At 44.8% G+C, this 72089-nt stretch overlaps 3 protein-coding genes and 3 pseudogenes across 3 annotated transcripts; all 6 read left to right on the top strand.

Annotated features, from left to right (window-relative positions):
* The first annotated feature begins 16646 nt into the window (after positions 1-16646).
* Positions 16647-33266, top strand: LOC144819619 (vomeronasal type-2 receptor 26-like). The gene is made up of 2 exons (XM_078677438.1): positions 16647-16761; positions 32362-33266. Exons 1-2 carry the CDS (start codon positions 16755-16757, stop codon positions 33264-33266), a joined length of 912 nt encoding a protein of 303 aa, XP_078533564.1. The 5' UTR covers positions 16647-16754.
* Positions 33267-35687: 2421 nt separating this feature from the next.
* Positions 35688-36590, top strand: LOC144819618 (vomeronasal type-2 receptor 26-like; annotated as a pseudogene).
* Positions 36591-39013: 2423 nt separating this feature from the next.
* Positions 39014-39917, top strand: LOC144819617 (vomeronasal type-2 receptor 26-like; annotated as a pseudogene).
* A 2420-nt stretch (positions 39918-42337) lies between these two features.
* Positions 42338-43231, top strand: LOC144819616 (vomeronasal type-2 receptor 26-like; annotated as a pseudogene).
* Positions 43232-45654: 2423 nt separating this feature from the next.
* Positions 45655-46557, top strand: LOC144819615 (vomeronasal type-2 receptor 26-like). The gene has a single exon (XM_078677436.1). The coding sequence runs from the start codon at positions 45655-45657 to the stop codon at positions 46555-46557; it is 903 nt and encodes a 300-aa protein (XP_078533562.1).
* Positions 46558-48980: 2423 nt separating this feature from the next.
* Positions 48981-49883, top strand: LOC144819614 (vomeronasal type-2 receptor 26-like). Its single transcript, XM_078677435.1, has one exon. It carries the CDS (start codon positions 48981-48983, stop codon positions 49881-49883), a length of 903 nt encoding a protein of 300 aa, XP_078533561.1.
* Positions 49884-72089: the final 22206 nt, after the last annotated feature.

The raw sequence follows: 72089 nt of genomic DNA, 5'->3' as shown, positions 1-72089 counted from the left end.
CTACAGAATGCCCCCTTATGTTTTTCCAGGGCGTGATTCAGGGAGCTGGACGGTCTAACCACCAAGTTTCTCTGGAGATGAGGACGGGCCCACGTGGCTCTGTCTACCTGCCAGATTCCCTCTTACGATGGCGGTATGGGGATGACACACTTGTATCTGTATTTCTTTGTGGTGCTTCTGCTGGTCGTCCACGACTGGTTCAATGGGGGCTGGTCGGATCCAGCTTACAGGCTTTAACTGAGTGAACTGGGACTCACAGACATCCAGACTATGATGTATGGGGGGTCCATTCCGACCCGAACGCCGGATGTGACAAGCTCAGTGTTGTTGCCCTGGCGGGCATCGCTCCGTCACACCGGATGGATGGGGAAGTTGACCCAATGTACTCCCCTATGGCAACGGGCTTGGCTCCGGGAGGTTAGTAGATTGCGGGGGTTCAGAACCTGGGACCTTATTGGCATCTCCCAGCTAGGGGACGTTTGGGCAAGGGGCTATATGCTGTCCTTCCAGGAGCTCCAAACTCGCTACTCCCTACACTCATCCCAGTTTTATAAATATTTGAAACTGAGACATGCCCTCCACATGCATATTACGGATGACACGAGGCTCCCTGAATAGAGTCCCACTGAGGCCCAAACGATGTTGGGAGGCTTGGGTAGAGGGGTGTTTCACGCATTTACCGCCCCCTCATTAACAACGCTCCCACATCCTTAGACAAGTTGAGGGATCAATGGGTGGAATGGGTGGGCCCCTTTGATGAGGTGGACTGGCGTGATGCCCTTATGGCCCCAGAATAGTCACCGTCTCTATCAGACTCAAGCTGGTTCAGCTCTACTATTTACATGCTGTGTATCTCACTCCTCTGCACCTGTATAGAGTGGGTTTGCACCCGGACGCGGCATGTGCAAGATGTAAGCATGCCCCGGCCAACATCCTCCATATGGGTTGGTTGTGCCCCTGCCTGGGTCAGTTCTGGGGATCCATTGAAGCTGAGCTAACGAAGGTATTGGGCTGGGAGGTTCCTCACGACCCATGTCACTCCTTTCTGGGGATCACTGATGGGCTGGATGGGCCGAGGAATGATAAGTTGTTTTTTAACACAGCTATGATGGTGGACAAGCGCGACATTGCGGCGGCCTGGATAAGCCCTGACCCAACCACCCTGGAGAGGTGGCGAAGAGGGGTGGACTGGTGCGTGACCCAAGAGAAAGCCCTTTATAAAGCTAAGGGATGCGTTAAGAAATACTGTAGAGTGTGGGGGAAGTGGTTGGGGAATGTGGAGGGTCTGGCTTGACCTGGTTTAAAATCCATCTATGTACTTTTATGGGGAACGTGATTGGGGGTACAGTGCTTGTGCGAATGAACTCATACTTGTGATTTCCGTGTATTGGCTGAATTGTTCTTGTGTTTTTTAAAATCAATAAAACTTTGCTTATAAAAAAATATATATATATTTCCATAGTTTACTGAAATATGAAAATTTAATTTAAAAAAATTCTGATATTTAAAAAATAAAAACACCTTACAAAACATTTTTTGCATGTGCATTTATCATTTTTAAGAGGGTTGTAAAGTGAATTAAAATGATTTTAATTATTGTTAATAAAAGGCATTGTTACATTATTGAACAGACGATTAACATATTTTATAATAAACGTGCACTATATTTGTATATATTTATTACATTAATGAGTGTTTATTTATATTTATAACTATTTTCAATAATTTATTTTCATTTAAAAGTATTTCCTATGGGATTTCCTTTTAAGTCCCCCCTTAATTATTTGCTGGTGGAGGGTGTTGCGGTACAAATGGTTGGCCATGTACTATGGTGGATTTACTAAAGTTTTTTTTGTTTTAGTAGTTACTTGCACTTGAGTCCCTATATTATCTAGCAAATTTTGATATGATACATGGCTTCAGCCCAGTTTACCCTGATGTTCTTTGTTGACAACACCAATCAGCTCAAACTAAAGATAACGTGTTTTTGGATTTAAAGTCAGAGATGTGTAGCCTCCACTTTTTATTCTCAGAGTTGTGCCAAAGTTCAGCTCGCATTTCTTACCTCGTGTCTTTCTTCTTTGCAGATCAGTTATGGGGCTCAGAACCCTGTACTCAGTGACCGAGGGAGGTTTCCATCCTTATACCGGACTGTCCCAAGTGAGCTCTCCTTCTACATTGGAACTGCTCAGTTGTTAAGACATTTCGGATGGACCTGGGTGGGGGTCCTGACAACAGATGATGACAGTGGAGAGCTAGCTCTGCGCAACTTAAAGGACATGATTGGTCAGGTCAGAGGCTGCATCGAGTTCTCTTATATGATTCCTGCTTATCTTTCTAGCAGTGACCCACTGAGCCTGTGGACAGTCATGGAGGCCGTCAGGACCTCCACCGCACAGGTGATCATTCTCTACTGCAGTACAGTGAACGCTGCCCATTATTTCATCTACCGTGAATGGAGAACATTGCCTCCTAAAACTTGGATTTTGTCAGAAGCTATCTCTAATTTTATCAACTTTGGGTTCACCTTACATTTATTCAATGGAAGTCTGGCATTTTCAATCCAAAATGAAGAAATCCAGGGATTTAGATATTTTCTCCATGATGTCACTCCATGGAATTTTCCAGGTGACACAGCCCTGGCTCATCTATGGGAGATCAGTTTTAGGTGTCTTTTAATGGATAGAAATAATATAAATGTGACGGACGGTTCATCAAATGATCACTGCTCAGGAAATGAGACATTTCAAATGTTGAAGGAATATCACAAAACTAATTATAGTCTGATCCATACTGTTAATACTGCTGTCTACGTATTGGCACACGCCTTACATAATATGTATTCATCAGACCCCAGACTAGGAACAGGAAGTGATGCTTGGAGCTCAATGAATGAACAGAAACCGTGGGAGGTAAAGATATCTCATATGTAAAATGGAGCCATGAATGCAATTCCTTCCCTTTTAAATAGCCAAGTCCTTTTAATTTCACTAAAATTAGATATATAATATACTTCTATAGCCTTATAGCCCGCTGTAGCGGGCTATATTGACTATTAATGGCCCGCTGCTGCATAAAAGGGCCTAGCCGAAGGCGTGGGACTTTACCAAAACAGCAGGACTTTAATAGCCGGTATAGCCCTGCTACGAAGGGAAATAAGGCTATCAGAACATTCTCCCACTAGAGGACAGAATGTTCTCACAAATTAAACAAAGCCTTCAGGAAGCGCAAAGATATTGAAATCCCCTCAGGCTCCCTGAAGCTTTTGTTCACAGCCAGAGCTGTGAACAAAGAAACATTGGAATGTTGGAGCTCCAGGCTTATGCCAGCCATAATAAGCCTGGAGCCCTCCATAGTTTTCAGTGGAGCTCCCAACTTTCCAATGTTCTAGTTGGTCATAAAGTGAGCTAAAGAACGATGATGGATTCATCCTACATCTGTGACTGGGGATGCATGTCTGAAACATTTCAGATTTGGGTCATTTGCTCACTTTGCCACTGGATTCAAGCTAGCCTGGAGGATGAGGAGTGTAACCCTGTAATCGGTCTCAGTATGCTTGTTTCTGGTCCAGGGAGGACCTGTCTTGAGAATTTGTGTTGGAATGTTCCCATGAGGACCAGGGTCAAGACTGATTTGCATATAGCAGGGTCGAAACTGGGATGGTTAGGTGAGCTAAAGAATGATGATGGATTCAACCCAGATTGGTGACTGTGGGTGAGTGTCTGAAAAGTTTCAGCACTTCCGCCATCCGCTTTTTGTGTTTGCTGCTCCCTGTTAGTGTCAGGCTGTGCTCTTCAGGCCTACAACTAAGCAATTAAAATGAAAAGTTTATTATTTTTTCTTTTTTAAATTGTACACATACGCAAAAGTGATGTTTCTACATCAGTGCATTTGACAATAAATGGTTTCTATCTTCCTCAGCATGTTTCATTCACTAATGCAGAGAACTTATTAAAATTCTGCTTAGATTTACATTATTGGTACCAGAAAACCAAATGATTTGGCTAAGTTTCTTGTTTGTTGCTGATCTGACACCATTCCAATACAGCACTAATTTTGTGTTTTCAAGGGCTCCAAGGCAGGGACTTTGCAGCTTGCATTGGGATGGTGGCTGATGGCAAAGGGACCACTTCTTCATTCTTCATTCGCATAGTTCATTGCTTGTTACCCATAGTCGGCTGTGCATCATTATCCCTATTAAAAAACCAAAGAACACACTATATACACCCATCCTCTGAATCACTTTATCCTGATAAGAACAATGACCTAGAAACTTACATTGGCATCAAATGTATAATATAGCACCGCGTGCCACATCAGAAATGGGAACTTCCAGGAACTAAAGAGCATCTATTGACATGTTAATATATTCTCATAGTGAAATTATTTAATTTCCTTTGTTTATTTTCAGTAAATAGATGTACTTGCTATGAAGAAGTGGACACTCTTGTGCATTCATTTTTTGGTTGCTACATCCAACTGTCATAGATTTTTGCATTGCTGCTGGTGGAGCAAAGGTTTGTCTTAGCAATGATTGTTTACTACACTGTGGTTCAATGGTCACTACAACCGGCCTTGATAGTGTCCTACTGGGGAAGTAATGCAGATGAGAAACAGTTCCTCTGCCAAAAATGTAATGAGCCAAACTCATTCACAGATCCTCAGACATGAGAGCGTTGAGTCGAGGATGATTCCCAGGTTGCGTGCGTGGTCGGTAGGTGTCGCGGCTGCCCTCTGTGCCGCCGGCCACCTGGAGTCGTCCCAGGCTGAAGGGTTGGAGCCGACGATGAGGACCTCCGTCTTGTCGGAGTTCAGCTTCAGACGGCTGGTCTTCATCCAGTTGGCAAAGGCCTTCATTCCTTCGTGGAGGTTGGCTTTGGCAGTCATGGAGTCCTTGGTGAGGGAGAGGATCAACTGAGTGTCGTCGGCGTAGGAGATTATTATGAGGTTATGCTGTTGGGCTACATGTGCGAGCGGGCCATGTAAATGTTGAACAGCGTTGGGCTGAGGCAGAATCCCTGGTGTACGCCGCAGATGATCTCGGAGGCTTTGGAACAGAATGGGGGAGGCTGACACTCTGGGTTCTGCCGGAGAGAAAAGAGGTGGTTCAATCCTGAGCATTGTCTCAGCTTCCTGTGGCGTGGAGGTGTGCACGTAGTATGCGGTGGCAGAAGGTGTCGAAGGCGGCAGAGAGGTCTAGGAGGATGAGTGCTGCGGTCTCGCTGTTGTCCAGCAAGGTCCTGATGTCATCGATGGCGGCGATGAGGGCTGTGGTTGCTGTGGAACCCTGACTGCGAAGGGTCCAGGATTCTGTTTTCTTGGAGTTATCGGGTTAGCTGTCTGTTGACGGTTTTCTCAATGACCTTGGCAGGGAAGGGGAGCAGAGAGATGAGCCGGAAGTTCTTGAGGTCTCTTGGGTCTGCCTTATGTTTTTTGAATAGGGCGTTGATATCGGCGTGATTCCAGATCTCTGGGAAGGTCGTGGTCTCGAGGGAGAGATTGATGACGTTGCGCAGGTGGGGAGCGATGGAGCTGCTTGCTCTGTTGAAGATGTGGTGCGGTAATGGGTGTGACGGAGAGCCGGAGTGGATTGTGCGCATGGTCTTGATGGTGTCATCGATGCTCACGCTGGCCCAGGCTAGCAGGGGGTTGGGGTCGATGCTGTGCGGTGGGTCTGTTGTGTTGCTGTCTGTTGGGGCTGTCTAGGTGTTGAAGCTGTCGTTGATGTTTGCTATCTTGCGTTGGAAAAAGGTGGTGAGGGAGTTCCACAGGGCTTGCAACGACGGGATGTTGTTGGTCTTGGAGCTGGGGTTGGAGAGTTCCTTCACGATGTTGAAGAGCTCCTTGCTATTCTGTGCGTTGTTGTCGAGGCCGTCTTTGAAGGAGCTCCTCTTGGCCGCCCTGATGAGGTGCTGGTGGCTGTGGATGACGTCCTTCTGTGCTGCGTGGCTGTCTGGAGTTTGTTCACTGTGAAATTTCTTCTCTAGTTTCCGGCAGTCTTGCTGGGAGGCTAGGAGTTCTGGGGTGAACTAGCTGGCCCTCTTGCTGGTGTCTCTATGAGGGGGATTCTTCAGCGGGGCAAGGGTGTTGGCGTAGTCCTCGATCCAGCGTCTGAGGCTGTGGGCAGCGTTGTCGGTGTTGGAGGGTTCGGTGGGTGGGCTGAGAGAGAGGTTTGCGTGTAGTTGATCTTCGGTGATTTTGCTCCAGCAGCGGCAGGGCATCCGTTGAGTGCGGTGGTGTGTGGTGGGTTTCTAGAAGGCGAAGTGGATGTAGTGGCTGTCGGTCCAGAGGAGTTTGGTGGTGTGGCTGACGGACACGTGCAGGCTTGAGGAGAATACGGGGTCGAGCGTGTGGCCGGCGGAGTGGGTGGGCGTTGTGACAAGTTGCTTCAGTCCGAGTTTGGCGAGGTTATCCATCAGGGTTGTGGAGTTATTGTCGTTGTTGTTCTCTTTTTCTTATTTTTTTTATTTGTCAGAACCAGTAAAGACAGGAGTTAAAAATACAATAAAACCTCACAGTAAACAAACACATTCATATATGATACGTTCTCACATTTTAGAGGTAAAGAGAAAGAGAAAAAAAAAAACAGGTCATTGTCAGGAAGACGACATCCGGGGCAATTCTGTCAAGCAGGTGATAGAGCTCGATGGCATGCTTGCGTTCGGAGCGGGTGTTCAGTAGTATGCATCGGAGGTGGTTGGGGTCTATCTTGGCGGGTGGTTTGTCGACTCTGAGGCTGGTGTAGCTGCAGTTCCGGCAGGTGAAGGGGCCGTGTGTGCAATTCGGGGTGGCCTTGAAGGAGGTGTGGCTCCGTCTGGAGTTGAGAGCGTGCAGAGTGCTGGCGTCGTAGTAGCGGCGGTCATCGTGGCGGATGCGGGGGCCAGGGGTTCTGGTGCTGGGCGCGGTCCAGGCCTGGACGGGCGCAGACGGGCTTGCCGCAGCGGCCGGCATATATTGGGAAGTGGGAGGGAGGAACAGCAGGGAGGCGGGGGCAGCGAATGGGCAGAGGGCAGTCAGGGGGTGGGGCCGCAGGGGACGCAGCGGCGAGGGCAGTGAGGGACAGCAAAGGTAACAGAAGGAAAAAGGGGCACAGAAACAAGGGAAAAACAAGTGGCACAGAGGGCAGAAGACACACAAAAATGAGTGGAACAGAGGGCAGAAGGGCACAAAGAACGAGTGGAACAGAAGGCAGAAGGGCACAAAAAGAGGGAAAACAAGTGGCACAGAGGGCAGAAAGGCACAAAAATATGAGTGGAACGGAGGGCAGAAGGACACAAAAACAAGGGAAAAACAAGTGGCACAACGGGTAGAAGGGCAAAAAAACAAGTGGAACGCAGGGCAGGAGGGAACAAAACTGAGTGAAACAGAAGGCAGAAGGGCACAAAAAATGAGGGAAAAATGGGCGGCACAGAGGGCAGAAGGGCACAAAAAAACAAGTTGAACAGACGGCAGAAGGGCACAAAAAACGAGTGGAACAGAGGGCAAAAGAGGCACAAAACTAGGGAAAAACGAGTGGCACATGGGGCAGAAAGGCACAAAATACCAAGTGGAACAGAGGGCAGAAGGACACAAAAAACTAGTGGAAAAGAAGGCAAAAGAGGCTTAAAAACGAGTGGCACAGAAGGCAAAAAGGGCACAGAAATACCGGAAAAACGAGTGGCACAGAGGCAAAAAAAAAAAAGATTACAGAAATACAGGGTCAGCTAAGAAACCGGGCAGGGACACAGGGGCAGCGAGGGGTACAGAAGGAAAGACTGGGCAGAGAGAGCATGGGGACAGCAAGGGGAACAGAGGGAAGAAAAAAGGGCATGGACCATGTACAGGCAGCGGGGGAAGACAGACAACAGCAGTCACAGACACAACAATGAAAATACAGGCAATACAATAAAAGCAATAAAGCGGAGGATGAACAAACCTACCTACGGCCTACCACTGGCCACCAGGGATGAGGCGCAGATGGTAGCCTGCGGGTGGTGGAGGGCCTCAAGCTTCCTCAGCAGCGGCAGATGGGGCAGGGAGACACAGGCGGTGCTGTGCGGTGGGGGAGTGACCTACCTGGTAGGGTCAAGGGTTTAGGAAATAGAGATGTGATCATATGGTTTAGGAAATAGAGATGTAAAACATGTGGATACTATGAGGAGGCAGGGTTGTCACACAGCCTGGGCATAGTTACTTGGAACACCCACAGATATAATAGAATATCTAAAATAGATGATTTTAAAAAAACTATTGAATGCTTTGAAATTGTGTGCCTTCAAGAAACTTGGTTGTGCGAGGAAACCCCTGTGCAGGAGGGGTACTTACAATTGAATACACCAGCTAACAGAATTCAGTTTGGCCATCCAGCGGGAGGTCAAGTAATCATGATATCAACTGAAATACCCAAACAAGGGGTCCCTCTGAAAGTTAAATGCAAATGGTTGGTTGCCGATAGAGTGCACCTTCTGTACCCTAATCCTGATTATGATGGTATAAAAATCATAAATGTTTCTATGCAGGGAGGTTGATATAAGGAATATAAAGCAGATCTGAGCAAGTTTAAGGAGGATATTGCAGGGATTACAAATTCCGATCAGAAGGCCTTGGTTTTGGTACTAGGTGACTTTAATCACAAATTAGACCCATGTAGAGTTGATATAGGATGTAAAGAGATATTGATGACCTACAATATAAATATCGCCAACTTCCCTAGGGGGAAGTTTACTGTGTGAGATATGGCCTTATGTAACTTAATAAGCTCAATGTGCTTAGTCTGTGCTAACGGAAGGATGTAATCAAATTGGCCAGCTAGCCGCACAGTTAAGATGGGCAAACAATTGTGTCCAATAGATTACATCTTTATTCATGCATGGAATTTTGTATTCATTAGCGATTTTGAGGTGATGAAGATTGAAGGGAGTGATCACCTCGCACTTAGCGCTAAGATTGTTGGAGGAAATAAAAAATCAAGAGGTTTTATTATCCCACTACAAATGGAGTACCCCAAAAGGTTGACTACTTGTATGACGGAGGAGGACCAGGAGAAAATGAGGTCATTTCAGCAGTGTAAAATATTTGATGACATTCCGAGGATTGATATCATAGGCTGGTTTGAAAATGTAACTATCCAAGTTGTCCAATGTCTAAGATTTAAGTTAAAAGGGAAAAACTGTAGGAGAGATAGGAATAAGAAAGGACATAAAGAAAAAAAACTGGTTTCGTGTGGAATGTAGGAATTTGATATCAAATATAAGAAAAGGGGAAAGAAGCCTGAAATTGAAGTATTATATTGATATGATGACTAGCCTACAGAAATTAAAGAAACCGTATAAAAAGGTCACAAGTGATTACAAAAGTACATATAAAGAGAACTGCTGGGGGAACTTACTATAGGCTATAGAATCTAAGGATGTAAAAATATTCTGTAAACTGGTCCAAGAGGGGTCTAGGAAGACACAGGCAATTATGTTTTGCGTAGTGACAGAAGATGATTGGGTACAATATCTGGGAGAAATATATAGCATAGGAGAGTGGCAAGTAACTGTGGAACAAGTAATATGGCCAGAGATGGGGAGGATACCAGAGCGTCATTCTCAGAAAGCAACGTTAAGCACATTATAGTAAATCTGACATTGACCAGAGCTGCTGGCCCTGATAATCTTCCGGCAGTAATTATAAAGAACCAATCAGACTGGTGGGCAGAGTTTTAATATAGATATCCTTCAAGCTCCTCATCCACGCACACAAGGCACTCCACAAGACCGGCCCAGCCTACCTCAACAGACGGCTCTCCTTCTGCACCCCCAACCGCCAGCTATACTCTGCCGACCTCTCACTCGCCACCGTCCCGCGCATCTGAAGAACAATCACCGGCGGGAGATCCTTCTCCCACATCGCCATCAAGACATGGAACACCCTCCCACTGAGCCTACGACAAACCCAAGACCTGCAGACCTTCAGGAGGATACTAAAGACCTGGCTGTTCGATCAGTAGTGGCCCCCACCTACCCCCCCCCCAAGCGCCTTGGGACCCTTGCGGGTATGTAGTGCGCTTAACAAATGACTGATTGATTGATAAGACCCATTCAGAAACGAGGAGATGTAAAGATCCCCAAAAACTATGAATAATTAATTACCTTGAATGTGGAAGAGAAGGTATTTTGTAAAGTAATATTGGAAAATCTTAAAGAATGGATAGAGGTTCATCAAATAATACCGCCAGAACATCCATTTCTGGGCAGCATTCGATCTGGTTGGCCGCAACCAGTTGTGCGAGATGTTGATAAATATTGACATCTCTAGAGATCTTTTGGTTATTCTACCGGAGCTCCATAGGAACAATTGGGCACAGGTTTTCCTGGACAGAGAAGGGACACTTTCGAAGAAGATACCAATTGAAAATGGTTTGTACAAGCATGTGTCTTGGCCCTTTTACTCTTCTCTTTGTTCATAGCCAATTTACCAGTTATATTAAAGAAGGTAAGGGGTGCTAGCCGTAATTTAGATGTGAAACATATTGCTTGCCTACTCCATGCAGACAATCTGGTAATCTTAGATTGAACAGAGAAAGGTCTGCAGAGGAAGCTGATGGTGTTTAATGAATATTGCAATCATAAAAAACATATTGGAAACCTAGACAAAATCAAGGTATTGAGCTTTGGTAAGAAAAGGGGAATCTCATCTGAATGTTTATGAGCTCAGGCTTCTTTCCTTGGGTTGAAATATTTTTTTAGGAATTATGGTAAATGTCCGATAGACCTGTCCTGAAAGCTTATATGGCTATGATACCGCCTCTGTTCTAATATGGAGCTTAAATACTGTATATGAGTGGTAAGGAAGATGGGATATTGAAGAGGGAAAATGTATATAAAATTTACTATCCCTACCTAGATCATCTATGATTCAGGCTTTAAGAATAGAAACAAGGATGGTATCTTGGGAGGCACGTATGGCATTAATAAAATGTTGGCAACACATCAAAAATGGGGAGGAGCAAATATAGCAGAATGGTGCAAAAGGGAAATGTTTCATAATGATTTCAAAGGGGCAGCAAGGGTTGGGTAAATGCTTGAGAGAAAACTGAACCCTCAAGATTTACAAATTGATGTTGCAAGACGAGAATTGAAGGTACTTGGGAAAGAAACATCTTGAGATCAGGATTGACAATACCTGGAGAGGAAAAATTGGTGGGGTTTATGATGAAATCCCGGAAATCAGATCAACAGTTACCGTATATAGACATACTTCCCGACCACTTCTTTAGAAATGAAGTTTTAAGATAACGAATAGGAACTAATCCTTGTTATATGAATGGCTGGATAAAAGATGTTATGATGGGTCTCGAAGGAAATTGTACCTGCCCTTTAGGCACCAAATGCGATATTTTGCACATACTATTAAATTGCCTTAAGGTCCTTGACACACAGAAATTGCTTTTACAGCCTATATTATAAAAATATGGCATATAGAACCATGCACAGGCAGCAGATTTGCTAACGGAAATTACCCCTTGGACATAGCATGAGCACTGAGGAGATTTATGCTTGAAGTCAAAAAATGTTTGGGTGTTAATAAAAATGGGATTTTATCAAGTTTATTATTTTAGCATAATAGGAATTAGATTAGAACATGAAATAATTAGTTAATATTGTATTGTAATTTTATTGTGAATAAACGATTAATGATATTTTATTGTGGAAAGATGGGAATGTTCTTTTTTTACTTTATGTTATAGGACCAAAGGTCTAAATAAACATTACCTTTGACTTCACAACCAAAACTCGCTAAGCAAGTGAATCTTGGTGCTGTGAGACTGGATATTCATGCATTCCTGTCATTGATACAAAGGCACCTGGGGGTATGTGACTATGGGGTAGACCCAACTGAGCTGAGATAAGTGCCCTGGTGAGGGCCTGTGTGTTACACAAGTGGACTGCATGACCACAGCACTGCACAAGTGGGCTGTTGGGTCAGGAGCAGTCCTGGGAGAGACTGAATGGGCCTAGGTCCAAGAAACTGAGTACTAAGACTCAACCGAGGAGGAATGGGGGCTGCAATCATAAACCTTACCTCAAACTATGAGCCTGGGGGATCAGAAGCCCAGAGAAAGGCATCCACTACCAGATGAAGGGATACGTGGATTCATTGACAAAGGCCCCTGCAAGGACAAAGATATGCACCTGTGAATAGCAAATTCATGCATTAGTGATGTATAATGGATTCTGTATTGTCTGTGATTAAGGTATACATATTTACAATGAGAAGCATGGGCTGAATGTTAATCTTATATTGCTGTTGTAGGGTAGGATTGATGCCTGAGAACCCTCAAGCTGATCTACCTGAGAAGCCTGTGACTGCTCCAGAGAAAAAAGGGTTGTACTGCAGAGATTCGTTATGCTGTGGGACCGCAGTAGTAAAAAATCTCAACCCCTGACAATTGTGGCCCAGTAGTTCCAGACTGCTTTGTCCAGAATATGTGTGTGCCATAATCATTTGGGACCTACACTGGCAAAGCAACTATATTGTCAGCCACTTCCATACATGCCATGTCCATTTCCTGTATTTCTTTGGTTTGCACATGTGCATCTTTTCATAATGTTTTTTATTCTGGGACATGCTTATGGACTAGCATTTGCCATGGGGTGTGGGTTTCTGATGTCTTCAAAATGTTGAGCTTGTGGGCACTTAGATTCAGTCTGTATCCATTCAGGGATGCAGTGCTCCAACAGTGGTCGTTTACCTCTTGTGTTAAGTCATGTTTTGTAATCTGGTAAAATATGAACCCATACTTTCTCCTAAATTTCTTGGTGACCGCCTGTACCCTAAATAATTTCATTTCAGTTGGACAAAACATGAGCTCTGCAACCAAAACGCTTGGTTGCAAGTTGCACCAAACTTGGTTAATGGTAAATCCTCATGTGATTGAAGAATGAGGAATTATTGCACCTGTTCAAATCTTTCTGATAATTAATACACCCAGGACCCGATTCACAAAGGTAAAGTAAAACTAAAAGACTACATTTAGACCTGATGTCTGCGTTTAGACCTAAAGTCTAACTTTACACAAGAAGTCTAAACTTGGAACTAAAGTGTAACTGAGACCACGAGTCTAGCCTTACTACGTTCCGGTATACACAAAAGTAAGTTACTACTAGTAAGTTTACTACTAAGGGGCCTATTCCGATGTCGGACAGACTCAGGTCCGTCCAACATCGGTCAGTATCCAAAACCGACCGACCAGCTGTCGTCTGTTGCGGCCCTGCTAGTAGGATGCGACCGAACAGGGATCGGTCGCACTCGTATACTTCACAATGCAAGCATGCATTCCGAGCGGAAAGCATGTTTGCAATGTGAAAAACAGGGCTGCAGTTCATCCCTGCACCCTGTGGCCGGCAACCCGAGGTGCCGGCCATTGGGTGCAGGGATCCACAGAGGGGCACCATTTGTGCTCCCAGGCTGCCATTCGGCAGCCTTGCACCCATGGGGGCCCTACTGGAGGCCCCCAAAGACAGTTTTGGACTGCATTTTCATGCCAGAAGACCGGCACAAAATGGCACTGAAAAACTGCCATTGTACTCCCTCCATCGCAAAGAGGCGGAGTACTGAGGAATTTCCGGATGGCAGACAGGCTATCCGAGCCTGTTGTCCGCAATCCGGAAATCCGAGTCGGATTCCTTTCTGACCGAGCCCATCTGAATGGCTTGGTCAGAAATGAATCCGTGCGACACGTTCTGGTTCGGTCGGAAGGGCTCTGACCATAATTCGGAGCACTTCAAACCGAAATCGGAATCGGACCCTTTTTGATGAAGTTAGACTTTCGGTCTAAGTTAGACTTTTGGTATAAACTTAGCCTTCTGACATAAAGTTAGACTTCAGATCTAAACTCAGACTTCAGGTCAAATTTTTAGACTTTTGGTCTAACTTTACCTTTGTGAATCGGGCTTAAGTGTATGGTTTAATACATGTTTGCCACCTTTTCCGAGCTGGTGGTAAACACATACTGCAACCTGTAGTTGACATTGGGTGTTGATGCTGGGGGCTGAGAGAAAATATGAAAGAATTATTTTTATTCTCTGCCCACCCTCCATCTGCCCATAAAGCTGACAGGCGGACATGCAGTTTCCGATGGTGGAGCGACCGCCACAGATGGCGTGACTGTAGTGGTCTAACCATCATCATAATCAAGATCTAAGGGGCATATTATCAAGGGGGTTTATCTCTGCTTTTTTGGCTTTAAAAGCCAAGAAAGCGGACATAAAATTATCTCCCTATTACCTAGCTGTCGCTAGCGACCATCTTGGGCCCCACTTTGCATGTCAGTGATATTTATCACTAATGACATGCAAAGTGGGCGTGCCAAGATGTTAGCGACTGGAAACAGTCGCTAACATCGCTATCTCCTATTACCAACTTTTGGAGATATTCGCGCTAAGCGCGAATATCTCCAAAAGCTAACACCTGCCCTGAGCAGTTCTTAGCCATGTTATCCAATGGGAGGTGGATAACATGGCTAAGAGCATTAGCTCGGTAATGCATGAATATCGCGGACTTTTCAGCGATATTCATGCATTGCGGCCGATTTTTATCGCATTTGCGATAAACCTTGGTAATACCAAGGTTTATCTGCGATAAAAATCGCCACAGCTCAGCGGTAAATTTTTGTCTCTAACCAAGCAATAGCGATAATTATCGCTATTGCTTGGTAATATGCCCCATAGTTTTTAGCATCTGTGTTTTTGGGATGTGAATGATGAGTTTTTCCTAAATGTTGTTTAATGTCTGGATATAATGTTATTGCCTGTTCTAAGGATGCTGAGAGGTAGGAGTCCAAGCTGTTGATCTGTCATTTATGCCATGAGGTCTCCGAAGCTATGACCTAGAGTCTAATTGCCATGTCTAGGAGTGCCTTTCCTACAGACCCAGTTTAGTTTGAAGTATTAGTAGCTAAACAAATTGGATACGTTCTAGAATTCACCCAAATGCTGATGCCATCCTTTATTTTGGTCTCAACTATAAAAAAAATTGAAGCCACACTGTTTGTCCTGAATGTGACCTTCTGACCTTGTGTTTTGTGTTTAAGGTGAACAGTTTCCTCCAGAAGATACATTTTAGGACTGCTGCAGGGCATGTTATATTTTTTGATGAAAAAGGGCAAATACCAGCAAAGTATGACATTCTGAACTGGGTTCAGAAAAGCATCTATAACATGGAAGATTTGAAGGTTGGACATTTAGATCTCACAGCACAACCAGGACAACAACTTGTCATCAACCAGAGCTCCATCGTGTGGTGTGTTAGTGGTGATCACAAGCATCAGGTCAGTGTAATGTTCTTCAGGTATCCAATTTATGGCAATCAGGTGGGACTGGTTTCAACAGTTTTAATGTGAGATCAACTAATGTCCCAAAGTTTCAGAAGCATTGTACCACCTTTAAAGTTTGAAAGTGAACAATATACTGTGGAATACAAACAGCTAAGCACTAAGAATGAATGAAAAGCTGGATTGCACACACAAGTTCTGGCTCCAAGTTTTATGAAAACAAATAAGCGTCAATCTCCGAGAATGAGTATCTGTAGACTCTATGTGCTTGAATTAATCACTGCGTCCAAGAAAATACTCAGAAGGCACTGGAAATGCTATTTAAATTGATAATTTAGTTTTTATCTCAGAAGTAGTCCCCTTTGCATCAATCAAAAAAAGAGTATCGGGGCAGCTTTCATTGACTTATGAGTGGCAAGAATCAAGCTTACTATTACTGTACGAACATATGTTAAGTTGCAGGACTGTCCTTGATACAAGTATGTAAATATTGAGAAAGTTGATGTCAATATGAATAACAATATATTCATATATAAAACCAAATCACACCTGGAAAATAAAAAACACACGGAAAGAGGAAAAAATTAGGACAAATACATGTATTTTCCTCGTTGCCCTTCCGTGGAGAGACATCATGGTTTGGGGCAACCCCAGGTTTACATGATCTTGTAAATCTGAGGCAGTGTCACAATCCTTGGATGTTGCATGGAAAACCCCACTTCAACGGCCAAGGAAAACATCAGGAGCGCAGAGTAAGGCAACGCAGTGATTTTTGCTGCCTTGACGTACTCCATGTCTATGAGGCCATCCAAAACCAATGCACAGTGGCTTTGTCTCGCCTCATAGATATGAATTTGGAATTTCCTTTGTTTGTGCATAACAAAAAGTGATGCTCCGGCGGTGCATGGGGCTTGTAAATGAGCATCCTAGTGCAGTGCAAAATAAAAGCACATTCTGGAATATGTTTTAATTTCTTCACAATGAGGTATGAAATTAAATTTGACTCGATAATCATTGTTGCATAGAACATATTTTGAATATTTGCATGTTTCACCCAAAAACAAATTTTTAGAACATACATATTTGACGTTTCATACAGAAAATTAAAGTTAAATGGATGACACCCAATGATGTTCAAACTCTCCAAATCTTTTTAAAGTAGGCTAAAATTAATTACAAAATTATGAAATTTAAAAACTGTATTTTACTGTTTTGTGCCTAAGGAGATGAGTCCACATGGACGTTACTGCGTGTGGTGAAAGATGCATTGCGGGGTGGGAATCAGCCGCCTCTTAACAAATGTATCCCAGCTTCTTCTTCCTTCTACTTGGCTTCACAGGCTCCTCGCTCTTTCTGCAGTGAGAGCTGCCTCCCAGGGTACCGCAAAGCTCCAATACAAGCGAAGCCAGTCTGCTGCTTCGACTGTGTGCCATGTGCAGATGGAGAGTTTTCCAACATGACCGGTATGTGGACGATTGATGCCCTAAAGACTCACATTAAATAGATGTTCAATACTGGGAAAAATAGTTATGTGTCAGAAGATCACTAGTGACTGCAACACCAAACCTCAAAAGAGAGGAAATTAAACAGTTAGAACACTATGCTAAACATATTGTCTGCCACCACCATTTCTTTTTTGGAAACTCACTTACAGTCATAGTTGCATATAGACAACAGCACAACATTAAACACCCGCATACAACAACAGACACCATCATCAGTGATAATATGATGTAGAAATAGAGGGTAAAAAGGGGTTCCACAGCACTGACTTGAGAATTACCACATAATTTCTGTGTAAACCTTTATACACCCATATATATTCACAGATATGGCACACAATAATTTGCATATGTAACAATTTTTACTAATAATCTAGTCTCCAATACATGTTGTTCCTTCAATCTTGTTCTTTTTTGCAAATTCCAAATGGTTCTCCACAGTAGCCAACACGTTTCATCATGATCACGACTTCATCAGGGCTACAAATACCAAACAGATAAGAGAAAAGATTTGCCTAGTGTCCATCAAGCTCATTTGTGACAATATCAGCTTCACTTGATACACTCCTGGTGGAGAGTGTGATGTATAGTGTGGTAGATGTGATGTACTTTACCTGCAGGGTTGATGTTGCATTCGTCTGGAGTGTGGGACCTTCACTTAGGGACCCACCATAAATACCCCAGTAAATGCTATACTTGTCTCATCACTTTCAGTAGCTTAACTAAAAAATGTGTGAGGTGTGTATTTCTCTTTATTTTAACACCCCTTTTGTGAGAAGTTGGGCTGGTATATGCTGTCCACTAATTGAAGTGGGCACCAAGTACCCGTCCAAACCACTCTTTGGTGATTTAAGAGGTCAACGGTAACCTTAGAAAGCGATCTAAGTGGTTGCTGTGGAGAGCAGCCTTAAGGCTTAGTCTTGAAGGAGTGTTAAGCAGCTTGTTTTACCAGAATATACCTGTATAGCATTGGTTAACTGAAAGGAGAACCACACAGTAGTTATTAAAATATGTATTTATTGATATAACACTGTTTAAGAATGACATAGTGCCCTCTATACAAGGATACTCACAAAGCACACAATACTGTAGCACAGAAACAATAGTAAATAGCACTAATAAACAGTCGGCTCCAGGGGGAGACCAGACCATATACTAAAATAGTGGTATAAGAACTACAGCTAGATTTAAGACCGTTTCTAGAAGATGTAGAAACGCCGGGAGCCCAATAAACCATCCAAGGTGAGTAAGTAGGGACCCCACAGATTGCAGGTGAAGTGTGGGAACACAACCACGTGCTAGACGACAATTCTAAGGAAGAGTTGAGGTTGAAGTTTTAAAGTTTAAGGACACTTCAAAGTGGACTGCGCAGAAAATCTGTGGAGGTTAGAAGGTTGGAGAGCTACTCCACCCATGAATACTGTGGTATCAGACTTACCTATGCCAGGGAAACCGGGTGCATAGGTCTGAAGTGGCGTCGGAAACTGCAGTCGATCCCTAAGGAAGACTTCAAAGAAGAGCCACTGTTGGGAAGAAGCAAAGTATATGGCAGAATTCAAAGGTGCATTCTTGGTGAAGAGTACCTAAAAGCAGAGGGGACAGAGTCTGGGTCACTCAAGAGTGACTAGGGGCTCAGTAGACAAATGACCACCAATGTCTGGTGCTTCAGGTGGGATGAAGGGGTTCTTGACTCTGCAGCCACCAGGACCAGGAGACCAGGAGCTGGATACAAGCTATCCCATGAAGCATGTTGAGTACTGAGGGGTCAGTGTCCAGCTAGAGTACCAACAAGCCTTGGCAACAGCAACCCATGCAGATGATCGAAGAAGGTTACGGTTTAGACTAGCAAGGCCCAGGAGACTCACAAAACACACCGGAATCAGGGCAAGCCTGGAGCAACCAAGTAAGCCAAGAAAAGCAGTGTTGACCCTCAAGAGGAAAGAAAAACCAAAGGAAATGATGGACGGAGCGTTGACAATACAAGCACTCACCCCCAGTCAACTGATCTGAGTTTAATCCATCACCGTTCTTTAGCCCACTCTGCCACCCCAGTTCAGACATGTCCATATGCAAATCAGTCTGACCCTGTGCCTCATGGGAACAGTCCAGCCCGAACTACCAAGCCATGCCTTCCCTGGACCGGAAACAAGCTACCGAGGACCCACAGGCTGGAGGCACAGGAGTCGCAAGGGGACCTAGAGCAGTTTTACAAAGCAACAGAGCAAGGAGCCCAGAGTTCTTTGGAAGGGGCTACCTGGTACCTAGTGCACTTGTTTTGGAAACACCAACAAGCATATGCACTTGCAAAAGTATGCGGTTCATGGGGGTATGGGTATTGCAGCCCCACAAGGGGTTCTGTCCTCAAACATGGTGAGAGAGCAGCTCACACTTTGAGGGACTTGGAAACCCACCTCTTGTGTTGCTGGATCCTTCAGAGTCCATAGGGGCTCAGGAGCAGCAGACGGGTCAGTTGAGATGTGGGGCCTGTGGTTTCAGGGAAGTGACCCCTTCACTCCATGGGATATATCTTCAGTTGTCCTTGATGCTCCACAGATCCTACATGGAGCCTGTATGGTGCACAGGTAAGAATAATGCTTTGGTCAGAGAAGGGGTAAGAAGTCAGGCCCGAACGAAGTCCATAGTGTCCAGACGGTTGAAGGTTAGTTGTTTCTTGTTCAGAATATTGTCCACTTTGAATCTAGAGTCCTACAGCCAAGTAAGCCCTTTTTAACCACAAGAGAGATTTGGACAGATTCAGGGGACCCTTCTAGGTGAGGGTCTGGACAGTGGGGAGGTTACTCCCATGTCCTTTCTCCAGTTTCACACCAGAGCAGGAGCCAATGACTCCCAGTTCTGGTTTGAACTGGACTGTGCACAGGGACGCCAAATGTGGCCCTCATGCAGACTTTCGGTCACTGGCAAGTGCACCCACCCTGGCCTAATACACTAAGGGGCAGATGTATGAACAAGCCCTTTTGCAATTCCTTAATAGTGATTTTTTGCAAATTGCTATTAAAGAATCGCAAACTGCTATATATGTAGGAATCACAATAATAATTGCAATTCCTTAATATTCCTTTATTGTGAATCGCAAATCGTAATTCGCAATAAAGGAATACTTTCCCATTCATTCCTATGGGGTATGATGCCCATAGGAATGATATGGAAGACATTCTCAATTTGCGATTCGCAATTAGAGAATCGCAAATTGAGAATGCAATTTCAAGAGTGCCAGGGTGTCAAAAGAACACCAGTTGCACCCCTGAAATATATATGTGTACACATGTGCCGCACATACATGCCCTAAGGGCATTTATGTGCACCACATGGCACTTTACAAAATGTAAAAAAGTGCATTTTTCTAAGAAATCGCAAATTACCACCAACTGGATTTCTTAAGGCCAAATTGCACTTTTTCTGTGCTTCATACATTGCATACTGTGCTTCATACAAAAAATAGAGAATCGCAAATTTTGTGATTCTAGAATTTGCAATGGTCTTTTGGGATGATACATCCCAAAAGGTCTTTTCCCGTTCGCAAACGATTTCCTTGCCGTCTCCTGAGGGTGCTGCTTCCGCGTCTGACGTCTGGGCTTGGACTCCTCCTCCTTTTCATTGAGTGCTGGAGTTTCATCCTCACCTCCGCGGCTCTGCTCTCTGCTCGCTCCGTGGGTGGCTAGACCACTTTCGGCGGCATTGTACTACCATACAGCTGAAAGCCGGTGCGGTCGATGAGTCCGGCAAATGCGCCCGACACCACATGCACACATCGGCCTGAGAAGAGCCCGATTCCAACTCCAAAGGTCAGTCTCATTGCGAGTTCATATTAAATCTCCAGTCAGCAGGGTGGGCTGGAAGCTGCACACACAGCATTCACGCAGCCGCCATCTTGCCGCTCCCCAGCTAAACGGATGATTTCTGATGATGATCTCTTGCCCTGAAGGAAGAGACACCTGACAAGAAGGGCTGCCAGACACAGTTGCCCCCTTCATCTCCCTATTGCATATTCTGCAAGTGGATCTGGTTTCTTTCTTTCACTGCCCGCTATAACACTGTACAATGTCACGCTACTGCCCCGTCCTTCTGAGCTGCATCCAGTCTTCTCCATCACACTCTGCTTCTCTTCATATATTGTTATGTTAAACTAGTCGTGACTCCCCCCTACTTGCTAAGCTGTTACTGTGTGTTGCTTTACTGTTGTTGTCAGAACAACATTGTCATAGCTCAGGCAATGACGATCTCCCCATACACACATAATCGATTGTTGAAAGTATCTCTGGCGTGCTTTTCCAGTACTATGTAAATATCAATAAACATGATTTTGAAAAGAAAGGAGTAGATGTTCTGGCAGTTTGCTGAAAAAAGGGGAATGTTGTTCTAAAATTGGGACCCAGATTTACCTATTTGTCTTTAAAAAGTTCCTGAATGATTCTGTTCAGTCCTTCCTCTTGCAAATGTCTGCTGCCTGATATCTCAGCAGGAATGCTATCTGGGTGTTCTGTGCAATTCTGGTCAGAGGACACTTTTACTGTTTCTATCTGAGCATCCTTATGATACAAGTGCAGAATCCACAATTCCAGAGTCAAGAGAATCCAGAAAATACTCAGAATGACATTGAATATTGAGCTCTGAGGACTCATAATTCACCTGGTAAGCTTTTAGCCCGGTTTAAGAGACCATCATTTATTTCCCATTTCTTGTGGCATTATCTATGGGCCACAAACATCCATTTAGTAGACAGTCAATGATGGAATGTGGTCCGCTTGAGACCTTTGAAGATCTCTGTTGGATCTATCCGACCTCCTGAAGTCCACTGGGAATTTGACCCATATGTGTAGCACACATGGGCAAGAAATCTGATATCCTGCCCTCTGTCTAACACCTTAGGCATTTGATCGTTGACTGGCGGTATGAGTTTCTCAGCTGAGTCCATCCTTGCACTGGAGCGGCAATGGCTACTCCCATGGAATTGATCTCATTCACCATTTCTGTGACATTGTGTTCTAAATTAGCAATAGCTGGGACAATGGATGAAGATTCTTTCATGATGAATTTCATGATGAATTCTCATGTAAATTTAAACATCTTTCATGATGTTTTTCTAGTCACCTGCTTTTTGCCTAGAAACGCTTCTGAAAACAGAAGCTGACATGCTGGTCCAGTGAGTTTGTAAATGTGGACATATGTGGTTGCAATCTTTTTACATTGAGCATTAAGGTCGCAGTTGTGCGATAGTCAATCCCATTTAGACTTAGGGCCCAGAATAGCTAGTATGTTACTAACCAACCACCACCTTTACACTATTCCATGAAGCTCTCATCTGTACTACAGGTACCTGGTCCAAGTGGTACACAAGCCTCTATGCATCCATGCAACAATACACACAGAGGGGATGGGATGCTGTACTTTTCAGAAGTAAAATGTTAGGCCAGATTCCAATGCTAGGTTCGCTCATGGCATTTAAGCATTGGCCTTGACAGTATTCAAGCAAGGGTAGGGAGGTGGGTGGGTTGTACCATATCATTTTCAGCATAACATTGTAGTGTAGTTCCTAGATTCCCAATATGCTCTGCGCAATGGATTAATATATCCTATAGATATGACGTAGGACTTAGGTCAGTAGGTCTCTATCGAACATATTAAACTTAACTGTGAGAGCCAGCTAGCCCAGAGGTCACTAGAAACTTTCTCGAATTCACAAGAAGGGATTCGTTTCTGACAACCGCATAAACATGACAACTTTGTTTCCCTAGGAGTGGAATAACTATCTTCAGAGTCGTGGAAACAATAGATAAGTATTTCACTCAGTGAATCGGGAATGCTTCGTTTCTACAGAGTTTGCAGAGAAATAGTGAGACAAGCGTTTTCAATAAAAGTTTTATTGAACAGTCTTTTTTCTCATGCAAGAAAGGTGAACTGCTCCAATCGTTAGACAGAATGCAAAGTATAATGCGTACAGCGAGAATAGTATTATAAAATAATACTGTAATAGTATTGTATGGTATCTAAGCCATATAAAAATACATACATAAATAACACAGGCTAAAATACTCAACTGGTGCGTTTAAAATGCGTTACCCCAATGTACCTAACCTAGGTCTAGTATGAGGGAAGAAGTAAATATGATCTTTAGCATAGGTTTAGTTCTTGCCAAGAATCTACCAAAGGTTTCTCTAGATCCTAATCAGCTCCATACCTTAGAATGAAGGAGGTCTGGTATCTCTGTCTCAGGAATCGATTTCCCAACACCCCGCAAGGGGAGTCAGAAACACTGGAGCTGGATTTTTCAGCAGAGGAGGGCAACTTCCTGATCAGTGCATCAGCTGAAGAGTCGGCTTCCTTCGGCACTTGCTGTAGCGAGCTGCGCCGGGCAAGTAGGTCGTCGAACTGCTCCGAACCACTGTGCTTTGCCATAGCAAGTGAAGGTATATTTATACCTTGAAGGTGTTTAGGAATGCCAGCATTGACATAAAGTTGGGCATATGAACGTCATGAATGAACCCCTAAGGAACAGATGTTCATTGTAAAACTAACTGAGTACTTTGAGAAATCAATATTCAAGCAAGAAGAAGTCCCTAACAGCTTAAGCTGGTTTTCCAAGAAATAATTGTGACGTTTGGTGAACGAATGGAAGTAGCCAAGCCTGTATTCGGGTTGCATGGGCTATGCCTAAATAAGGGCTTGATTTCTATATCTATGTAAGGGCAACGTGAATTATACCTAGATAAGGGCATGAATCGGGAAAATCTATTCGGAATCCAAAACGCCATACAACACCCACTCCACTTTCTTATGTATTACATTACTAAGTTCTAAACACATTAAACATATCTAAACATGATGTGTTAAAACCCACCCAAAACACATACAAATGCAATGGTACTGGTTGTACACAAAAGCTCATTGGTGCTGTACACATTCAAAGCAATGTTTAATTCTAAGCATAAAGTTGACATTTGTAAATGCTGTCTGAATGAATCACGAAAATACATTTATGAAATGGCTCGTAAATACAGAATAAAAAGGTGCCGAAACCATTTCATGTCATATTACATATAACTGTTGGTATGAGGACAAGGTCAAATATTGTCTCTGGAAGTTTTTCAAAGAATTCTCTGTGCCAAATCAAAAGTCAGTGTTATTGTTTGGAGAAAACATCAACTCCTCTAAATCTGTAAAGAATTAATTTACCATTGTAGGTGAAAGTTGGATTACCTTGTTAAGAAGATCAACCGCACATAGATGTAAAGCATCGCCGTCGGCATTGGCCACATTAGCAATGTTCGTAGTGGATGATACCTGTGTGCCTGCTTCCTCTCGTAACTCATTGTCAGCAATTTGCATCTGTGAGATCTCAATGAATGCCGTCATCAGAATTGGTAACCACTGGGGACAACACAGTGCATGGGCCGTTACTGGTTCAAGCAAAGTATCTACATCTGATGGCATGACGGATGTGAGTGTCAAACATGTCTCTAGCATGCATTCTTCTCCGCATAGCAGGCAGCGCAGAACAGGTAAGATGCAATCTTGCCAAATTGGTCTGAATGATAAAAACCATGTGGTATTTAATTCTCTTAAATTAGTTAATCCCAAAATTTGAACGATGAGCTCATGACACTTCATCGCCAGTAGAGTTGTCTCCATGGTGAACTGGGTGTTGTTTGTGGATTGACTTGCCATATCGCAGCAGTAGGAGCAAAAATAGTATCCCTGCAGCGAGTCCCAAAATGAGAGGCAATCTGCCAAACACAGAGTACACGAAGTTTGGAAATATTCCTAGGACTGCTTCAAAAGGTGCTAACAGTCCAGAAAATACTGTCTTAAATACATGTAAGATACGACTTAACATTTCCGAGAAATGTATAGGGCAATTCTTAGTTAAGAGGGCATGTAGCAGCTGTGATCGTTCAACATAATGTAACTTCCATTTGAAAGTTGTCCAAAAAGTGGATCAATCACCGCAGCCAGAGAACCTTGCAGGTGGCAGGGTAAGTTCTTAGAGGAACCATCACAGGCCCAATGTAGGCTTATACCCTGACAAAGGAGGAAACCGCTTAGTGTGTTTATACAGTTTTTCCCGCTAAGAAACACTTCACGACCCCCACTCCAACATCTGTGTGTGTGTGTGGTAATTCCCAGGATGTTGTTATGTATTCTTTATCCAACCTTTCAAATGCCTGCTGGTATGTGTTTTAGGCAATATTGAAAATGGAAAATTGTAACAGGCAGAGTGATTGTTCCATGTATAATCCATTCTGTGGCTGGCTTTTCAGCGACAGTAAATGGCAATCTTTCCAGTTTTTCAATGCTCATCACCGTATAGTCTGCTCCCTCTGTGCCAGTTTGATCTATTTATCAATGATATTGAATTCTGAAAACAGTGACGTAGTATTGTTTAAACGCCAAGGCACATAGCCTGAACTTAGGTTTTGTAACGTCCAGCCTAATAGCATGATGGAACCTAATTGCTACTGACCATGTTGCAACATGACCAAGTCCTGTTCCTTGATGTCTATGGTAGAGGATACTATGCTGTCCAAAGAATATATCCTGGATGACAGAGTCGTTAACCCATTGTCAGCTGCAGAGAGAGTTTTCTCTAAATTAATACGATCAATTTCTCGTATTCTTTCTGCAGTCTCTGCTTGCGTAATCTTCCATGCTTCATAATAAGCAGCATAGATACCGGCATATATAAAACAATTATGACACAATTTTATTGGTCCAAGCAAGAATTCCCTAGGCTCAGCACCATCTTTAAGTAAAGATAAGTGTTGTTTTATATCCTTGAGTGTAGATCTATGTAACCATTCAAGCCACAGCTTCCCTACGCTGTATGGTGTTACTATTCCTGTATGCTGTCTCTGAACATATCTTGGATCTGGCCTATTAAATGTGAACCCCAGTGTTTTATTCAGAATCTATTTTGACAGTTGTTTTTGTCGGTGGGACAGATTAACCATTTTTTCCAATCTGGATTTGTTCTGTTGTGATGCAAAATAGTATGTACTTCGACCTCCCCCTCTGAAGTGTTATCACTAGCAGGTGTAGGTGTAGGTATGGACAGATTGTTTAGGTCCTTTATCTTTGCTAACCCAAGACAAGATCTCTGTTGGACAGTGTCATTCAAAAACATAATTTGCTCTGGGATTATGCACGCTCTAAATAAAGAATCTTGGGCCCGATGTAGGTAGGACTTATTTACCGATTTTTAATTACCGAATTTTACCGATTCGGTAATTAAAAATCGGTAAATAAGAAGGGGGGACATGTAGGAACATCCAGATGTTCCTATTACCGAATCGGTAAAAATCTGTATTTACCGATTCGGTAAATACCGACCGGTAATGCCCATTCATTCCTATGGGATTTGCAGCCCATAGGAATGAATAGGCATTACCGATTCGGTATTTACCGAATCGGTAAATACCGAATTCCACAAGGGTGATGGGGGTGTCACTTTGACACCCTCTGGCACCCCCAAAAGAGTCTCGGGTGCCATGTGGCAGGCATACCTGCCCTAAGGGCAGGTCTGCCTGTCATATGGCACAGGTGTGCATGCACACATGTGCATGCACACCGGAATCGGTATTTTACCATCAAATATATTTGATGGTAAAATTCAGATTCGGTAAGGGTTGTGGGACTCAGAAGAGTCCCACCTACATATCAAATTAAACGAATAGGTAAAAATACCGAATCGGTATTTTACAGATTCAGTAAATTTACCGATCGGTAAATTTACTGAATCTGTAAAATATGTGGCCCTACATACCATTCCTGCAATACCGGTCGGTAACGGCCGAAAATACCGATTTTCGGCCGTTACCGACCGACCTAAATCCGGCCCTTAACCCCTGCACTTGCCAATCTTTTGTGTCCCAGACAGTTTTTGTCTCGATGTTGTCTTTCCAAAAGTCGAAACCCAGTGAAGAAAGCTGAGCATAAAAGGCTGCAGAATACATTTGATTGGTATTTGTCAACATACTTTTCATTCCTGTCTTATTAACATTTTTAAAGTAAAATGATTCTGGATTAAAACCTGAAAAGTATGGAAATGTTCCCAAAAATGTTTTTGAGCCACCCTTTGGTGGAGTAGGACAATTTTCCCATTGGTTATACATCACTACATTTCTAGGGTTTGCAGATTTGTGCAAGAAATTATGACCATAGTGATTATAACAATACATTTGTTCATATTCTGATGAACCTTCTAAGTATTCATGATTTGTAAATACAGCAGACATTTCTAAGTCTGACATCATATTATTAGCAGTCTTGAAGTCCCAATCATCAGAAAAGGTACTAGATGAAAAAAGTAATTCAAGAAAATCTTGAACTGGTGTGGAATCTTCAACAGCTCCGACTGGCCAAAAATGTCTTAGTCAGTTCTGTCACAAGATATACCCCCTGGTAGAGGAACTGCTGTGATGTTCACTGATGACAAGTCTCTTTGTTCACAATAAGATGATTTGTGTGGCTTGAGTAGTAAGTTGATGTTCTTACTTGCTGTGTCCTTTTTAACATATCTTAACATATCTTCCTATCAGCATTCCCAAAGTTATTACCAGAGTCAACCAAAGTAGAAGAAAAAGCACACCCAATACAATCCAAAGTTCAATCCATGGTGAAACCAGATAAGTATTTTCCAGGAGATGAAAAAAGTCAGTTGCTTGTTCTTTGGCAGTTATTTGAGCTGGTGTTATTTCAGGTTCGCTGGGATCATCGGAAAACATATCAAAGTTAATGAAATAGCCAGAGGCACTTCTGTCAATTGTTGGGATTGCATCAGAATTCGTTGAAATCGCTGGAACTACTTGATCACTTGATACATTTGTGTAGTCTGATGTTACTTCATTGTAGACAGGTGTTTCTTGATGAACTGTTATTTGGGTCTCAAGATTTACAAGTTCCATAGCTTTGTTGCATAGACCTTCATTTCGTACTGCAGATTCTTCATAGGTGATGAGTCTTTCAGTTTGAACCTCTTGGATAGTAGCCAGAGCTGGGCGTCTGCTACATTAGCGGTGTCCACTTAGCCTGCTGCTTATGATCGGCCACATGGTGTGCTTTGACCAGGTCCAAGGACATGAACCTGTTCTCCTTTTTACCAGCAAGGGGCGGCAGTAACACTGTTCTTGATCTGTGGATTGCTAGGACAGGTACTGGTTGTCTGTGTGTACAAATGTGATTTGTAAGCTATTTGGAACTTTTCACCTTTGTTAAAAGTTAAGTACGTGAATCCGCATTGTCCTGGAATGATTTGGATCACTAAGTTGCGTACGTTTACGCGTGTTTGCAAATATTTTGTTGCTAACATGTCTGTTTGCAATGAATGCAAACTTTCTGTTTGTTTTTGTGTCCAATTTACTGTTTTGAAATCAGGTTTGATAAATTTGTAGAGAGGTTAAACCCTTTCTGCGTTATTTAGAATGTATGTTCTTCTGAAATTCAGGAAACCTAGAATCGACTGTAAGTTTTTCAGTGATTTTGGAGGTTAGAGCAGCGCACATTCCTCTAGAAAGTTTGCTGCCAGGCTTTTGCCTTCACTTGGAAGTTCATATCCTAGAAAAAGGACGTTTAAATGGTTAAGTCTAGATTTTTTATTGAATTTGTACCCTTTAGAGGTGACTCTCAATATAATTGTATTCACCCTATTCAAGTGCCTATCCAAGTCATCATCTGTCAGATACACGTCATCGACATATGACAAGGCTTTGTCATCATATGTTTGTAGTAACTCTGTTACTCTCGCTGAAAATAACCCAGGACTATTCCTGAATCCCTGAGGGAGACGACAGAAGGGACGCTGTGTCCCAATAATGGAGAAAGCGGTCAAATACCTACTTTCTGATGCAATGTTTTGACAGAAAAAAACATTAGCAATATCTAATGTGGTTTTATACTTTTTACGCACAATGTTATTCATTAATGCTGCACTGTGTGCATTTTGTACTGCAAAAGTTTTGCAACAAGAGTTTAAATGTCTGTAATCCAATACTAGACGATACGTATTGTCTGCTTTGGAGACAGGAAACAAAGGATTGTTCATTGACGAGGTGCATGTTTCAATCACCCCTTGGTATTCAAGTTGATCTAAGATCTCCCTGACTTGTTTTTTAGCTTCTTGCTTAACTGGTTACTGCCTTTTTGCAGTTGGTTGATTTTTCAACTGGATTTTGTGGTGAGGAGAATCCTCATCTCATTCTACATAATTTTTATATAATGCAGGAGCTTGTGCCACTGCCCATTTCCTGGCATAAGTATATTTTAAATTAATTGGAATGTGGTTGAAGTAGGCTGGCAAAATGATATCTTTGCCATGTGGGCACTCCCTCACAAATTGTGGTGGCCAGTCTTGTTCAGCTAGAAGAATGGCATAAGCCTTAGAGAGTCGCTCTCAAAAGAGTGCTCTTATCTTTCTTGGTATGTCTTCCTCCATCCGGAGTGTTATTTCATATAACCTATGTGGAGAACTAACCCTGGTATCTGCAGTTTCAACTTGGATGTGCTCATTCAAGTCCACGGTCTCCAGATGAACCTTCAAGTTCTTGCGAGCTATGGTTACTCCTACTGCGCTGTCTAACATTGTCTGAGCCCATTTCCCGTTCTTGAGTTGTGTCCTCAAGATCCTCGGCATGTCTGATGTTCAGACCTGCTATTTTCTTTTTAGTGAATTGAGGTTTCTTGTTTTTCTGAACATGCTGATCATTTTTGGACTTCACGCCTTCTTCCTTGACCATCTTCTTTTTTCAAATTTCTGTGACAAAGTCTGAAAGGTACGAGAGTAGCGTGTATCAGTATCTTGATATCTATCAGGTTTTCTCAAATTATCCCTATTCCTGAGGTTATACCTCCTTTCAGTGGGCTCCTTTTGAGGAGATCTACCTCGGGATTGAGAACGCTTCTCTTTAGAAGTTTGTTTGCTATTTTACCACTTCTTTCTAGAGAGAGTAGGAGTACTTTTAGAAAAGACCTTTAACTGTGTAAATCTACTAATCTCTGTATATTATTAAGTAATTGTTCATCCGACATTGATTCAATGTCTGGGTCAGGTCTGTAGTTAGCTAAAGCTAGCCATGTTGCTACTGGTCTACCTAGTGGACCGAGCCTGGTAATGTGATTTATATGTTTTAGGGTGCCTTTAAAGCAGAGTCCATGGTCGTGGTATCTTAGTGGAATTTCAACATCCTCGAAAGGAACGTATTCCGTTGGTGGTTCACCTTCTTTGTAGAAGAGAAACACATGTGTTACTGGATTTGCTTCAGGAAAGACTATCCAATATTAGAATACCTCTATCTGGTGATATTCATGTGCCTCTATCATAAAAACTGCCCTTTCACCTCTCGATATTAGGCCATTTTTTATACGTTTTATAGTGATGGCTTACCTTAAATTTAGAGGAATGATAATATTATCTTTGTCGGTTTCATTAAAAACTGTTGTGTTAAAAGAAGCTGGATCGCCGCAGCTCCACCGTTCTTGGTGTTGTTGCTGTTATTCAACATTTTTGTTGACTGAAAGTTTGCAGAGCAAGTTTTAAGGAAACAAACATAAGGTGCACAACGTTGAACAAACCAAAAAGCTAATACATACGATTTGTATCCTACTCAGCTGTGGCGGATATTATCCCTTTACCCACTCCAGACGTCTATTGGAGTATTTACGGAAAAGGGGTCTCTGAGAAAAGCACAATTGAGTTACTTTAGTATCTAGCGTTAAATTAGTGCCTTACCAAACGTTGGGCGCCATGTAGTGTAGTTCCTATATTCCCAATAGCCTCTGTGCATTGCAAAATTATATCCTATACATATGACGTAGGACTTAGGTCAGTAGGTCTCTATCGAATGTAATAAACGTAATTGTGAGTGCCAGCTAGCCCAGAGGTCACTAGAAACTTTCTCAAATTCACAAGAAGGGATTCGTTTCTGACAACCGCATAAACATGACAACTTTGTTTCCCTAGGACTGGAATAACTATCTTCAGAGTTGTGGAAACAATAGATATTTCACTCAGTGAATCATTCATGCTTCGTTTTTACAGAGTTTGCAGAGAAATAGTGAGATGAGCGTTTTCAATAAAAGGTTTATTGAACAGTCTTCTTTCTCATGCAAGAGAGGTGAACTGCTACAATCGATTTTCATTGTAAAACTAACTGATTTCTTTGAGAAATCAATATTCAAGCAAGGGGAAGTCCCTAACGGCTTAGGCTGGTTTTCCAAGAAATCGTTGTGACGTTTGGGGAACGGATGGAAGTAGCCATGCCTGTATTTGGGTTGCATGGGCTATGCCTAAAAAAGGGCTTGATTTCTATGCCTATATAATGGCAACGTGAATTGTACCTACATAAGGGCATGAATCTGGAAAATGCATTTGGAATCTAAAAGGCCATACAACAACATTTGTGCAGTAGTCTCTGTCATAGCGGCATTCACATTTGGCCAGTCTAGGATCTACAAAATGAGTCACAGGTATGTTCTCTCACTGGCCTGCTGTCAGGCACATTTCAGTATGTATTAAAGCAGTTGCTATAGGCTCTGTATACTTCCAGAGTCAAAGTAATATACATGATGTCTTCCCTATCCCCATCCATAGAACCATTTACGAATTGACGTAAGCACTAACTCCAGCAGTTTAGATACACACCGTTAGCATTATGTGTACTCAACAGGATTGCAGTCCAGGTTCTGCTGCTGTTCAGACTTTCTTTTAAGCATTATCCAAAGAAATTAGTTATTGACTTGGACGGTGTAATGTGCAAACAGGCAGGGAGATTCCTACTGTGTTTGTTGTGTACATATTTAGCGTCTATAGCGACAGTTCTCCACTGCCTCATACTCCATAAGGCTTACCTCTTACAGTGGGAGGAGCAGCAATGTATTTTTGTTCACTGCTCCACTGTTGATCACTCCATAAGTAATAATAGCAGTCAGCACATGATTTACACACACTGTGTTATCCCATCACCAGCTCTGGCCGTGGTGCTGCTCTAGATTACTGTGCATAATTGTTTCTGGGGGGTTTGCATCACACATTTCATTAATCTGACCACAATGCTCTATCACGGTACACCATTAGTGTGATGCAGTAGCAAAGGTGGTGGGCATGTAGCATGCAGTGGACAGCTAGGATTCTACAGGTCCTCAGAAGGGATGGTAGCTCATATCCTCACCTCCACTTAATGGTGTTGATTTTCTGAAGGATCTTGGTCATATGGGATGGTGCATTTAGGTCATAGAACATTTACTATTAACATTATATACTGATGCAATAGAATAGATCCACATCCTCTTTCCTAGTCATAGTTGAGTTTCTAAATTATCTAACGTCAAATAGAGGTGAAATGTGTGGTCATTAAGTGATTGCATTTGAGTAGCAAGAGTTCAACTCAAACCCTGCACCTTACATCTAAAATTGCCAAAATGCTCACTTTTGTATCAAAAGTAAAATATTTTCAAAATAAGTTAGGAAAAAACGCTTTATTGCACAATCAAATACACATTTCTGAGAAGTGTGAACCAGTGGAAATGACTGATTGTGTTTGCATTTTATTGTAGACATGGAAAACTGCATGCAGTGCCCTAAGGACCAGTGGCCGGATGGCAAGAAGGCTGGATGCCTCCTAAAGGACATTGTTTTCCTCTCATACAGTGATATCCTTGGTGTGATTTTGGCCACTGTGGCCATGATCTTCTCTGCTGTCACTGCTGGAGTGCTGGGAATCTTTCTCAAACATCGGGACACACCTATAGTGAAGGCCAATAACCGGGATCTCAGCTACGCACTCCTCTCTGCCCTAATGTTGGCCTTTCTCTGCTCCCTCCTATTTATTGGACGCCCTGCAGCATGGACCTGTCTGATCCAACAAGCTGCATTTGGGATTATTTTTACTGTTGCTGTGTCTTGTGTTTTAGCAAAAACCATCAATGTTGTCATTGCATTTAATGCCACCAGGCCTGGGAGCAGATTAAGCAGATGGCTGGGATCACAAGTGTCTGGCTCTATTGTCCTCTTGTCCACACTGGGAGAAGTGACAATCTGTCTGTCTTGGCTGCTCACCTCTCCACCTCACCCTGGCATTGACACACAGTCTGAGACTGGGAAGATAATCCTGCAGTGTGACCAGGGCTCGGTGACTGCTTTCTACTGTGTGATTGGTTACATGGGACTCCTAGCCTTTGCCAGCTTCATAGTAGCATTCTTAGCCAGGAACCTCCCGGATCAGTTCAACGAGGCCAAGCTCATCACCTTCAGCATGCTGGTGTTCTGCAGTGTCTGGGTCTCTTTCTTCCCAGCCTACATCAGCACTAAAGGCAGGTACACAGTGGCCGTGGAGATCTTTGCCATCTTAGCTTCCAGCGCTGGACTGCTGGGCTGTTTGTTCATTCCCAAATGTTACATCATCCTGTTCAGGTCGGATATCAATGCCAGAGGACATTTAACTTTACATTGTCATTTATAGTATTATATTGGAGTTCAAAATTGACCCAATTCAATATTAAAATGTTGTATTTCTGAAGGGTTTGAAGAACATTCATCATGCTTTTGTATAACCATTAGACTGCCTGCAGGAAAGCAATAATATCTCCAGCAATAAAGATAGCTATTAAGGACATCCACTGTGATTGATTTTGAGTCCTTCCCTGTACTTGCATAGTTCCGGTGGTGTTTTGACTACTAGTGGGCCTGCAGCACTGATTGTATCACCCAAACGATGTGGTGTACCAGATACAACGGCCAACCTTGCAGCTGGCGCACTGGTTTTGAGTTTCAACATCCTGTGATTCTAGGCAAATCACTGTAATCTCCCTGTGTCTGTAAATTGATGTACCCATCTGTGATCTTTCTCATGCAAGAGAGGTGAACTGCTAAAATCGTTAGACAGAATGCAAAGTATAATGCGTACAGCGAGAATAGTATTATAAAATAAAACTGTAATAGCATTGTATGGTTTCTAAGCCATATAAAAATACATACATAAATAACACAGGCTAAAATACTCAACTGGTGCTACTAAAATACGCCTACCCCAATGTACCTAACCTGGGTCTAGTATTAGGGAAGAAGTAAGTTTGGTCTTTTACATAGGTTGAGTATTTTGCTGAGAATCTACCAAAGGTTTCTCTAGGTTCTAATTTGCTCCATACCTTAGAATGAAGGAGGTCTGGTATCTCTGTCTCGGGACTCGGTTTCCCAACACCCCGCAAGGGGAGTCAGAATCACTGGAGCGGGATTCTTGGCAGAGCAGGACAGCTTTTAATCAGTACGTCAGCTGGAGTGTTGGCTTCCTTCGACACTTGCTGTAGCGAGTTGCGTCGGGCAAATAGGTTGTCGAACTGCTACAGACCACTGTGTTTTGCCTTAGCAAGTGAAGGTATATTTATACCTTGACGGTGTGTAGAAATGCCAGCATTGACTTAAAGTCAGGCATATAAACTTCATGAATGAACCCCTAAGGAATAGATTTTCATTGTAAAACTAACTGATTTCTTTGAGAAATCAATATTCAAGCAAGGGGAAGTCCCTAACGGCTTAGGCTGGTTTTCCAAGAAATCGTGACGTTTGGTGAACGGATGGAAGTAGCCATGCCTGTATTTGGGTTGCATGGGCTATGCCTAAAAAAGGGCTTGGTTTCTATGCCTATATAATGGCAACGTGAATGGTACCTACATAAGGGCATGAATCGGGAAAATGCATTCGGAATCTAAAAGGCCATACAACAACATTTGTGCAGTAGTCTCTGTCATAGCGGCATTCACATTTGGCCAGTCTAAGATCTACAAAATGAGTCACAGCTATGTTCTCTCACTGGCCTGCTGTCAGGCACATTTCAGTATGTGTTAAAGCAGTTGCTAAAGGCTCTGTATACTTCCAGAGTCAAAGTAATATACATGATGTCTTCCCTATCCCCATCCATAGACCCATTTACGAATTGACGTACACACTAACTCCAGCAGTTTAGATACACACCGTTAGCATTATGTGTACTCAACAGGATTGCAGTCCAGGTTCTGCTGCTGTCCAGACTTTCTTTTAAGCATTATCCAAAGAAATTAGTTATTGACCTGGACGGTGTAATGTGCAAACAGGCAGGGAGATTCCTACTGTGTTTGTTGTGTACATATTTAGCGTCTATAGCGACAGTTCTCCACTGCCTCATACTCCATAAGGCTTACCTCTTACAGTGGGAGGAGCAGCAGTGTATTTTTGTTCACTGCTCCACTGTTGATCACTCCATAAGTAATAATAGCAGTCAGCACATGATTTACACACACTGTGTTATCCCATCACCAGCTCTGGCCGTGGTGCTGCTCTAGATTACTGTGCATAATTGTTTCTGGGGGGTTTGCATCGCACATTTCATTAATCTGACCACAATGCTCTATCACGGTACACCATTAGTGTGATGCAGTAGCAAAGGTGGTGGGCATGTAGCATCCAGTGGACAGCTAGGATTCTACAGGTCCTCAGAAGGGATGGTAGCTCATATCCTCACCTCCACTTAATGGTGTTGATTTTCTGAAGGATCTTGGTCACAAGGGATGGTGCATTTAGGTCATAGAACATTTATTATTAACATTATATACTGATGCAATAGAATAGATCCACATCCTCTTTTCTAGTCATAGTTGAGTTTCTAAATTATCTAATGTCAAAGAGAGGTGAAATGTGTGGTCATTAAGTGATTGCATTTGAGTAGCAAGAGTTTAACTCAAACCCTGCACCCTACATCTAAAATTGCCAAAATGCTCACTTTTGTATCAAAAGTAAAATATTTTCGAAATAAGTTAGGAAAAAACGCTTTATTGCACAATCAAATACACATTTCTGAGAAGTGTGAACCAGTGGAAATGACTGATTGTGTTTGCATTTTATTGTAGACATGGAAAACTGCATGCAGTGCCCTAAGGACCAGTGGCCGGATGTCAAGAAGGCTGGATGCCTCCTAAAGGACATTGTTTTCCTCTCATACAGTGATATCCTTGGTGTGATTTTGGCCACTGTGGCCATGATCTTCTCTGCTGTCACTGCTGGAGTGCTGGGAATCTTTCTCAAACATCGGGACAAACCTATAGTGTAGGCCAATAACCGGGATCTCAGCTACGCACTCCTCTCTGCCCTAATGTTGGCCTTTCTCTGCTCCCTCCTATTTATTGGACGCCCTGCAGCATGGACCTGTCTGATCCAACAAGCTGCATTTGGGATTATTTTTACTGTTGCTGTGTCTTGTGTTTTAGCAAAAACCATCAATGTTGTCATTGCATTTAATGCCACCAGGCCTGGGAGCAGATTAAGCAGATGGCTGGGATCACAAGTGTCCGGCTCTATTGTCCTCTTGTCCACACTGGGAGAAGTGACAATCTGTCTGTCTTGGCTGCTCATCTCTCCACCTCACCCTGGCATTGACACACAGTCTGAGACTGGGAAGATAATCCTGCAGTGTGACCAGGGCTCGGTGACTGCTTTCTACTGTGTGATTGGTTACATGGGACTCCTAGCCTTTGCAAGCTTCATAGTAGCATTCTTAGCCAGGAACCTCCCGGATCAGTTCAACGAGGCCAAGCTCATCACCTTCAGCATGCTGGTGTTCTGCAGTGTCTGGGTCTCTTTCTTCCCAGCCTACATCAGCACTAAAGGCAGGTACACAGTGGCCATGGAGATCTTTGCCATCTTAGCTTCCAGCGCTGGACTGCTGGGCTGTTTGTTCATTCCCAAATGTTACATCATCCTGTTCAGGTCGGATATCAATGCCAGAGGACATTTAACTTTACATTGTCATTTATAGTCTTATACTGGAGTTCAAAATTGACCCAATTCAATATTAAAATGTTGTATTTCTTAAGGGTTTGAAGAAAATTCATCATGCTTTTGTATAACCATTAGACTGCCTGCAGGAAAGCAATAATATCTCCAGCAATAAAGATAGCTATTAAGGACATCCACTGTGATTGATTTTGAGTCCTTCCTGTACTTGCATAGTTCCGGTGGTGTTTTGACTACTAGTGGGCCTGCAGCACTGATTGTATCACCCAGACGATGTGGTGTACCAGATACAACGGCCAACCTTGCAGCTGGCGCACTGGTTTTGAGTTTCAACATCCTGTGATTCTAGGCAAATCACTGTAATCTCCCTGTGTCTGTAAATTGATGTACCCATCTGTGATCTTTCTCATGCAAGAGAGGTAAACTGCTAAAATCGTTAGACAGAATGCAAAGTATAATGCGTACAGCGAGAATAGTATTATAAAATAAAACTGTAATAGCATTGTATGGTTTCTAAGCCATATAAAAATACATACATAAATAACACAGGCTAAAATACTCAACTGGTGCTACTAAAATATGCCTACCCCAATGTACCTAACCTAGGTCTAGTATTAGGGAAGAAGTAAGTTTGGTCTTTTACATAGGTTTAGTATTTTGCTGAGAATCTACCAAAGGTTTCTCTAGGTTCTAATTTGCTCCATACCTTAGAATGAAGGAGGTCTGGTATCTCTGTCTCGGGACTCGGTTTCCCAACACCCCGCAAGGGGAGTCAGAATCACTGGAGCGGGATTCTTGGCAGAGCAGGACAGCTTCTAATCAGTACGTCAGCTGAAGAGTTGGCTTCCTTCGACACTTGCTGTAGCGAGTTGCGTCAGGCAAATAGGTTGTCGGACTGCTACAGACCACTGTGTTTTGCCTTAGCAAGTGAAGGTATATTTATACCTTGACGGTGTGTAGGAATGCCAGCATTGACTTAAAGTCAGGCATATAAACTTCATGAATGAACCCCTAAGGAATAGATTTTCGTTGTAAAACTAACTGATTTCTTTGAGAAATCAATATTCAAGCAAGGGGAAGTCCCTAACGGCTTAGGCTGGTTTTCCAAGAAATCGTTGTGACGGTTGGTGAACGGATGGAAGTAGCCATGCCTGTATTTGGGTTGCATGGGCTATGCCTAAAAAAGGGCTTGATTTCTATGCCTATATAATGGCCACGTGAATTGTACCTACATAAGGGCATGAATCGTGAAAATGCATTCGGAATCTAAAAGGCCATACAACAACATTTGTGCAGTAGTCTCTGTCATAGCGGCATTCACATTTGGCCAGTCTAAGATCTACAAAATGAGTCACAGCTATGTTCTCTCACTGGCCTGCTGTCAGGCACATTTCAGTATGTGTTAAAGCAGTTGCTATAGGCTCTGTATACTTCCAGAGTCAAAGTAATATACATGATGTCTTCCCTATCCCCATCCATAGAACCATTTACGAATTGACGTACGCACTAACTCCAGCAGTTTAGATACACACCGTTAGCATTATGTGTACTCAACAGGATTGCAGTCCAGGTTTTGCTGCTGTCCAGACTTTCTTTTAAGCATTATCCAAAGAAATTAGTTATTGACCTGGACGGTGTAATGTGCAAACAGGCAGGGAGATTCCTACTGTGTTTGTTGTGTACATATTTAGCGTCTATAGCAACAGTTCTCCACTGCCTCATACTCCATAAGGCTTACCTCTTACAGTGGGAGGAGCAGCAGTGTATTTTTGTTCACTGCTCCACTGTTGATCACTCCATAAGTAATAATAGCAGTCAGCACATGATTTACACACACTGTGTTATCCCATCACCAGCTCTGGCCGTGGTGCTGCTCTAGATTACTGTGCATAATTGTTTCTGGGGGGTTTGCATCACACATTTCATTAATCTGACCACAATGCTCTATCACGGTACACCATTAGTGTGATGCAGTAGCAAAGGTGGTGGGCATGTAGCATCCAGTGGACAGCTAGGATTCTACAGGTCCTCAGAAGGGATGGTAGCTCATATCCTCACCTCCACTTAATGGTGTTGATTTTTTGAAGGATCTTGGTCACATGGGATGGTGCATTTAGGTCATAGAACATTTATTATTAACATTATATACTGATGCAATAGAATAGATCCACATCCTCTTTCCTAGTCATAGTTGAGTTTCTAAATTATCTAATGTCAAAGAGAGGTGAAATGTGTGGTCATTAAGTGATTGCATTTGAGTAGCAAGAGTTTAACTCAAACCCTGCACCCTACATCTAAAATTGCCAAAATGCTCACTTTTGTATCAAAAGTAAAATATTTTCGAAATAAGTTAGGAAAAAACGCTTTATTGCACAATCAAATACACATTTCTGAGAAGTGTGAACCAGTGGAAACGACTGATTGTGTTTGCATTTTATTGTAGACATGGAAAACTGCATGCAGTGCCCTAAGGACCAGTGGCCGGATGTCAAGAAGGCTGGATGCCTCCTAAAGGACATTGTTTTCCTCTCATACAGTGATATCCTTGGTGTGATTTTGGCCACTGTGGCCATGATCTTCTCTGCTGTCACTGCTGGAGTGCTGGGAATCTTTCTCAAACATCGGGACACACCTATAGTGAAGGCCAATAACCGGGATCTCAGCTACGCACTCCTCTCTGCCCTAATGTTGGCCTTTCTCTGCTCCCTCCTATTTATTGGACGCCCTGCAGCATGGACCTGTCTGATCCAACAAGCTGCATTTGGGATTATTTTTTAGTGTTGCTGTGTCTTGTGTTTTAGCAAAAACCATCAATGTTGTCATTGCATTTAATGCAACCAGGCCTGGGAGCAGATTAAGCAGATGGCTGGGATCACAAGTGTCCGGCTCTATTGTCCTCTTGTCCACACTGGGAGAAGTGACAATCTGTCTGTCTTGGCTGCTCACCTCTCCACCTCACCCTGGCATTGACACACAGTCTGAGACTGGGAAGATAATCCTGCAGTGTGACCAGGGCTCGGTGACTGCTTTCTACTGTGTGATTGGTTACATGGGACTCCTAGCCTTTGCCAGCTTCATAGTAGCATTCTTAGCCAGGAACCTCCCGGATCAGTTCAACGAGGCCAAGCTCATCACCTTCAGCATGCTGGTGTTCTGCAGTGTCTGGGTCTCTTTCTTCCCAGCCTACATCAGCACTAAAGGCAGGTACACAGTGGCCTTGGAGATCTTTGCCATCTTAGCTTCCAGCGCTGGACTGCTGGGCTGTTTGTTCATTCCCAAATGTTACATCATCCTGTTCAGGTCGGATATCAATGCCAGAGGACATTTAACTTTACATTGTCATTTATAGTCTTATATTGGAGTTCAAAATTGACCCAATTCAATATTAAAATGTTGTATTTCTGAAGGGTTTGAAGAAAATTCATCATGCTTTTGTATAACCATTAGACTGCCTGCAGGAAAGCAATAATATCTCCAGCAATAAAGATAGCTATTAAGGACATCCACTGTGATTGATTTTGAGTCCTTCCTGTACTTGCATAGTTCCGGTGGTGTTTTGACTACTAGTGGGCCTGCAGCACTGATTGTATCACCCAGACGATGTGGTGTACCAGATACAACGGCCAACCTTGCAGCTGGCGCACTGGTTTTGAGTTTCAACATCCTGTGATTCTAGGCAAATCACTGTAATCTCCCTGTGTCTGTAAATTGATGTACCCATCTGTGATCTTTCTCATGCAAGAGAGGTGAACTGCTAAAATCGTTAGACAGAATGCAAAGTATAATGCGTACAGCGAGAATAGTATTATAAAATAAAACTGTAATAGCATTGTATGGTTTCTAAGCCATATAAAAATACATACATAAATACCACAGGCTAAAATACTCAACTGGTGCTTCTAAAATATGCCTACCCCAATGTACCTAACCTAGGTCTAGTATTAGGGAAGAAGTAAGTTTGGTCTTTTACATAGGTTGAGTATTTTGCTGAGAATCTACCAAAGGTTTCTCTAGGTTCTAATTTGCTCCATACCTTAGAATGAAGGAGGTCTGGTATCTCTGTCTCGGGACTCGGTTTCCCAACACCCCGCAAGGGGAGTCAGAATCACTGGAGCGGGATTCTTGGCAGAGCAGGACAGCTTTTAATCAGTACGTCAGCTGGAGTGTTGGCTTCCTTCGACACTTGCTGTAGCGAGTTGCGTCGGGCAAATAGGTTGTCGAACTGCTACAGACCACTGTGTTTTGCCTTAGCAAGTGAAGGTATATTTATACCTTGACGGTGTGTAGAAATGCCAGCATTGACTTAAAGTCAGGCATATAAACTTCATGAATGAACCCCTAAGGAATAGATTTTCATTGTAAAACTAACTGATTTCTTTGAGAAATCAATATTCAAGCAAGGGGAAGTCCCTAACGGCTTAGGCTGGTTTTCCAAGAAATCGTGACGTTTGGTGAACGGATGGAAGTAGCCATGCCTGTATTTGGGTTGCATGGGCTATGCCTAAAAAAGGGCTTGGTTTCTATGCCTATATAATGGCAACGTGAATGGTACCTACATAAGGGCATGAATCGGGAAAATGCATTCGGAATCTAAAAGGCCATACAACAACATTTGTGCAGTAGTCTCTGTCATAGCGGCATTCACATTTGGCCAGTCTAAGATCTACAAAATGAGTCACAGCTATGTTCTCTCACTGGCCTGCTGTCAGGCACATTTCAGTATGTGTTAAAGCAGTTGCTAAAGGCTCTGTATACTTCCAGAGTCAAAGTAATATACATGATGTCTTCCCTATCCCCATCCATAGACCCATTTACGAATTGACGTACACACTAACTCCAGCAGTTTAGATACACACCGTTAGCATTATGTGTACTCAACAGGATTGCAGTCCAGGTTCTGCTGCTGTCCAGACTTTCTTTTAAGCATTATCCAAAGAAATTAGTTATTGACCTGGACGGTGTAATGTGCAAACAGGCAGGGAGATTCCTACTGTGTTTGTTGTGTACATATTTAGCGTCTATAGCGACAGTTCTCCACTGCCTCATACTCCATAAGGCTTACCTCTTACAGTGGGAGGAGCAGCAGTGTATTTTTGTTCACTGCTCCACTGTTGATCACTCCATAAGTAATAATAGCAGTCAGCACATGATTTACACACACTGTGTTATCCCATCACCAGCTCTGGCCGTGGTGCTGCTCTAGATTACTGTGCATAATTGTTTCTGGGGGGTTTGCATCGCACATTTCATTAATCTGACCACAATGCTCTATCACGGTACACCATTAGTGTGATGCAGTAGCAAAGGTGGTGGGCATGTAGCATCCAGTGGACAGCTAGGATTCTACAGGTCCTCAGAAGGGATGGTAGCTCATATCCTCACCTCCACTTAATGGTGTTGATTTTTTGAAGGATCTTGGTCACATGGGGTGGTGCATTTAGGTCATAGAACATTTATTATTAACATTATATACTGATGCAATAGAATAGATCCACATCCTCTTTTCTAGTCATAGTTGAGTTTCTAAATTATCTAATGTCAAAGAGAGGTGAAATGTGTGGTCATTAAGTGATTGCATTTGAGTAGCAAGAGTTTAACTCAAACCCTGCACCCTACATCTAAAATTGCCAAAATGCTCACTTTTGTATCAAAAGTAAAATATTTTCGAAATAAGTTAGGAAAAAACGCTTTATTGCACAATCAAATACACATTTCTGAGAAGTGTGAACCAGTGGAAATGACTGATTGTGTTTGCATTTTATTGTAGACATGGAAAACTGCATGCAGTGCCCTAAGGACCAGTGGCCGGATGTCAAGAAGGCTGGATGCCTCCTAAAGGACATTGTTTTCCTCTCATACAGTGATATCCTTGGTGTGATTTTGGCCACTGTGGCCATGATCTTCTCTGCTGTCACTGCTGGAGTGCTGGGAATCTTTCTCAAACATCGGGAAAAACCTATAGTGTAGGCCAATAACCGGGATCTCAGCTACGCACTCCTCTCTGCCCTAATGTTGGCCTTTCTCTGCTCCCTCCTATTTATTGGACGCCCTGCAGCATGGACCTGTCTGATCCAACAAGCTGCATTTGGGATTATTTTTACTGTTGCTGTGTCTTGTGTTTTAGCAAAAACCATCAATGTTGTCATTGCATTTAATGCCACCAGGCCTGGGAGCAGATTAAGCAGATGGCTGGGATCACAAGTGTCCGGCTCTATTGTCCTCTTGTCCACACTGGGAGAAGTGACAATCTGTCTGTCTTGGCTGCTCATCTCTCCACCTCACCCTGGCATTGACACACAGTCTGAGACTGGGAAGATAATCCTGCAGTGTGACCAGGGCTCGGTGACTGCTTTCTACTGTGTGATTGGTTACATGGGACTCCTAGCCTTTGCAAGCTTCATAGTAGCATTCTTAGCCTGGAACCTCCCGGATCAGTTCAACGAGGCCAAGCTCATCACGCTGGTGTTCTGCAGTGTCTGGGTCTCTTTCTTCCCAGCCTACATCAGCACTAAAGGCAGGTACACAGTGGCCATGGAGATCTTTGCCATCTTAGCTTCCAGCGCTGGACTGCTGGGCTGTTTGTTCATTCCCAAATGTTACATCATCCTGTTCAGGTCGGATATCAATGCCAGAGGACATTTAACTTTACATTGTCATTTATAGTCTTATATTGGAGTTCAAAATTGACCCAATTCAATATTAAAATGTTGTATTTCTTAAGGGTTTGAAGAAAATTCATCATGCTTTTGTATAACCATTAGACTGCCTGCAGGAAAGCAATAATATCTCCAGCAATAAAGATAGCTATTAAGGACATCCACTGTGATTGATTTTGAGTCCTTCCTGTACTTGCATAGTTCCGGTGGTGTTTTGACTACTAGTGGGCCTGCAGCACTGATTGTATCACCCAGACGATGTGGTGTACCAGATACAACGGCCAACCTTGCAGCTGGCGCACTGGTTTTGAGTTTCAACATCCTGTGATTCTAGGCAAATCACTGTAATCTCCCTGTGTCTGTAAATTGATGTACCCATCTGTGATCTTTCTCATGCAAGAGAGGTAAACTGCTAAAATCGTTAGACAGAATGCAAAGTATAATGCGTACAGCGAGAATAGTATTATAAAATAAAACTGTAATAGCATTGTATGGTTTCTAAGCCATATAAAAATACATACATAAATAACACAGGCTAAAATACTCAACTGGTGCTACTAAAATATGCCTACCCCAATGTACCTAACCTAGGTCTAGTATTAGGGAAGAAGTAAGTTTGGTCTTTTACATAGGTTTAGTATTTTGCTGAGAATCTACCAAAGGTTTCTCTAGGTTCTAATTTGCTCCATACCTTAGAATGAAGGAGGTCTGGTATCTCTGTCTCGGGACTCGGTTTCCCAACACCCCGCAAGGGGAGTCAGAATCACTGGAGCGGGATTCTTGGCAGAGCAGGACAGCTTCTAATCAGTACGTCAGCTGAAGAGTTGGCTTCCTTCGACACTTGCTGTAGCGAGTTGCGTCAGGCAAATAGGTTGTCGGACTGCTACAGACCACTGTGTTTTGCCTTAGCAAGTGAAGGTATATTTATACCTTGACGGTGTGTAGGAATGCCAGCATTGACTTAAAGTCAGGCATATAAACTTCATGAATGAACCCCTAAGGAATAGATTTTCGTTGTAAAACTAACTGATTTCTTTGAGAAATCAATATTCAAGCAAGGGGAAGTCCCTAACGGCTTAGGCTGGTTTTCCAAGAAATCGTTGTGACGGTTGGTGAACGGATGGAAGTAGCCATGCCTGTATTTGGGTTGCATGGGCTATGCCTAAAAAAGGGCTTGATTTCTATGCCTATATAATGGCAACGTGAATTGTACCTACATAAGGGCATGAATCGTGAAAATGCATTCGGAATCTAAAAGGCCATACAACAACATTTGTGCAGTAGTCTCTGTCATAGCGGCATTCACATTTGGCCAGTCTAAGATCTACAAAATGAGTCACAGCTATGTTCTCTCACTGGCCTGCTGTCAGGCACATTTCAGTATGTGTTAAAGCAGTTGCTATAGGCTCTGTATACTTCCAGAGTCAAAGTAATATACATGATGTCTTCCCTATCCCCATCCATAGAACCATTTACGAATTGACGTACGCACTAACTCCAGCAGTTTAGATACACACCGTTAGCATTATGTGTACTCAACAGGATTGCAGTCCAGGTTTTGCTGCTGTCCAGACTTTCTTTTAAGCATTATCCAAAGAAATTAGTTATTGACCTGGACGGTGTAATGTGCAAACAGGCAGGGAGATTCCTACTGTGTTTGTTGTGTACATATTTAGCGTCTATAGCAACAGTTCTCCACTGCCTCATACTCCATAAGGCTTACCTCTTACAGTGGGAGGAGCAGCAGTGTATTTTTGTTCACTGCTCCACTGTTGATCACTCCATAAGTAATAATAGCAGTCAGCACATGATTTACACACACTGTGTTATCCCATCACCAGCTCTGGCCGTGGTGCTGCTCTAGATTACTGTGCATAATTGTTTCTGGGGGGTTTGCATCACACATTTCATTAATCTGACCACAATGCTCTATCACGGTACACCATTAGTGTGATGCAGTAGCAAAGGTGGTGGGCATGTAGCATCCAGTGGACAGCTAGGATTCTACAGGTCCTCAGAAGGGATGGTAGCTCATATCCTCCCCTCCACTTAATGGTGTTGATTTTTTGAAGGATCTTGGTCACATGGGATGGTGCATTTAGGTCATAGAACATTTATTATTAACATTATATACTGATGCAATAGAATAGATCCACATCCTCTTTCCTAGTCATAGTTGAGTTTCTAAATTATCTAATGTCAAAGAGAGGTGAAATGTGTGGTCATTAAGTGATTGCATTTGAGTAGCAAGAGTTTAACTCAAACCCTGCACCCTACATCTAAAATTGCCAAAATGCTCACTTTTGTATCAAAAGTAAAATATTTTCGAAATAAGTTAGGAAAAAACGCTTTATTGCACAATCAAATACACATTTCTGAGAAGTGTGAACCAGTGGAAATGACTGATTGTGTTTGCATTTTATTGTAGACATGGAAAACTGCATGCAGTGCCCTAAGGACCAGTGGCCGGATGTCAAGAAGGCTGGATGCCTCCTAAAGGACATTGTTTTCCTCTCATACAGTGATATCCTTGGTGTGATTTTGGCCACTGTGGCCATGATCTTCTCTGCTGTCACTGCTGGAGTGCTGGGAATCTTTCTCAAACATCGGGACACACCTATAGTGAAGGCCAATAACCGGGATCTCAGCTACGCACTCCTCTCTGCCCTAATGTTGGCCTTTCTCTGCTCCCTCCTATTTATTGGACGCCCTGCAGCATGGACCTGTCTGATCCAACAAGCTGCATTTGGGATTATTTTTACTGTTGCTGTGTCTTGTGTTTTAGCAAAAACCATCAATGTTGTCATTGCATTTAATGCCACCAGGCCTGGGAGCAGATTAAGCAGATGGGTGGGATCACAAGTGTCCGGCTCTATTGTCCTCTTGTTCACACTGGGAGAAGTGACAATCTGTCTGTCTTGGCTGCTCACCTCTCCACCTCACCCTGGCATTGACACACAGTCTGAGACTGGGAAGATAATCCTGCAGTGTGACCAGGGCTCGGTGACTGCTTTCTACTGTGTGATTGGTGACATGGGACTCCTAGCCTTTGCCAGCTTCATAGTAGCATTCTTAGCCAGGAACCTCCCGGATCAGTTCAACGAGGCCAAGCTCATCACCTTCAGCATGCTGGTGTTCTGCAGTGTCTGGGTCTCTTTCTTCCCAGCCTACATCAGCACTAAAGGCAGGTACACAGTGGCCTTGGAGATCTTTGCCATCTTAGCTTCCAGCGCTGGACTGCTGGGCTGTTTGTTCATTCCCAAATGTTACATCATCCTGTTCAGGTCGGATATCAATGCCAGAGGACATTTAACTTTACATTGTCATTTATAGTCTTATATTGGAGTTCAAAATTGACCCAATTCAATATTAAAATGTTGTATTTCTGAAGGGTTTGAAGAAAATTCATCATGCTTTTGTATAACCATTAGACTGCCTGCAGGAAAGCAATAATATCTCCAGCAATAAAGATAGCTATTAAGGACATCCACTGTGATTGATTTTGAGTCCTTCCTGTACTTGCATAGTTCCGGTGGTGTTTTGACTACTAGTGGGCCTGCAGCACTGATTGTATCACCCAGACGATGTGGTGTACCAGATACAACGGCCAACCTTGCAGCTGGCGCACTGGTTTTGAGTTTCAACATCCTGTGATTCTAGGCAAATCACTGTAATCTCCCTGTGTCTGTAAATTGATGTACCCATCTGTGATCTTTCTCATGCAAGAGAGGTGAACTGCTAAAATCGTTAGACAGAATGCAAAGTATAATGCGTACAGCGAGAATAGTATTATAAAATAAAACTGTAATAGCATTGTATGGTTTCTAAGCCATATAAAAATACATACATAAATACCACAGGCTAAAATACTCAACTGGTGCTTCTAAAATATGCCTACCCCAATGTACCTAACCTAGGTCTAGTATTAGGGAAGAAGTAAGTTTGGTCTTTTACATAGGTTTAGTATTTTGCTGAGAATCTACCAAAGGTTTCTCTAGGTTCTAATTTGCTCCATACCTTAGAATGAAGGAGGTCTGGTATCTCTGTCTCGGGACTCGGTTTCCCAACACCCCGCAAGGGGAGTCAGAATCACTGGAGCGGGATTCTTGGCAGAGCAGGACAGCTTCTAATCAGTACGTCAGCTGAAGAGTTGGCTTCCTTCGACACTTGCTGTAGCGAGTTGCGTCAGGCAAATAGGTTGTCGGACTGCTACAGACCACTGTGTTTTGCCTTAGCAAGTGAAGGTATATTTATACCTTGACGGTGTGTAGGAATGCCAGCATTGACTTAAAGTCAGGCATATAAACTTCATGAATGAACCACTAAGGAATAGATTTTCGTTGTAAAACTAACTGATTTCTTTGAGAAATCAATATTCAAGCAAGGGGAAGTCCCTAACGGCTTAGGCTGGTTTTCCAAGAAATCGTTGTGACGGTTGGTGAACGGATGGAAGTAGCCATGCCTGTATTTGGGTTGCATGGGCTATGCCTAAAAAAGGGCTTGATTTCTATGCCTATATAATGGCAACGTGAATTGTACCTACATAAGGGCATGAATCGTGAAAATGCATTCGGAATCTAAAAGGCCATACAACAACATTTGTGCAGTAGTCTCTGTCATAGCGGCATTCACATTTGGCCAGTCTAAGATCTACAAAATGAGTCACAGCTATGTTCTCTCACTGGCCTGCTGTCAGGCACATTTCAGTATGTGTTAAAGCAGTTGCTATAGGCTCTGTATACTTCCAGAGTCAAAGTAATATACATGATGTCTTCCCTATCCCCATCCATAGAACCATTTACGAATTGACGTACGCACTAACTCCAGCAGTTTAGATACACACCGTTAGCATTATGTGTACTCAACAGGATTGCAGTCCAGGTTTTGCTGCTGTCCAGACTTTCTTTTAAGCATTATCCAAAGAAATTAGTTATTGACCTGGACGGTGTAATGTGCAAACAGGCAGGGAGATTCCTACTGTGTTTGTTGTGTACATATTTAGCGTCTATAGCAACAGTTCTCCACTGCCTCATACTCCATAAGGCTTACCTCTTACAGTGGGAGGAGCAGCAGTGTATTTTTGTTCACTGCTCCACTGTTGATCACTCCATAAGTAATAATAGCAGTCAGCACATGATTTACACACACTGTGTTATCCCATCACCAGCTCTGGCCGTGGTGCTGCTCTAGATTACTGTGCATAATTGTTTCTGGGGGGTTTGCATCACACATTTCATTAATCTGACCACAATGCTCTATCACGGTACACCATTAGTGTGATGCAGTAGCAAAGGTGGTGGGCATGTAGCATCCAGTGGACAGCTAGGATTCTACAGGTCCTCAGAAGGGATGGTAGCTCATATCCTCCCCTCCACTTAATGGTGTTGATTTTTTGAAGGATCTTGGTCACATGGGATGGTGCATTTAGGTCATAGAACATTTATTATTAACATTATATACTGATGCAATAGAATAGATCCACATCCTCTTTCCTAGTCATAGTTGAGTTTCTAAATTATCTAATGTCAAAGAGAGGTGAAATGTGTGGTCATTAAGTGATTGCATTTGAGTAGCAAGAGTTTAACTCAAACCCTGCACCCTACATCTAAAATTGCCAAAATGCTCACTTTTGTATCAAAAGTAAAATATTTTCGAAATAAGTTAGGAAAAAACGCTTTATTGCACAATCAAATACACATTTCTGAGAAGTGTGAACCAGTGGAAATGACTGATTGTGTTTGCATTTTATTGTAGACATGGAAAACTGCATGCAGTGCCCTAAGGACCAGTGGCCGGATGTCAAGAAGGCTGGATGCCTCCTAAAGGACATTGTTTTCCTCTCATACAGTGATATCCTTGGTGTGATTTTGGCCACTGTGGCCATGATCTTCTCTGCTGTCACTGCTGGAGTGCTGGGAATCTTTCTCAAACATCGGGACACACCTATAGTGAAGGCCAATAACCGGGATCTCAGCTACGCACTCCTCTCTGCCCTAATGTTGGCCTTTCTCTGCTCCCTCCTATTTATTGGACGCCCTGCAGCATGGACCTGTCTGATCCAACAAGCTGCATTTGGGATTATTTTTACTGTTGCTGTGTCTTGTGTTTTAGCAAAAACCATCAATGTTGTCATTGCATTTAATGCCACCAGGCCTGGGAGCAGATTAAGCAGATGGCTGGGATCACAAGTGTCCGGCTCTATTGTCCTCTTGTTCACACTGGGAGAAGTGACAATCTGTCTGTCTTGGCTGCTCACCTCTCCACCTCACCCTGGCATTGACACACAGTCTGAGACTGGGAAGATAATCCTGCAGTGTGACCAGGGCTCGGTGACTGCTTTCTACTGTGTGATTGGTGACATGGGACTCCTAGCCTTTGCCAGCTTCATAGTAGCATTCTTAGCCAGGAACCTCCCGGATCAGTTCAACGAGGCCAAGCTCATCACCTTCAGCATGCTGGTGTTCTGCAGTGTCTGGGTCTCTTTCTTCCCAGCCTACATCAGCACTAAAGGCAGGTACACAGTGGCCGTGGAGATCTTTGCCATCTTAGCTTCCAGCGCTGGACTGCTGGGCTGTTTGTTCATTCCCAAATGTTACATCATCCTGTTCAGGTCGGATATCAATGCCAGAGGACATTTAACTTTACATTGTCATTTATAGTCTTATATTGGAGTTCAAAATTGACCCAATTCAATATTAAAATGTTGTATTTCTGAAGGGTTTGAAGAAACTTCATCATGCTTTTGTATAACCATTAGACTGCCTGCAGGAAAGCAATAATATCTCCAGCAATAAAGATAGCTATTAAGGACATCCACTGTGATTGATTTTGAGTCATTCCTGTACTTGCATAGTTCCGGTGGTGTTTTGACTACTAGTGGGCCTGCAGCACTGATTGTATCACCCAGACGATGTGGTGTACCAGATACAACGGCCAACCTTGCAGCTGGCGCACTGGTTTTGAGTTTCAACATCCTGTGATTCTAGGCAAATCACTGTAATCTCCCTGTGTCTGTAAATTGATGTACCCATCTGTGATACAACTGGTGCTCATGTGAAATTCTCTGATACTTTGGTTGAGTTCAGATTATATTAAACTGTTAAACCTGTCTCAGGCTTGCCACAGCATTGTCCGTTTTTGTAGTTTTACTACCACCTTGACTTGTCATTTAAAACCCTTAGCCAAGCCTTAAAGTCACCTTTTTTTACATATGTCATCTCTAAGGTAGGCTGTAGGTAGCCCATAGGGCTGAGGACTGTGTGAATAAAAGAATGAACATGCTCTTTTACATTTTACATGTCCTGGTATTGAAAATCTCCCAAACTAATATGTTCACTACTTTCAGGCCTGCTCTTCTCCCAGGTTAACATTGGGCATTCCTTACATTAAACAAGGTATAACTTTTAATTGGGAGTAGGTAATCATGTGTGCTACCTATACAATTGTAATGATAAACTCTCTTTAACGCTAAAGTCAGATTTTTCATTACAATTTTGAAAATAGCATCTTTAGAAAGTTTATTTGAGCAACTTACTAAAGCTGAAATTATTAAGTCAACACTTTAGACTCAAGGTCAAGGAAAATAATTCTCACGGCATGTGCATTTAGTCACAGTAATTCAGAAGCTCAAAATATATTTTAAAATGAGTGCATGCTTTAGAAAGGCAGCTAGTGAATGTTATTTTCTGCCTTTCTATGTTATTACACCTTTCATATCCCATCGTCATTTTGCCTGTCCCAAAAACTACCAGGTGAAAATGGGCCCTTGGTGCTCAGACAGACAGATGTAAACAGCTCAGCGAGGGCACAGCTGCAGTGTTTCAGATTGTTTTTCCACTGCCCTCATAACATTTATTTAACTATGAGCACACACCAAAGGCTGCTGAAACAAAAATAACCATATCAAGAGGCCTCACTTCTGCCTATTGCTTTGGTAAAAGGTGTTTGCACCAAACACTGCCTTAGGGACCACCAAGGACCTGTGTTCATGTGAATCACAAATGTTTTGTTCTCCAGCCCTTAAGATTAAAAAAAGAAACCTCAGAGTTTAATACCAGTCTGTGTCTGGGGAAAGGGACCTCTGCACAAGACCAGGAGAGAGTGAAAGAAAACAGGCTAAAGGGTCAATGAAAAATGTTTTGTAAGTTCCCTTAAGCCTGTCTATTCCTGCAATGTCTAGAGAGAATAGCCCTCCTAGGTGGCAGCAGCTGCTCTGAGGCTTATGGGATGAACATGTTTGTGGTGTTTCTTTTCTGAATATTTCTGTACATTTCTGAAGAACAATATTTTTGTTATCGCTTCAGGATCAGTGGTAATACAGCTGAGGCCCACATACCTTAAGGCTACATTTAGTACTCTGCCCCCTACTCTCACCCCCACTGACCTTGTCTATAAGAGCAGCTCATGGGTTTACATTCAGAGAGCTGCCCCCAGGACCTCCCTTCAAGGTCACTCAGGAGTGGACCCCAGGAAGAGAAAGAGGAGTCTGGGGCCAGAAAAAAGAGTGCGGAAGGAGCCCACATCTTTAATACTGGAAGAAGCTTAATCTTCAGTGTTTGAGGACAGAACACAAAGTGCTGCAGAAACGAAGTCTTTGGTGTTTGAAAACAGAACCCACAACTAGGAAAGAGACATTTCACGGCTGTGATTTCTCAAGGTAAGCTGATAATTGGAGTTTTATAAATGTTTTGCTTCATGTTCGCTTCAATTAGTGACAGGCTTGACAGTGTATTGTTCTCACCACCTTCATTTGTAAATTTAACAATCTGTTTAGGCTTTGAAGTTGGAGGCCAGAGTCTCACAGGATGACCCTTCATAGATTTAGTGCCCTCTGGCCCAGCTGTAGATAGGCCAGTTAAATAGTGAGGTGTGTGCCCAGGACTGAATCGCTGACAGACTGTGAGGGCAGGAGGCGTCAGGAGGCTGTGAGGACTGTAGAAAGTGGCTGTGAGGGGAGACAGTGGAAGGAGGCGGTGAGGGCAGACTGTAGAATGAGGCTATGGGGGCAGGCTGTGAAAGGAGACTGTGAGAGCAGGCTGTGAAAGGAGACTGTGAGGGCAGGCCTGAAGGCTGTGAGGGGAGGCTGTGGAAGGAGGCTGTGAGGTCAGGCGGTACAAGGAGGCTGTGATGACTGTAGAAAGTGGCTGTGAGGGGAGACAGTGGAAGGAGGCTGTGAGGGTAGGCGGTACAAGGAGGCTGTAAGGGGGAGGCAGTAGAAGTAGGCTGTGAGGGTAGGCTGTTGATGGAGGCTGCGAGGGCAGGCTGTGGAAAACGTCTGTGAGCAGGAGGCTGTGAGGGCAGGCTGTAGCAGGAGGCTGTGAGGGCAAGTCTAGAGGATATAAGGGTAGACTGTAGAATGAGGCTATGGGGGCAGACTGTGAAAGGAAGCTGTGGGGGCAGGACTGAAGGCTGTGAGGGGAGGCTGTGGAAGGAGGCTGTGAGGGGAGGCTGTGGATGGAGCCTGTGAGTGCTGGCTGTAGCAGGAGGCTGTGAGGGCAAGTCTAGAGGATATAAGGGTAGACTGTAGAATGAGGCTATGGGGGCAGACTGTGAAAGGAGCTGAGGGGGCAGGACTGAAGGCTGTGAGGGGAGGCTGTGGAAGGAGTCTGTGAGAGCAGGCTGTAGAAAAAGGCAATGAGGGCAGGGTGTGGAAGCAGTGTGTTAGGGCAGGCTCTGTGAGGAAGTTGTTAGGGCAGGCAGTGGAAGAAGGCTGCAAGGGCTGAATGTGGAAGGAGTCTGTGAGGGCAGGCAGTGGAAGTAGCCTGGGAGACAGGCGTTGTCAGGAGGCTGTGAGGTCTATGGAAAGAGGCTGTGAGGGGAGACAGTTGCAGGAGACTCTGAGGGCAAGTGGTGCAAGGAGGCTATGAGGGCAGGCGGTGGAAGAAGAGGGTGAGGGCAAGTCTAGAGGCAATGAGGGCAGACTGTAGAAGGAGGCTGTGAGAGCAGGCTGTAGGAGATGGCTCTAAGGGCAGACTGTGGAAGGAGGTTATAAGGGCAGGCTGAAAAAGTAGGCTGTTAGGGCATACTTTCGAAGGAGGCTATGAGGGAAGGCTATGGAAGGAGGCTCTAAGGGCAGGCTTTGTGAGGGCAGGCTGTGGAAGTAGGCTGTGAAGGCAAGTGCTGTAAGTAGGCTGTGAGAGCTGGTCTAGAAGCTGTGAGGGCAGACTGTGGAAGGACGCTGTCAGGGCAGGCTATGGAAGGAGGCTTTGAGGGCAGGAAGTGGAAGGAGGTTATGAGGGAAGGCTGTGGAAGGAAACTGTGAGGGCAGGCTGTCGGAGAAGGCTGTGAGGGCAGGCTGTCAGCAGAGACTTTGAGGGCAGGCTTTGAAAGGAGGCTACAAAGACAGGCTCTGGAAGGAGGTCCTGAGGGCAGGCTGCAGCAGAAGGCTATGGGACAGGCTGGGAAAGAAGGCTGTGAGGGCAGTCTGTGAATGGAGGAGGTGAGGGCAGGTTATGGAAGGAGACTTTGAGGGGAGGCTGTGAAAGGAGGCTGTGATGGCAGACTGTGGATGGAGGCTATGAGGGTTGTGGAATGAGGCTGTGAGGGCAGGCAGGGCAAGGAACTGTCAGGGCAGGCAGTGGAAGGAGGCTGCTAGGACAGGTGGTGCAAGGAGTCTGCGAGGGCAGGCTGTGAGGGGAGTCAGTGGAAGGAGGCTAGGAGAGCAGGCTGTGAAAGGAGGCTATGAGGGCATGCTATACAGGGAGAGTGTGAGGGCAGGCTGTGAAAGGCAGCTGTGAGGGTAGGCGGCTGCGGAAGGAGGATGTGATATTAGGCAGTAGAAATTGGCTGTAAGGGAGGTTGTGGAAGGAGGGTGTGAGGGCAGTTGTTGATGGTAGCTGAAAGGGCACCACTGGAGATTGTGAGGCGAGGTTGTGGAAGGAGTCTGAGGGTGCAAGCTGTGGCAGGGGGCTGTGAGTGCAGGCTGTCAGAGGAGGTTGTGAGGGCAACCTTTGGAAGGAGGCTACAAGGACAGGCACTGGGTGGAGGCTTTGAGGGCAGGCTGTGGAAGGAGACTGTGAGGGTAGGCTGTGAAATGAGGCTGTGAGGGCAGGCTGTGAAGGGATGCTGTGAAAGGAGGCTGAGAAGCCAGGCTGTGGCAGGAGGCAGTGAATCCAGGCTGTGGAATGAGGCTGCTCAGGGCAGGCTGTGGCAGGAGCCTGTGAGGCCAGCCAGTAGAAGGATTCTGTGAGGTGAGATGCTGGAAGCAGGCTGTGAGGGCAGGCTGTGACAGGAGGCTGTGAGGGCAGTTCTGGAGGTGAGGCACCTTCATTCCAGGGCCTGGCTCCAGCAGAGAGTGATCTAAAGTGGTCTCTTCCCAGAACTTCATTACTGAGTCACTGCCTGTGTGAAGAGTGCCAGGCCACCAGAGTGTCACAGTTCCAGAGTACCAGTCCACCATAGTGCCCAGGTTGCCTGAGTACCAGACCATCAGTGTACCTTGCTACCACAGTGACAGGGTGCCTGGTACCAGTCCACCCAGTGCCATGGATCCTGAGTACTAGGGTCCCAGAATACCAGGCCACCAAAGTACCAGGCCACCAGACCACCAGGGTGCCAGAGTATCATAATACCACAGAATAGAGAGTGAACAGGTAGGGACAACTGAGGAAGAACATAGGAAGAGTGCAGAGACAACATAGAGAATAGAGAGGAGGATCAACAAACAGATAGAATATGAAGAACAGAGTGAGAACAGAGGGGAGGAGTGGGAGCACACCAAGAACACAGAGCAAGAATAGGGAACAAACGGAGAGAGAACACAAGAAAAACAGAGAAGAAATGAGGATTATGAACGAACAGAGAGATAATTGATAAGAATTGAACAGAGTGGCAGTGACAAGAAAAGAGTGAGAACAGTGATAAAACACAGAGAGAACAGAGAACTCCTAACACATGGTCATTACTGAAATATCTAATGGCACCCCAAGATCTCTTACCTTCGGCGCCCAGGTACAGCCGCTGAGATCTCTTAGATTCAGGGCAGTGGTATAGACTCCGAGATGTATTTCCTTCGGAGCCCAGGTACAGACTATGACATCCCTTACCTTTGGGACCCAAGTACAGAATCTAAGATCTGTTGTTTGTGGTGTAAAGATAACTGTGTTTCTTTGGTCAGGCATCTTACAGACTCTCAGATCTCCTACCTTCAGAGCCGAGATACAGTCTCTGAGATCTCTTACCATCGGGGCAAGGTAAAGACTCTGAGATCTGATATGTGTGGGGTACAGGTGCATGGGCTTCCTCAGTCAGGCATCTTATGGACTGCGATCTCTTACCTTCGTAACACAGGTACAGACTCAAAGGACTCTTACCTTTGGGGCCCGGGTACAGTCACTGAGATCTCTTACCTTAGGGACCCAGGTACAGACTTTAAGATGTGTTATTTGTAGGGGAAAAGCTACATCGGTTTCTTTGGCCGGGCATCTTACAGACTCTCTTATTTTCGGGGTTCAGATACATGGGTTTCTTTGATGCGGTGCATGGAAACAAGATATTACTTTGACTAACAGTGCCTGGGATCAGAGACTCAGAGCTCTAATTTTCTGCTTCATAATTACATATTTTCCAACGCAAATCCTCGAACACCTCACTGAAGGAGGCTTGTGCAAGAAATCCCATGTACTCCTCGACTACATATAGACGACACCCTGAAGACAGCCAGCTACAATGTGTGCCAAAGATCTGCAATCCATACCTAGTGACAAGTATTCACATTTGCACCTTTGGGACAGACCGGAGGATGGAAGTGTGGACATAAAATGTGGGCTCCCAATGAAGTGGTTCAATACGACCCTTGGTGACAGATCTGCATGCAGTGTCCCAAACACCACCTCTTTCAGATTCATCATGCTGCTTTTTATTTTATTTTCAATGGTGCTTCAATGTGCTGCTGGAGACGTTTCTGAACATACACCCAGGTGTAGCCTCCGAACCAGGACGCAGCCGAGCATGTACAAGGCTGGAGACCTCATGATTGGGGCAGTAATACAGCGTCATATGCATAACCTACAATACTGGAAAGGTTTCAGTGAGTTGAAAGATCCATGGAAGTGCCACTGGTGAGTATTGAGAGGCCTTTCTTGGTATATATGGAGAGTCTTCCACAAGTGTGCCGTCTCCACAGTCATAAAATAGTCACATTAAACTTGTAGTTTGTGAATACCAAAAAAGTAGTTAACTTTTCCAAAAATGTAGTTTGTGAATCAGTCCCAGAGAATGTTCCAAGCTGTGTCTGAGAAGTCTGCCAGTGTTGAGTGCTCATGTATTGCTTGTATGCAGCATGTTATGACTTTCATGCTTGCATACTCTATTGCTTGCATGCTGCACACTTGCATGTATGCACATGGTATTGCTTGCATATAGCATGGTATGCACTTGCAAGCTTGCACACTGTATTGCTAGCATACTGCATGTTGCGTATATGTATGCTTGCCCACTGTATTGCTTCCATGCAGCATGATGTGCACTAGCATGCTTGCACACTATATTGCTTGCATGTAGCATGTCATGCATGTTTACACTCTGTTTTGCTTAAATGCAGCATGTTGCCCACTTGCATGCTTGCACACTGAATTGCTAGCATGCAGCATGATGTGCACTAGCATGCTTGCACACTATATTGCTTGCATGCAGCATGTCATGCATGTTTACACTCTGTTTTGCTTAGATGCAGCATGTTGCCCACTTGCATGCTTGCACACTGACTTGCTAGCATGCAGCATGATGTGCACTAGCATGCTTGCACACTGTATTGCTTGCACACAGCAATTTTCTCACTTGCATGCTTGCACACTAAATTGCTGCCATGCAGCATGCTGCGCACATGCATGCTTGCACAATGTATTGATTGCATACAGCACGTTGCACACTTACATGCTTGCATACTGTATTTCTTACGTGTAACATGTTGTGCACGTGCATGCTTGCACACTGTATTGCTGGCACTCAGCATGTTGAACACTTGTATGCTTGCATACTCGCATGTAAATGTAATATGTAAATTGATACTTGTATAGCGCACTACTCACCCGCAATGGTCTCAAGGCGCTTGTACGAATACCGCTGTGGAACCCATCCTGGCTTTCCCTGTGAGGTGTCCACTCCTGGGGACCCCCAAGGTGGAGGCCAGGCATCCTTAGCGTTGTGGGGGCCGTTGTGGAGATTAAGCAAGCTATTGCTCAGAGTTGCAGAGTGGGACTCCATGATTGGAATAGGCATCGAGGCGAGAATTATCAGGTCCGTAGAATTTTGAGCCCAAGACCCGCCGAGGCGGGGAATTGAACCCTGATCCCAGGCTAGACCTCTGCATCAGGGTCTGCCGCTTCAACCATTGAGCCACACTTCTCTGCATGCTTGCACACTCCATCGCCTCCACGCAGAATGTTGCACACTTGCTCGCTGTCACTCGCTTGCATCTTCAGTTATATGTATCAGCTCTTGTTCATTTTGGTGTTTAAAGTCTTATAAAAAATCTGCTTTATTGTTATAAACTGGTGTCAGATTTCCTTTGAGTCCTGTAGTTTTGTATCATGTTCTTCCAGTATATCTTGACTGCTCTTTGCACATACCCCGGACTGAGCTAAGGATTTATTATTGTTAATCCAATTACCATCTTTGGGGTATTGTAATAATATTACATGGCGAGCCTATGCAGCATCACCACATGATACGTTCCTATCCTACATTCCACAACCTATGCATCTATCTGTCATCCACTTGCTACACTAGCCCTGTACAATCTGCTCTGACCTGCGCATGTGCTGTTTACTTTCGACAGTCACTCTCCACATCCCCTTTCTAAGCTGTACATAAACACTTCATGCTCCTCTCTTGCTATATCTTGCTATATATGTTTGCGAACTTGTACAAATGCCAAATTCTGGATGTGTTGTGCACAATCCAGTTACATTCTCCTCATCAGCTATGCTGTACTTCCTTCTAATGTTTACTGTACTGTCCACATAAACTAAATTGAAAATAACTCTCCTCAATCAGCACTTACTTTATATATGTTCTCCACTCCAGCTGATAACATATACACTACATGCTCTACATCTGTTCTTCATCCTACACGTCCACTCTCCAGGTTCAACATCAATTCTTCATTCTATACATCTGCACTCCACACCACTCTGCTCATGCAGCATTCTACCTCCACCGTCTACATCCTTTCTCTTTACAATAGACCAGACATCTGCAATCTATTCTACTCATTTACTTCAATTCAACAATATGTGCTCTCTAATCCCCACTGTTGGACTTGGCCCTTTTTGCAGGGTCATACATGAACTTTTTGCCTTCCTCCTGTATTTTGTCTGACCTGTTTTTGTTAGTTTTATGACTCTGGGCACTTTACCACTGCTGATCAGTGCTAAAGTTCATATGCTCTCCTTGTTGTAAATTAAGGTGTGGATTAGTGACTCCATGATTGGCTGATTTGGTTTACCTGTCAGACCCTAGTACAGTGCAATGAGTGTGTCCAGGACTTGAAAACCAAGCTCTGCTAATGGGCTTGCAGCACTGGTTGTGCCACCCATAGAAGCAGCCTGTAAAAGTGTGTCTCGGGTCCGCCATTGCAGAGCCTGTGAACAGTCTGGTACTGCCATGCTGACTGAGCACGTGCACCCACTTGCCAGTCCCTAAACCTTCCCTTTTCTTCCTAGCAGACACCCCTATGGTAGGCCCAAGGGCAGGGTGCATTGTAAGTATAAGGTAGGACAAGCCCTGGTGTGTGTGGCATGTCCTAATAGTGAATTGCAGCCATTTTGGTATGATGAATCTCTCAGGGCACTGAAAGCATCTTGTAAAAAAGCAGAACGCGCCTGGCGCAGAAACTATGATACTGATCTTAAAGCAACCTATAGATCTTGCATCAGGATGTATCATAAGGCCATATGTTCAGCCAGGGCTGCTTTTTACTCACAAGAAATAAAAAACAGCACGAACCCTACTAAAACCATTTTTAGGGTGTGTAAGGACCTCACCAACAAAAGAACTGCCTCCACGTTCACTGCCTCTATGACGCATTGCGAAGATCTGGCCTCATTTTTCGTCGAAAAAGTGGAGGCCATATACAGGTCGTTTGCCACGTCTTTTGTCAGTGAAATTAATAGTGCCCCTCCGGTCTCTAAATCCCTATTAGCCATTCCAGGTCCCACCCAAGAGGAGTTCCTAAATCTGACGGTTAAAGTTAAATCAGGTTCTCCGGAGGACCCGATGAGACCCATGCAATTTCGTGATTTCGCAGATTGCTGTTATCCGGCGATGCAGAACTTAATAAATCTTTCCTTTAGAACTGGTAGTGTTCCCACTGCTTGGAAGCAGGCCACTATCATACCAATCCTAAAAAAAACGTCTCTTGACCCTTCCAAATCAGAGCATTACCGACCTATTTCCCTCCTTCCTTGGATGGCTAAAATAGCTGAAGCTCACGCCAATAGGATCTTATCCCTCCACCTGCAAGAAGCAAACATACTGGACAACTCCCAGAATGGGTTTCGAGCCGGTCATAGTACCGAGACTGCTCTTTTGGCAGTGGTGGAACACATTAGGAATATACTTGACCAAGGTCAGACGGCGGCACTGATCCTATTGGATCTAAGTGCCGCGTTTGACACGGTCTCCCACCACATCCTTTTACATCGCCTTGCGGAGGCAGGAGTTGGAGAACAGGCGCTTGAATGGTTTCGATCATTTCTTACGGGTCGAACCTTTAAAGTTTCTACTCCTCCCTACATTTCTGCCCCTCGCCCCATTATGCAGGGAGTTCCTCAGGGCTCGGCCCTCAGCCCCACCCTTTTTAACTTGTATGTTGCACCGCTGGCGCAGGTAGCTGCCAGTTCTGGGCTTACAATAGTGTCATACGCCGATGACACACAACTGGCGGTGTCACTCAATGGCGATTCCAACATGAACGCCCCCACCTTTCAGGCAGCCCTCAAAGCTGTCGCCGGCTGGATGGCGAACAATCGCTTACAACTCAATGCCACCAAGACGGAGGTCATTCTCTTCGGTAGAGACAGCGAGCTCTGGGGAGACCAATGGTGGCCTTCTGAATTGGGTCCTGTTCCTACTCCTGTAACCGAAGTCAGAAATTTGGGCGTTTGGCTTGACAATCAATTGTCTTTTATTCCCCACATTAAACGTGTTGCAGGAACCTGTTTCAGCGCTCTACAAAGCCTACGGCCTATTTTTAAATTTTTTGACGCGGACACCAGGCAGATCATAGTCCAAGCTCTGGTGTTGACCAGATTGGACTACGCCAGTTCCCTGCTTCTGGGTGCTAATCAAGCTGAGCTTGCCCGTCTTCAGCGGGTACAAAATTCGGCGGCTAGGATGCTGGTCGGCCTCCCTAAATTTGTTTCAGCTCGCAGCACTATCCGTGACCTTCACTGGCTCCCAGTAGGCCAAAGAATTAAGTTCAAGGCTTTGTGCCTCACTTTTAAAATCCTCAACTTGGCCTCCCCCCCCATTCTCACCCAGACCATCCTCCACTATGTCCCCGCAAGAGCTCTTCGGTCTGCAGGGTCTAATCTGGCCATTGTTCCTCGTTTTAAAAAGGCCAGAATGGGTGGACGCTCTTTCTCGGTGATGGCGGCTACTCTATGGAACTCTTTGCCTGCTTCACTTCGTTCCATCCACGATTTGTTTCAGTTCAGGAAACAATTAAAAACCCATTTATTCTCCGCTGTATAGCTATGTGTTTAGGTCATCATTGTTGTGTTGTGTCTTCTATCTCCAAAAAGCGCCGGGACGCCTCTTGGCTGCGGCATCTGCGCGCTATACAAATTTCATAACATAACATAACATAACATAACATTTTCATTTTTCAATATTGCAAGGCTACCTGTTTACCATCGGCCAGAATGGGCAGTTAGATTATTATATTTTATAATCCTAACAGACTCAGGGAACATGGTAAAAATGTGAGTGTATTATGCCTGAACTCAGAATGATAAAATACATCTTTTAGTGAAGTTGATTTTAACATTCTGTGTTTGAAAATACCACTTTTAGAAAGTAGGTATTTTCCTGTCTAACTATCCAAGCCTGCCTCCGCTAGGTTGTGAATTCCTTGTCTGGAGTTTGAGTGGCAGGGCTGGGGGATTCCAGGAGAAAGAGTGAGTCAGCCCAGTGGTGAAGAGAGAGATCTGCATCTAGATGGGAGGGAGGAGTTACCCCTTGGACCTGAATAGGGCCGTGCCTTCCCTCCACAATGCTGGCTCAACCTCCTGTGGTGCATCTGATGTGTCTGCCCTACACTGTGAAAGGAGAGAAGGAGTCATGTCAACAGAGTGCTTCAGGGTTGTGCTTTCCCTCCACAATGCTGGCTCCACCTCCTGTGGAGTGTCTGATGTTTCTGCCCTGCACTGTGAAAGGAAGGTTGAAGGTGAATGGTTGCCTGACTGCCAAAGAAAGGAGAAAGGACTTTGTGTGCACTTTATTCAACTTGTGTAGGATCTCCAAGGGCTTGAGAGAAGAGCTTGCCTCCTGCTGAAGTCTCAGGGACAACAGACTTCAACCACTAGCTCCCCAAGAGTCATTTGGAAGTGCCTGCTGCTGTTTTGGGCCTTCTGAGGGACTGTGTGTCGCACGGAGCTGGAAGAGCGGCTCATGAAGAAGAAGCGTGTTGCCGTCGCACCCGCTGCTGTCGCATCTCTGAACAAAGGTGTCGCCGCTGTATCCAACGTATTGCACCGCATCAAAAGAAACGCCTCGCAACATCAAAGAAGCGTGTCGCTGTCGCAGCCGCTGGTGTCGCATTTCTGAACAAGGATGTCGCCACTGTAGCTGATGCATTGCACCGCAGAAGCGCCTCGCATCCACGGAGAAGCGTACCACTGTTGGAGCCGCTGTCGTCGCATCTCTAAACAAGGATGTCTCCGCTGCAGCTGTCGCATTGAGCAGAAGCGTTGCGCATCGAGGGAGAAGAGTGTCGCCGCCAAACCCTCTGTCATTGCATCTCTGAACAAGGGTGTCGCCGCCGCAGCTGACGTATCGAGTCGAGACATCTCACTTCATCGGAGAAGCCTGCCGTCACAACAAGAAGACAACATCTTTATTTCTTTGCACCAAAATATCAACACATCACCATCTTTGCAACACTTTTCGTTGCCCTGCGTGTTGCATCTAAAGGTACATTGACTCAAAGTGTTGCATTTTAAGATCTAAAGCTAAACTAAACCTACCATTTTAAGTACAGTATTGTGGATTTTTGTCGTTTGTGGTCTTGTGTCAAATCTATATAAAGAATACTTATTTTTAATATACAACTGTCTGGTGTCCATCTGTAGTGTTGCCACTGGATTACTGTTCGTGTTCACAAATGCTTTACACACTGCCTCTGAGATAAGCCGGTCTGCTCGTGCCAAGCTACCGAGGGGGTACGCAGGGGTTATTTTAGGAGTGTACCCCGTTACCCTGACTAGAGTCAAGTGTCCCTATTTGTCACAAGTACCTACCTGTGCCAACTAGAGACCCCCAAATCTAACATTGTTGGTCAGTTGTGAGGATTCTGGACTTGCATTTGTGACTCATATACAGTGTTTGTTGAACACTAGTAGTGAGTGCAGACCAAAACGCAAGCACGTACTATTTTTTCCCTGTTTCCCTTTGGAATTTGGTTTTTGGAACTCTGGTTAGTTGTTGCACCTGTTGGACCTTGTCAAAATGGAAGTCAACTTTTGTCAACTGTACATCTACAAGACAGGGGAGCTAAAAGTATTTGGCAAGGAGAGGGGGCTAACTGTGAAGAGGAGATCCACAAGGCAGTATCTTGAGGCAGCCCTGTATAGCTATGAGGTGCTACGCTGGGAAGCAACAGTAACCGATGACTCTGAGGAGGAATCTGAGGGGGAGGATCCCTAGCCAGACTACCAAGAGGGCAGTGGCCCTGAGGAGGAAACCTTTTGGGAAATATTGGCTCATGAAGAGAATAATCGGATTCGTTCTTGTGACCGGAGGCTGAGGCAGCTAGACTGGGAGTGCAAGGAAATTGAGCGAGTCTTAGCTGAAAAGAAAGTGTGTAGCTCAAGAAGTGAGCTTTGCTGAGTTGGAGGTGGAGTCCAGCTCAGATGGTGGCAGCAGCAAAATTGAGTTATCTAGTGCTGAGGGAGCAGTACATACACCCAAAATGTGGTGCCTGACTTGAAGGAAGGGGTTAACATACACCAGGAGGTTCACGGACATGAGGTAGTTCCAGTAGTGCGCGGCATACCTGATGAGAATAGGGTAATTGGCACAGGGGTTCTTGGTCCTAGTAGTTGGGGGGACACTCTACTCACTCTAGATGAGAGGTGCAGGGAGAGGGGTTCGCTCAAGGTTGAAGTCCTGGTATGTGAGTGTGAAGACCGCCCAGAAGAGTGTGGGTTGAGTGACAGAGGCAGTCAGATACACTCTTGCCAATCTCAGGAGAGTGGTGTGGACTACGTGTGCGAGGCACTGGAGGGTGAGGTAAAGGATAATTTGGTTAACCCCTGTAGGGGGCTGTGTGATCTAATTGTGGGAGAGCATATTGTAAGTCCCTGTTTTCCAGAGCTATGCCAACACCTGTTGGAGGGTGAGTTCTCTGACCCCGGGGAACTCACATTGGAGGCAGAACTTTTGGTGGATTCCAGAGGGTTTTATAGGCATTGGGGAGTGACCCTGTGGGGAGTGGCTCAGGCATCGTCCAACCCAGAGTAGTGGAAGTTGTGCAGAGTAGCCCAGCTAGGTCCCTTTGTAGTGGGAAGGGTGTAGGGGCTCACGTCCTGTCTCAGTGGAGAAGGAGTGAGTTTGGGGCTGTCTGTCCCAAGGTGCCCTTAAACCCAGTCTCAGAGCCTGGATGGTTCTGAACACCAGGTAGGGACCCTAGGCTGTCCTGATGGGCCCCCCGTTGAGGGGGATCCCCTAGTGTCTGGTGAACTGGGAGTGTCCGAAAGCAGGCATCCATCAGTTCTGGTGTCTGGCAGTGCCGCTCCTAAGTGGAGGGTGCAGAAGTCCAGATTGAGGGGTGAGAGGAGGAAAGAGTCCCCAGTGGGAGAACCAGTCGGTCATGGGCCAGCCAGAAGGGCTGTGTCACCAGTAAATGACCATGGTGACACCAGTTCTGTCCTGGGAGATTTTCATGCGCTGTCAGATGGACAGGGGTCAGAAGATCTGCCCCAGGCAGACTGCCACACGACGCATGATTAATGTGTGACCCTCGGGCGGGGTATATGTGCTCCCAAGGAAGACCTGGTGCGGCAGGCAAGCGTTCAACCACGGGGGTTGGTCCCTGAGTTTGGAAGCCAGGTTCAGGTGTTGTCTGACCTAGAGGAAGGGGCAACTGTAATCAATGTGGTGAGTGATGTAACTTCTAAGGGTACCACTCCAGTTGGGAGGGTGCAGTGCTCTGGAAGGGGTTGCAGAGGGAGGGAGTCCTCACCTCTGACCCCGGTGCAGCCTGAGGGTTTAGACCCTAGGTTGGAGGGCCAGGTTCAGGGTATCCCCCCCTGACCTGGAAGCCCAGTTGCAGGATAGAACCCCTAAACTGGTGGGCGAATTGTGCAGGACACCTGAAACAGGCACCCTGACAATTCTGGAAGGGGTACAGCTCCAGGTGGCAGGATACAGAGCCCCAAGGAGGAGGACCGGGTATGGGAGAGCCCACCCCAGTCTCTTGTCTGGTCGCCAGGTACAGGCCTGGAGCTGGTGGGTCAGTGTCAGGATGTCATACCTGACCTGACAGGAGGGAGAGTGGACAAAGGGTACAGTGCACCTGGGGCTTCTGCCCCCCACTCTCCGACACCACAGAGGTTTGAGAGCCCTGAGAGGCATAAGGCCTGTGTCAGGTACCCCACAAGGCTTAAATGTTGCTTGCAAAGTGTTCTCGCAGAGAGGACAAGAGCTATCGCCCCTGTACCCACCTTACCCAGTGAAGAACGGTGAACTGAACTGGAATAGAGATGGGGCCAGGGAAAAAAGCTAAATATGGTGGGAAAGGAGTCAAGTGGACCAGAAGAGGACTTCTCTTGACTCATTGAAGGACCGTTAACTCCAGCTGGTAGGGAGACAAAGGGAATCCCTGTTAGAATGGGCATGAATCCACGCTTAGCTATGTGTACCTCTACCCACATACAGAACAGTAGCTACCTGGCAGATGAAGCACCATGGATCCAGAAGACATCTTTAGCTAAGGAAAGGAAGAGGTGCTCCTGCGCGGATCAGTGATACGAATATAAGCGCTCCAGCGCAATGAGTACCAAAACAAGGAGAAAGCGCTCAGCGCAGTTACAGGAACAAATGATAAGTGCCCCAGCACATTAGTACAAACGCAAAAGAAACAAGCGCTCCAGCGCGCTGTGAGCAAACTCAAAATAAAGCGCTCCAGCGCTGTGTAGGTAACCCCAAAGTAAAGCGCTCCAATGCGGAGTAGGTAACCCTAAAGTAAAGCGCTCAAGTGCTGTGTAAGCTACCCCCACAGCAAGCGCTCCAGCGGGACGTGAGTAAGCTCAAGGAACTGCAGCGTTCCTTAGTATAAACGCAAAAGAAACAAGCGCTCCAGTATGGTGTGCGCTAAATCAATGTAAAGCGCTCCAGCGCGATGTAGGTTACCCTCACAGCAATCCAAAACAACATGGGGCTTGGTTCCTGGAGAGGCAAGGCTAATGGCAGGCACAAGGAAGAACCCAGCTCTGTGACGAGCACCCCCATCGAAAGTAGAGTGGGTCAACGAGGCAGCGCGCCTGCGCAACCTTGGAATACCTGGCATTTGGTCGAATCTGTAGCAGGCAGAAACAGAAGGGAATCTGGCGACAATTCGAAGCGCCAAGCCTGCGGGAACCGCTGTAGATATGCGGATTCCCCCGAAAGCGCTGACGTCAATGGGGGCGTTACCTGGTCGTGGAACTAGACCACAACCCATCCGACGCCCGGAAGAGAGGATTCCTGTCCTTTGTATGTGCGAGGAGGTACACACTGCGGCCAGTACGCCATAAACCACAACAGCCTGGGTCTCATCACTGACTACTGTCAGTGGCCACAGTGGCTTGCAGTCTGTCTGTTGGGATACACCAGTGATCAAGTTAAGGTTAGAGGCTGCACAGATGGTGACCACAGTTGAAGAGAAGGGTTCCCCATGGATTAGCTTGGTGGTCCCTGGGAGTATGGACAGAGGGATTCCGATCGATTCACATTGGCGTAGAACTGGAGTATGCCCCTGCAGTTGCGGGCCAGGTCCAGGTTCTATCGCCCAAGGCAGGGAAGCCCATCAAGGTAGTGATTGGTCTACCCTTCGTTTTGCCTGGAAGGGGGTTGTGTTGGACTTGTCCCTTTTTGCAGAGTCATCCCTGAACTTTTTGCCTTCCTCCTATGTTTTTTCTGACCTGTTTTTGTTGTTTTTTATGACACTGGGCACTTTACCACTGCTGATCAGTGCTAAAGTGCATATGCTCTCCCTATTGTATATTGATGTATGGATTAGTGACTCCATGAATGGCTGATTTGGTTTACTTGTCAGACCCTAGTACAGTGCACTGAGTGTGCCCAGGGCTTGTAAACCAAATGCTGCGGGTGGGCTTGCAGCACTGGTTGTGACACCCACAGAAGCAGCTTGTAAAAGTGTGTCTCAGGTCTGCCATTGCAGAGCCGGTGTGCAGTCTGGTACTGCCATGCTGACTGAGCATATGCACCCACTTGCCAGTCCCTAAACCTTTGCTTTTCTTGAGACACCCCTGTGGTAGGCCCAAGGACAGGGTGCATTGTAAGTATAAGGTATGACAAGCCCTGGTGTGTGTGGCATGTCCTAATAGTGAATTACAGCAATATTCGTTTTTCCGTATTGCAAGGCTACCTGTTCTCCATAGGCCAGAATGGGCAGTTAGATTATTACATTTTATAATCCTAACTGACTCAGGGAACATGGTAGAACTTCAAGTTTAGTATGCCTGAACTAGGAATGATAAAATACATCTTTTAGAGAGGTTGATTTTAACATTCTGTGTTTGAAAATACCACTTTTAGAAAGTAGGTATTTTCTTGTCTAACTATTCAAGCCTGCCTCTGCTAGGTTGTGTATTCCTTGCCTGGAGTTTGAGTGATGGGCTGGGGGATTCCAGGAGACAGAGTGAGTCAAACCAGTGGTGAAGAGAGAGATCTGCATCTAGATGGGAGGGAGGAGTTGTACCTGGGACCTGAATAGGGCTGTGCCTTCCCTCCACAATGATGGCTCCGCCTCCTGTTGTGCGTCTGATGTCTCTGACATCCACTGTAAAAGGAGAGAAGGAGTCATGTCAACAGAGTGCTTCAGGGCTATGCTTTCCCTCCACAATACAGGCTCCACTTCCTGTGGGGTGTCTGATGTTTCTGCCCTGCACTGTGAAAGGAAAGAATGAGTCATGTAAACAGAGTGTTCCAGGACTGACCAGAACTCGTTTGGACTAGGCAAAGGCCCCTCTGCCCTCAGAGGACAAAGGATGTTGCGGTATAAGTATTGGGAACCTGATCCCAAGAATTTAGATCACTTTTGAAAACAAGAAGTAACCTTTGCTGTGGAGAGGAACCAGAAGAAACTGAGGAGAGACTATCCCTAAGCTGAAGTGCTGCTTGGGGGATTGGCCTGCAGTGGTTGTCCGACTGCCAAAGAAAGGAGAAAGGACTTTGTGTGCACTTTATTCAACTTGTGAAGGATCTCCAAGAGCTTGAGAGAAGAGTTTGCCTCCTGCTGAAGTCTCAGGGACAACAGACTTCAACCACCAGCTCCCCAAGAGTTCTTTGAAAGTGCCTGCTGTTGTTTTGGGCCTTCTGAGGTATTGCGTGTCGCATGGAGCTGGAGGCGCAACTCACAAAGAAAAAGCGTGTCGCTGTCGTAGCCGCTTCCGTCGCATCTCTGAACAAGGGTGTCGCCGCTGTAGCTGACGCATTGCACTACATCACAAGAAATGTCTTGCAACATCGAAGAAGCGTGTCTCTGTCGCTGTCACAGCCGTTGCCGTCGCATTTCTGAACAAGGATGTAGCCTCTGTAGCTGACGCATTGCACCGCAGAAGCGCCTCACATCCACGGAGAAGCGTGCCACCATCGGAGCTGATGTCGTCACATCTCTGAACAAGGGTGTCGCTGCTGCAGCTGTCGCATCGTGCTACAGCATCTAGCATCAAGGGAGAAGAGTGTCGCCGCCAAAGTAGCTGTCTTCGCATCTCTGAACAAGGGTGTCGCCGCTGCAGCTGACGCATCTTGCATCATCGGAGAAGCATGCCGCAACAACAAAAAGAGGACGTCTTTATTTCTTTGCACCAAAATTCCAAAGCATCACCATCTTTGCAACACTTTTCATTGCCCTGCGTCACATCTAAAGGTACATTGACTCAAAGTGTTGCATTTTAAGATCTAAAGGGAACTAAGCTAAACCCTACCATTTTAAGTACAGTATTCTGGATTTTTGTTGTTTGTGGTCTTGCTTTAAATCTATATAAAGAATACTTATTTTTAATATACAACTATCTGGTGTCCGTCTGTAGTGTTGTCACTGGGGTACTGTATGTGTTCACAAATGCTATACACACTGCCTCTGAGATAAGCCTGTCTGCTCGTGCCAAGCTACCAAGGGGGTGAGCAGGGGTTATTTTAGGAGTGTAACCCTTACCCTGACTAGAGGCAAGGGTCCCTATTTGTCACAAGTACCTACCTGTGCCAACTAGAGACCCCCAAATCTAACACCCACACTATGTTTCCATCATTGAATTCCTCTAAACACTCTACTGGCCCTCTTAATCTGATTTCTATAGTCCATGTCCTATCTCTTTGTACGCTCCATCCTCTGGCTGCCCTCTCCATCTGCTCTCTACTGTCCATGGCTCTTTGTATGTATCCCACTGTGACTATTTTCCACCACATTCCTTAACTGTGTCATCCCACTGTATGTATCCCACTGCTTCTATTGTCCACCACATGCCCCAACGTTGTCACCCCACTGGATGTATTCCACTGCTTCTGTTCCCCACTACATGCCCCCGTCTGTGTCACTCCACTGAATGTTTCCCACTGCTTCTGTTCTCCATGATATGCACATATCTGTATCACCCACTGTATGCATTTCACTGATTCTGTTCCCAACGACATGCCCACATCTGTGTCACCCACTGTATGTATGAGACTGCTTCTGTTCCCAACCATATGCCCCCATCTGTCATCCTACTGTATGAATCCCACTGCTCCTGTTCTCTACCACATGCCCCATGTGTGTTGTTTTACTGTAAGCATGCTACTGCTGCAGTTCTCCAACACATGTCCCCATTCGCCATCTCACTCTATGTATCCCACTGCTTCAGTTCTCCACTACATGCTCCCGTCTGTGTCATCCCACTGTATATATCCCACTGTTTCTGTTCTCAATTCCTTGTCTGGAGTTTGAGTGACAGGGCTGGGGGATTCCAGGAGAAAGAGTGAGTCAGCCCAGTGGTGAAGAGAGAGATCTGTATCTAGATGGGAGGGAGGAGTTACCCCTTGGACCTGAATAGGGCCGTGCCTTCCCTCCACAATGCTGGCTCAACCTCCTGTGGTGCATCTGATGTGTCTGCCCTACACTGTGAAAGGAGAGAAGGAGTCATGTCAACAGAGTGCTTCAGGGTTGTGCTTTCCCTCCACAATGCTGGCTCCACCTCCTGTGGAATGTCTGATGTTTCTGCCCTGCACTGTGAAAGGAAAGAAGGAGTCATGTAAACCGAGTGCTCCAGGACTGACCAGAATTGGTTTGTACTTGGCAAAGGCCCCTTTGCCCTCAGAGGACAAAGGATTTTGGGACCCTGAGCCCAAGAATTTAGATCACTTTTGGACAGCAAGAAGAAACCTCTGCTCAGGAGAGGAACCAGAAGAAACTGAGGAGAGACTATCCTTAAGCTGAAGTGCTCCTTGGGGGATTGGCCTAAAGTGGTTGCCTGACTGCCAAAGAAAGGAGAAAGGACTTTGTGTGCACTTTATTCAACTTGTGTAGGATCTCCAAGGGCTTGAGAGAAGAGCTTGCCTCCTGCTGAAGTCTCAGGGACAACAGACTTCAACCACCAGCTCCCCAAGAATCATTTGGAAGTGCCTGCTGCTGTTTTGGGCCTTCTGAGGGACTGTGTGTCGCACGGAGCTGGAAGAGCAGCTCATGAAGAAGAAGCGTGTTGCCATTGCACCCGCTGCCGTCGCATCTCTGAACAAAGGTGTCGCCGCTGTATCCGACGCATTGCACCGCATCAAAAGAAATGCCTCGCAACATCAAAGAAGCGTGTCGCTGTCGCAGTCGCTGGTGTCGCATTTCTGAACAAGGATGTCGCCACTGTAGCTGATGCATTGCACCGCAGAAGCGCCTCGCATCCACGGAGAAGCGTACCACTGTTGGAGCCGCTGTCGTCGCATCTCTAAACATGGATGTCTCCGCTGCAGCTGTCGCATTGAGCAGAAGCGTCGCGCATCGAGGGAGAAGAGTGTCGCCGCCAAACCCTCTGTCATTGCAACTCTGAACAAGGGTGTCGCCGCCGCAGCTGACGTATCGAGTCGAGACATCTCACTTCATCGGAGAAGCCTGCCGTCACAACAAGAAGACGACGTCTTTATTTCTTTGCACCAAAATATCAACACATCACCATCTTTGCAACACTTTTCGTTGCCCTGCGTGTTGCATCTAAAGGTACATTGACTCAAAGTGTTGCATTTTAAGATCTAAAGAGTACTAAGCTAAACTACCATTTTAAGTACAGTATTGTGGATTTTTGTCGTTTGTGGTCTTGTGTCAAATCTATATAAAGAATACTTATTTTTAATATACAACTGTCTGGTGTCCATCTGGAGTGTTGCCACTGGATTACTGTTCGTGTTCACAAATGCTTTACACACTGCCTCTGAGATAAGCTGGTCTGCTCGTGCCAAGCTACCGAGGGGGTACGCAGGGGTTATTTTAGGAGTGTACCCCGTTACCCTGACTAGAGTCAAGGGTCCCTATTTGTCACAAGTACCTACCTGTGCCAACTAGAGACCCCCAAATCTAACATTGTTGGTCAGCTGTGAGGATTCTGGACTTGCATTTGTGACTCATATATAGTGTTTGTTGAACACTAGTAGTGAGTGCAGGCCAAAACGCAAGCACGTACTATTTTTTCCCTGTTTCCCTTTGGAATTTGGTTTTTGGAACTCTGGTTAGTTGTTGCACCTGTTCGACCTTGTCAAAATGGAAGTCAACTTTTGTCAACTGTACATCTACAAGACAGGGGAGCTAAAAGTATTTGGCAAGGAGAGGGGGCTAACTGTGAAGAGGAGATCCACAAGGCAGTATCTTGAGGCAGCCCTGTATAGCTATGAGGTGCTACGCTGGGAAGCAACAGTAACCGATGACTCTGAGGAGGAATCTGAGGGGGAGGATCCCTAGCCAGACTACCAAGAGGGCAGTGGCCCTGAGGAGGAAACCTTTTGGGAAATATTGGCTCATGAAGAGAATAATCGGATTCGTGCTTGTGCCCGTAGGCTGAGGCATCTAGACTGGGAGTGCAAGGAAATTGAGCGAGACTTAGCTGAAAAGAAAGTGTGTAGCTCAGGAAGTGAGCTTTGCTGAGTTGGAGGTGGAGTTCAGCTCAGATGGTGGCAGCAGCAAAATTGAGTTATCTAGTACTGAGGGAGCAGTACATACACCCAAAATGTGGCGACTGACTTGAAGGAAAGGGTTAACATACGCCAGGAGGTTCAAGGACATGAGGTAGATCCAGTAGTGCGCAGCATACCTGAAGAGCATAGGGTAATTGGCACAGGGGTTCATGGTCCTAGTAGTGGGGGGACACTCTACTCAATCTAGATGAGAGGTGCAGGGAGAGGGGTTCCCCCAAGGTTGAAGTCCTGGTATGTGAGTGTGAAGACCGCCCAGAAGAGTGTGGGTTGTG

Source organism: Lissotriton helveticus, chromosome 2_1, assembly GCF_964261635.1.
Source record: "Lissotriton helveticus chromosome 2_1, aLisHel1.1, whole genome shotgun sequence".
NCBI lineage: Eukaryota > Metazoa > Chordata > Amphibia > Caudata > Salamandridae > Lissotriton > Lissotriton helveticus.
This window is presented reverse-complemented; position numbering and strand designations above follow the sequence as displayed.

Coding starts and splice junctions, on each gene's coding strand:
- LOC144819615 (XM_078677436.1), top strand. CDS start 45,655: ATGGAAAACTGCATGCAGTGCCCTAAGGACCAGTGGCCGGATGTCAAG.
- LOC144819614 (XM_078677435.1), top strand. CDS start 48,981: ATGGAAAACTGCATGCAGTGCCCTAAGGACCAGTGGCCGGATGTCAAG.